The 72,089-nt window shown below is 34.0% G+C and overlaps 3 protein-coding genes and 1 pseudogene across 5 annotated transcripts; all 4 read right to left on the reverse strand.

The window, feature by feature from the left end:
- Window positions 1–1,116: 1,116 nt before the first annotated feature.
- Window positions 1,117–3,506, reverse strand: LOC18601639 (UDP-glycosyltransferase 83A1-like). The gene is made up of 2 exons (XM_007032659.3): window positions 2,936–3,506; window positions 1,117–2,275 (listed from the first exon to the last, which is right to left on the reverse strand). Exons 1-2 carry the CDS (start codon window positions 3,411–3,413, stop codon window positions 1,389–1,391), a joined length of 1,365 nt encoding a protein of 454 aa, XP_007032721.2. The 5' UTR covers window positions 3,414–3,506; the 3' UTR covers window positions 1,117–1,388.
- A 7,787-nt stretch (window positions 3,507–11,293) lies between these two features.
- On the reverse strand, window positions 11,294–19,558 carry LOC18601641 (uncharacterized). Of its 2 annotated transcripts, none has more exons than XM_007032663.3 (10): window positions 19,212–19,558; window positions 18,166–18,503; window positions 16,128–17,960; window positions 15,639–16,048; window positions 15,480–15,565; window positions 13,427–15,244; window positions 13,164–13,212; window positions 12,815–13,062; window positions 12,531–12,638; window positions 11,294–12,044 (listed from the first exon to the last, which is right to left on the reverse strand). In XM_007032663.3, exons 2-10 carry the CDS (start codon window positions 18,356–18,358, stop codon window positions 11,822–11,824), a joined length of 4,968 nt encoding a protein of 1,655 aa, XP_007032725.2. In that variant the 5' UTR covers window positions 18,359–18,503; window positions 19,212–19,558; the 3' UTR covers window positions 11,294–11,821. The 2 variants fall into 2 exon arrangements, with proteins under 2 accessions (XP_007032725.2, XP_007032724.2); XM_007032662.3 differs by having other exon boundaries at window positions 18,160–18,503.
- A 3,370-nt stretch (window positions 19,559–22,928) lies between these two features.
- On the reverse strand, window positions 22,929–33,108 carry LOC18601642 (uncharacterized; annotated as a pseudogene). Its single transcript, XR_016025724.1, has 15 exons — window positions 32,942–33,108; window positions 32,328–32,463; window positions 32,070–32,130; window positions 30,196–31,706; window positions 30,058–30,089; window positions 28,998–29,130; window positions 28,532–28,629; window positions 28,217–28,261; window positions 27,524–27,629; window positions 26,892–27,018; window positions 25,694–25,809; window positions 25,088–25,164; window positions 24,429–24,563; window positions 23,684–23,751; window positions 22,929–23,394 (listed from the first exon to the last, which is right to left on the reverse strand). The product of XR_016025724.1 is annotated as an uncharacterized LOC18601642 (transcript).
- Window positions 33,109–51,067: 17,959 nt separating this feature from the next.
- LOC18601648 (Transducin/WD40 repeat-like superfamily protein) lies at window positions 51,068–55,708 on the reverse strand. Its single transcript, XM_088805184.1, has 14 exons — window positions 55,454–55,708; window positions 54,854–54,954; window positions 54,412–54,518; window positions 54,188–54,223; window positions 53,947–54,032; window positions 53,586–53,644; window positions 53,398–53,508; window positions 53,166–53,291; window positions 52,536–52,679; window positions 51,839–51,947; window positions 51,578–51,714; window positions 51,431–51,466; window positions 51,240–51,333; window positions 51,068–51,104 (listed from the first exon to the last, which is right to left on the reverse strand). Exons 1-13 carry the CDS (start codon window positions 55,617–55,619, stop codon window positions 51,241–51,243), a joined length of 1,311 nt encoding a protein of 436 aa, XP_088661310.1. The 5' UTR covers window positions 55,620–55,708; the 3' UTR covers window positions 51,068–51,104; window position 51,240.
- Window positions 55,709–72,089: the final 16,381 nt, after the last annotated feature.

Here is a 72,089-nt window from a genome sequence, read left to right on the forward strand (position 1 = left end):
ATTGGCATTGAAGACTCTAATTTTGTAGAATTTCAAGCCATTCATCAAGGTATCGTATTCTTCCTTGCCTCCCCATACTGGAAGTTGAGAGTGAGTCCACTAATGTCATTCTTTGGGTAAAGGATCACTCACAAGTCCCATGGAGATTGAAATTTATTTCAAACTTCAAACTCTTACTAAAAGCAACACTAATTTCTCCTTTAACCTCATCAGACCTCAAGCAAATAGTGTGGCTGATGGATTGGCCAAGGCTGGAGTAATAAAGGTCACCAACCATGTTGAAGTATTCAAAATATTTTTAGAGGAAATTGAGCATTAAAGAAGGAGAACAAGTGGAGCAATAAAGCTTTTGTTCTTTAACAATAGAGATCACAATAGTTTTTAACAAGAAAGAGAAATTGATAGGACAAGGAGTAATGGTAGACATGGGCCACGATATCTCCCTTTCAGGACACTAGTAGCAAGCTAGTTACATACATGCGGCCGGGACTTTACAAAATAACTGAAATGGCAAAAAAATATATAAAACCTTAAAAATAAAATAATTGTAAAGACATTTAAAATAGCACATCGGAGTCATGTGCTAGCTGAGCCTTTTGAGTTTTCTACCTCAAAGCAGCATCTAAAATTAGCGCAAACAGTACTTTATCTAAGGTTTCCCTCAAATTCAACACCTCCAAAGAACAGTTCGGAATCATTAAGGCATATTTTATGTGTCTGCTGCCTTACTATCAGTCTTGATATACTTTAATGTTTAGATGAAGTGAAAAGTTGGCACTGCTAGAGCTAGAACAAACTGTGATATGGTCAAAATCAATTTCTCGGAGTTGGTTGGCTCTCTAATTTTGGCAATACTTGAATGAGGACTTGTAAATCTGATTCAAAAATTGTAAGTAAGAGATTGTACTATGGCCATTTAACATGATCAATCAGCCTATCCTCAACAACAACTCACTGGATTTCTTCCCCTCTGCTTTGAACTGGGTTTAAAAGCCTATCTGCAATAAATTTTGTCCATATGAGTTTGGTGGTCATCTGATTTTCTTAGTCCTATCTCAAACTACTGCTACTTACTATCAGCAAATTCTCAAATTAAAACATTATATAGGACTCTAATATTGAAAAATTATAGAAGATTCAAGAATAACTTTTACTTTGGTGTGCTTAAAGTGACGAATGAATGTGCCAGTATCTCCAAAAATGACTTGATTAACTGTGGCACTCACGTCAAGTGGAAAATCATGTTGCTACACCATTGTTTTTTCCCGAGGAAACCTCAACAAGAGTATTGTCTATTGGTGTATTTCCTAATTTTCATAATTCTCTTGGAAAAGGGAAAAAATTTTGCCAAAGCCAAACTATGTATACCATAAATGAAAAGACCTTATCTATGATTTCATCCATTCAGTAAAATTCTTGAATATCCTGTTAGAGCTACCACCTTCATTGACACTTCTCTTAACCGTTTCCTTGAGTGCAAGAGCCCTCCCTTTGGTTTTTTCATCACCAAGCAATTGTTCAACCTTGGTCTTAATCTCTTCTCGTGTGATTATCCCTCGTTCACCTCGTTTAAATCTCAATCCAACCTTCCAAAAATCACAAATGTAGCTCTCATTAAGGAACTGGTCAGCAAAGTAAGGCCAGCACAAGAAAGGGACCCCGTTGCTTGCACCTTCAATAGTAGAATTCCATCCGCAATGGCTTAAGAAGCAAGCAACAGAAGGGTGAGACAAAACCACACGCTGTGGTGCCCAACCAACCATCCGTCCTCGAATGGCTACTCTGTTCCTAAATCCTTCTGGGTAAACATCATGCTTTCCCACAGTAATATCTGGTCTCACAACCCAAAGGAATGGTCTGTTGGAGAGTTCCAGCCCCAGAGCCAATTCTTGGAATTGGATTTGGTCAAAAGTTGTTAGGCTGCCAAATGCAACATATATGACTGAGCCTGGTTGCTGTCGATCAAGCCACTGCAAACAAGTTTCATCCTCTGGCCACAAACTTCCTGCCAAGTCCCCAAGTTGGCTGCTAGCTGAAACTGGGCCTATTGGAAGGATCTCTGGAGCCAAGTTAAAGGCTCCAGACTCCAGGTCATGAGTAGAGTTGCAAATTAGCCAATCTGCTTCTTTGGCAGCTTTGTTGTTTCTCCTCATATAGTCAAAAATAATTTTCTGTGTGAATAAGTCACCAAGGCAGGCCCAAACAAAGTTTGTTGGGTACATGCCAGGCGTGGTTGGTGACAATTGAATCACCTTATCTTTATCAATTGGAGTGCCTGCAAAATCCAATTTCAACAATGAATAAGGCAAATATCTAAGCAAAATCCTTTCTTTTGTCTTCTGCTTATAGTTCAATATTTTACATTAAACAACTCTGTTATTGTTAGAGTTTGACTATGACTCATCCAAATTTGAGGCTTGGAAAATCACCATTATCCATTTGATAACGAAATCTACTAAAGTGGAGTCAACGGTCAAACACCGTATCAAAATAAGGAAAAAGAAATGTGGGAACGTAGCAATGTTTGACTTTCCTGGCATTACTCTCCCACTAGTACTCAATTTTTTGACTTTCCTGACATAGCCCTTTAACTTGACAACTTTATCCTCAAAAGGTATATTATGGGGAAGCAAAAGTCCTTTCTTTTCTTAATCTGTGTCTGTATGTGTATCAAAATTAGACGTAGGAAAGGGGGAGGAAGTTCTTCATATGTATGCACATAAAAGTTCAATTACATAATTCATTTAACACCATATACATAGGAAAGGAATCCAAATTATATAATTTTTGTTTGAAGAATGAGAGTTAAAATATAAGAATGTGATTAAAAAATAAACGTTAAAGATAATTGTTTCGAAAAAAGTAGCTCTGCATTTGTATTTATTTGACTTGTATTTGAACCATGCTGCAATAAGTTAGTGAAGAAAGGCCTCACCGTTTGCATCAATAACTCCATCATCCATCAGCTTCTGGAGGCTGAAAGTCAAGGACAACAAAAGGGCCGATCCAGGCCAGAAGGCAGCTCCATGGATTCCCAGCTCTGCTGCAACTTCCAAGGCCCATCCCATATTCACATCAGCCACAACACAAGTAATCTTATCTTCTAATCTATTAGTCTTCTCTATAAGCTGCTTCAGCTCTTTAGGCATGACTTGACAGATCGATTCAGTTAACTTCCCGAGCTGGTTCCTGCTCTCCCCATCTTCCATCCCATCTGGGATTGAAACTAGTTGAACTAACTCATCCGCATCAACCTTCTTGGCAAATGCATCCATGACTCTCTTGTGATTAAACTCAGTGTTCACGAAGCTGACCTTGAAGCCATGTTTAGCCAGGTTTTGTGAAAGTTCCATAAGAGGGATTACATGGCCTTGTGCTGGATATGGTATAACCAGAATATGTGGGTTGCCCATTTTTCTTTTTGTTTTTCTTTGTTCTCTTTATACCTCGTATGACTCCAGCTTTTTGCTTCGCTTCTTTATATAGAGATGTTACTTATAGCCAGGGAGGCAACCGGCAAGGTCCTTTTGCTATCTTTTGTTGAGATGTACTAATTCGTTTTTCCTAGTTGACCTATCATTATCTTAGTACTTTGATTTTGACCAAATGCAATTATTGGATTCTCTGTCATACTTAGGCTTATTAATTGATTCCTTGAAAGCTTAAACCTATATATTCTGATTTACATAATCATATTTGGTAGATATGTATTAGTGTAATTAATTAATCTTTTAAATATTAGGAATATGCTCACCTCAGTTAGGTTTTATTTCTTTAGAGTTATTCAATTGAAAGTAACTTGTATCGTCCCATCCTACTCTTCCTATAGATCTTAGCATTTCAAATCCAAACCTGTAGCTCTAAGCTGCTTAATCGCCAAAGAATTTCCTTAGGGAAGAGATTGTGGAAAGCTTTTAACAAATAGGAAGTAGGTTATTAAAAGAAATAAATTGAAAATATAGGAAAAATTAAATTTGAAGACATAAGCCAATTTCTTCTCCCTTGGCTGCTGGCTGGCTGTCTGCCTTGGTCAAATCTTATGGGCTGTTGGCCTTAAATCCTTTTATGATAAAATAGATGAAAAGGGTGCTCATCCGAAGCATAACATACATTTTTGTCACCACTTTCGTCTCTTCCTGCTAGAAATTCAACTCCCCTTTTCGCAGCCTTTGTCTGGCAGGAAGACCATGGAAAGGGCAACTTGCATCTTCAGTTCACTTTATTAAATTTTAGATTTTTAATTAATTTATTACTCCTTCAGAAAAATGCTAAAATAAATTACATTAATTATATATTCAAAATTGCACTATGCGTGAGGTGGATGATTTTAAATTAGCGTTAATCATTATTAATTAATCATAGTAATTATATTTTATTAATGAAATGGTAACTCAAAAAGAAAAACAGCTTTTAATAATCTATAATACAAAACGAATTTTTAGGTGTTTATATGTATATCTATAGTTAATCAAGTCGTGTGCTATTAACTTGGTAATTCACTATTAAACTTTCATTCATACAATAAATAATAAAATATTCATCTAAAATATCATGTTATTATTTTTAACAAATTATGAGATTATCCATGGTCCGTGACAATAATAAGCAGGAAATTAAGCTACATCTGTGAATGAAAACAACCCTACACTTTCTATTTTGTGATCTCATTTTGATCATGCATTTCTATTTTTAAATCACGCATTTTTCCAGTCTAGCTGTGATCTCATTTTGTTTGCATTGACCTGCTGAAGCTGACCTCTTGTATTCATTGGTTTTCGCTGCGGCAGCTGACATACTGCAAAGTTGGGACAAATTTTATGCTTGATACTATAAATTATATTGCTATAATATACTAATATTAAAAATTTAAGATAACTTACTATATTAATATAAGTTATATCATATTACTATAGTTTATAATCTATAGAGTATAGACTATATATTGTATATTAATAATATACTTGTTATATTATATATTGACTAATTAGTGTATTAATAAATATACGGTGTATAGTGTACTAATATATTATTATATATAGTTAATATATACATATATAGAATATAAGTATACTAAGAAAGTCATGTAATATATGCACTATATAATAATATATTATTATATATAATAATAAATTGTTATTGACTAATTAGTATATTAATAAGTATACTATATTATATATATAATATAATTAATTATTAATATAAATTATATTACTACAGGATACTAATATTAATATAAGTTAGTTTAGTAATAGAAGTTATACTATAGTAACATTAATATATTAAATTATATAGTATATTAATAAGTTACTATGTTAAATTACTAATATTAGTTATATTACTGCAGTACACTAATATTAATAATTTAATAGAACTTAGTATATTAATATAAGTTATACTATATTAGTATAGTTTTTCAATAATTTATAAAAAAATAAGTTATTATAGTCTATAGTATATATAGTATAGACTATATATTTTATATGAACAAATATACTATATAGTATAATATATTAATAACTTAATATAAAAATAAGTTAATATAATAAGTTATGTTAATAACTTAAGCTTAGGGTATATACTTTTCATTATATTTTGCATTAATTTTTGTATGGTTTTATTTATATAAATATTCAATAATATTAATGTCTAAATAACGTGTATTTTATTTTTTATTTTTTGATGACTAAAATAAGTCATTTGTTCATATAAGAGCATATAAAAAATGTGTGAGTTAATACATGTAAAAATCCCTCTTGATGATTAAATTTAGTCCTTCATTCATATATATATATAGAAAATTAGTGTGAGTGCATACATGTAATAAAAGCCCTTTTAGTATACTTATTTCAAAGTTAATTAATTCAATTAACGGATTTCAAAATTTTTTAATCGAACCGAACTAACAAAACCAATTTAACTAAATTTTTTAATCAATATATTCAAATTAACCTAATTAATTGAAACCGAATTAACTGAAATTATCGATTAATTCAATTAATTCGATTTTGACCGAATTTTCCTCACCCCTATTATTCCCCCATTAGTAATATCCCGTTTCAACTTTTATATTGCAATATTGTCATTTTGCTTTATACTTAAACCACAAAAGGTATAACTTAAATAAAATACCTTACTACCATTTCTTCATGTTACCCCTTATTTAGATTTTATTTAGAATAATAGTTGCAGTACACATATGAAATACTCATTTTACTCTCATTAACATAATAAAAAAATGAAAATACTTCTCGTCACAATACTTTATTCCACTATACATGGTATAAGGTTATCTTTTTTTAAATTAATGAGAAATACTTAGGGTAAATCAATAATAAGTTATTATTATGTCTTCAACCTCTTCGGACTTGTTATGCCTTGGAACTGAGCAGCTAGAGGGCCTGTAAGCCTGTAATACCCAGCCCAAACTTAATCCATCGAATGAAGCACAATTCACTTATGAATCTGAGGCACCTATTGGGCCTATCCATCCACTCTTTGAAGCCCAAAACATAAAGCTTTGTCTTTTAATATCTGGGGATAAATAAGATCAATTTCCATTAAAAATTAAGATAATTTTTAGATTAAAATAAAACTATCTTTATATAATCTCAAACTTTCCAGGAAAAACAATTCTTCGAATACTATCTGAATTTTTCATAATATAATAACAAGAAATAAGTAATAATCTAATATACATACTTAACAAAAATAAAATAATCATGCATAACAAAATATACCTGAATTTAAAAATATGTATAAGAAAATCCAAATTCGAATTTGATTAAATTTAAATTGAATAAAAAATCAAAAACCTAGCCTCAAAAAGATCCGAACCCAAAATAACCTGAACTTGAAAGAACCTAAACCCGAAACAATCCAAATCGAAAGAGACATGGTGTGAACTCGCCCTTTTTCAGCCTCTAATCCTGCTACAAAAAAAGTTGTATGAACAAAATATTCTTACCTACTTAATTAACATATAAATTATAATATTCAAATACATATTGGCCTGATTATTTTTCACTAAGATTGTTAAGAGTCAAACCTCAAAATCTATATCAGCTAATTAGTTTCTCTGATTAGCAGCAAAGACTAATGCTTTGTATTTGGGCTGCATGAAATGCAATTAAATAACACGCGAGAAAATAAAACTAAAGGCTAATTTACAGGGTGATCCATGTTGATCTTGGAAACAAATGGTTACTAGATATGTATGTATAGGGGGAAAAAGTAGGTCTGTCTATTTTTTTTTTTCTCAATCTTTCTACACTTCAATGAAGCCCATTTTATGGGTTATTTTTTGGTGACGGCTCAATAAACTTGAAGGCTCGAAGCTCAATATTCAAATGAGAATTTTATATTAAAATTAAGAAAAAAAATTTATTAAAATTTTATTCTTTTAAGTTTTTTAGATGCAAAATCTTTTAATATTTTTTTTCAATTAATAATATAATCAATCCATTTAATCTTTCTTGAGATATTGTTGATCATTTTATTAATTTTAGTTTTGAAAAAAAATTTTTATTGAAACAATACTTATTGGAATTGTTAACATTATTCTAAAAGCAATGTATGCATTTGAAAAATAATCAAGTCTTTTTATATGATTAAATATATTGATTGGACTGTTATCTTCCATTTGTATAATTTTTTAAAATTTTTAACTTTAAAAATAAAAAAATAATTTATTTTACATATAGGAAAAAAGAGCTCTTAGAAATCATTAAATACATATTATCGTTAGTTAATTAAAATTAGTAGAAATAGATGAGAAAAAAATAACTGCTGAAAATTAAATACATATTACCGTTAGTTAATTAGAAATAAGAGAATAATTGAGAATTAATAACATTGTAGGAATTGAAAAGTGATAAAAAAATTTAAATTTATTAGGCACCTAATTAAAGAAGTGAGAGAATATGTCATTTTGTTAATTTTTTCATTTTTATATTTTTTAATAAGAAATAGATAAATAGTTGATAATGAATAGAGATATGGAAGTGAAAAAAAATAGATATTTATTAAATATTAAATAAATATTTTATTCATTATCATAATTTTTATATTTTTAATATAATTAATTATATTATTATAAAAGTATGTATCTCATCAAATTTAAGGCTTAAACCCTTACTTTGGTGGCTTTACCTACCCGCCGGCATTAGTTATTTCCACCTGAACTTTTTCTTACTGCTCCTCCTTGCAGGGTTGTAACATAAAAGAGAAGCAATCTCAATCAGCAATACTCAATCTCTTGCCCCACAACTTCAAGAGCTGCAAATTTTCTTACATTTTGCTCGACTTCCTCGGCATACCATTGGGGTATTAGCCTTGAAGCATAAGGAGCAAGATCCTTGTACGACTCCTTGATTGCAACCTCAGCAGCAACCGCAATTTCCACCTTTGAAAGAAAGTACAAAATGTAATCAAATCCATTAAATCTTTTATGAAAATAAGTTGGAATTGATACCTTTAACAATTGTGTTAGAACTTGAAACTTGATGTATCATGTAAATAACGGCTGTTTGTAGATTGATTAATACCTATTCTTTAAAAAATTATTTTACAACATAATATTGTAAAAAGAATAATCAAAACGAGTAAAACACTACTTCACGTAAAACAATTAGAACAAGTGAAATGCTACTTCACACAAAACAACTAGAATAAGTGGAGCATTACTCCATATGGAACAACTAATACAAGTAGAACAGTTACTTCACACAAAATAACCACTTCACATCGATGCCAGTGAAAGCAAACTGGAATAAGTGACAGCGTTCATGAGTTACTTTCATATTGAGATGTTCCGAAGAGTTTGATTGGATTGCTTAAATATAAAGGTAGTTAAGAAATCTTCCTATTAACTTTTTTCTTAAAATACAAGTATTTCACCCTCCAACATTGTTCTCGTGTACTTATTCACATATATCTTTTTCTCTTGTACCTATTCATGTACAACTTCTTCTCTTGTAACTGTTCACGTAAAGCTTCTTCTCTTGTATCTTCTCATGTATACCCAAGTCTTATTACACCCGATTACTTCAATGGTTACATAATAGGTTTCTAACCATTAATCGACATTAACTCTCAATAACGACTACTCAACATTAAAGCTCTTCTTAATAAAGTCATTCATTACGTGCATTAAAACTTTTTTTTGTAATCGCTATTTTTTGCACTATATAGATAGCATCACAATTCATTACGGGCTCTTCCTCCAGAGCTAACACATTCTCCTTTACAGTTTCTCTCTCTAATTCTCTTCTACTCTCCTGCCATGATACTTAGTACTTTAAGAATTGTTCTGATCTTCCTCTTTGCTGCCTCCGGTGCGTCTTTTTACTTGTTTGCAACACTTCCTCTCCCTATCACAAGAACCCCCTTTTACATTGCCTAAACCGATTTCAGGTTCCTTCTTAATCCAACACTTCTACTTGCTTAAGAGCTCCTTGAACAGCCTTGATGGCTGGATTGTGCATGCCAAGTTTGGAACAGAAGAGCCTTACAAGTTCGCCAGGGTGCATAGTCCCCCTAGTTGTTCTTTATAACTTAGATTGCCCTATTGATATCTTTCTTTGACGCTCCATCAGCAACAGTCGAAATCTCTTTAAGGAGCCTGGACCAATTTAATCTCATAACAAGCAAGCTTGCGGATAATCATTCAGGTTTTTCTCCTTTCGAGATTTACTATCTTCCACGTTCTTGTACATCTTACGAGCCCTATCTGTGATATTGTTAACAAGGCCTAACCTATCAGCCATAACCCAATGATCCCGAAAACTTTAACCAGGGTCCTGTCTTTGTTTGATTCATTCAATGAAGTAAAGAAACCACCAGGGGAAACCTTAGTCATAGAAATCCAAGTTGTAAGATTTCCATGTTCAAGAAGGGGTTTTATGTTAGAGCCAACACGTTTTGGATCCTTGATCATACACAGAACCAGCAAATTTTCTCCGTCCAGAACTTTCATCAACATAATTGGATTCAAGAACCAAGCCACAATCAGAACAGCTTGTGTCTCCTGCCATACAATCAAGAATTATATCAGTTTTATCTCTTACAGTGAAAACAGAAACTAGTTTCCAGGGTGAAAGGTTTCTGTTTATACAGTGGCCTTGAGTGAGTTCTCTTAAGGTTTATATGCATGTTGATCCATGTATCCAGAAAAAGTTAGTGACATGTATAGTGGGCAAGGGCTTGGCAGAGAAGAAAATAATTTGCTCTCCTAGAAGAATCAGGATTTTTGTGAACACGCGCGTTTGGAAGAAAGGGTCCTGGAACAAAATCCAGGTTACTTATAGGACCACAGCAACGAAGTACAAGCCAATAGAATTATAATAAATAAATATATATAATATATACCAAATCGAAAAAGAATAACGAAATCAAATTCCAACCAGACAGGATCCAAGGCTGCTACTCAATTGAACTGACCAGGGTGATTTTTTGGGGCCCAATTGGTACAAGAAAAAAGGTACAAACCCACGTGGAGATGATGGTGGAATTAATCTGCTATTCTCCCTTTTATTGGATAATTATTTTGTCTATATTGTTGAAGCGTTGGAGTGTTGAAAGCAAAAGACATTCCCCACCAATGTTGTCAGCAGATTGGTTGTCCACCAATGAGAAAACCTGGGATTTGGGAAACCAAACCCCACCAAAGAAATATTTTTAGAAATTGACTGTTTTTGTTTCTAGTTCTTTAATTTTATTCTTGTTGTTCTCACAGAGGATTTTTCAGCTTTTTCCATGATCTCTTTCTCACATCACTTTCCAATCATGAAATGGATCAGACACTGATACTGACAGCGAGGATATAAGCAAGTTATTAGGAGTATCCACCACAACTGACGTGTCAGTGCTGCTTTCAGTCGATTTTAAAAAGAAGAGAACGAAAGACAATCAAGTACTCAGAATCCTTCCAACCTCAGACGCCCAAAAAGAAACAAAACAGCTATACTTTTGATGTCGTAAAAAGTCTTCTCTTGTCTTTTACTCAACCTCTCGTGCAGGCACTGGGAGGGGGGGACAAAGAATCAGAGTCTGAAACCTTGTACTTTTCAAAGAAAACAAATACACTAGTTCATAAAGTTGTCACTGAAAGGTTCTGCAATCCTTTTCAGGTAGATCTTTTGTTTTCCCCCAATAAGATGGCAGTCAAGGTAACCACACACACACGTGACTGAGGAAAGAGATCCTTCATGCAGTGCATAGTCAGAGAAGCATTTAACCAAAGGCCATTTAAGTGGTGCAAATCCTAAGTGGGAAGCCCTGTTCCATACCCTAGAGATTATAAAATTCCAACTTCTTGTACTTGCCATAAATATTTTCATTTGCTGAACAATTGCTGGTCTCCTGTCCTTCCAGCCCGTAACAGAATACAACTGAAAGAGTGAAAAAGAAAAAGAAGACCCAAGAGTACCCAACAAAGGCGAAGATCCAAATATTATCAACGTTCTAGGCAAGCTAAATTCCACTATTTATGTAACAAGTTAAAAGACATTCATACTGATACGATCCTCTTGCTCCTTTCAAAAGATACTTAGAATACTCCTATTCTCCTTGGACTTTCATGCAAATATACAAGAAACAATATTTACTTTCTCAAAAATTACAGTGATGGCCTCAACTCAAAATAACTGAGGGCCTCAGTTACAAGGTTGACCTGTCCAGCATTCCGTCATGCATTCTCGTCTTTCTTGCTTGCCAGCATTAAGGTTAGTGACGAGAGGGATCATGGAGAGATGCGCGTTGATATTGCATGCAGAGAATAGATGAAAACAAGATTCATTTTGAGAGAGGATCAGTTAAATCATGATCACAGTGTAAAACATTGTACCCCCTCAGGTAGATTCCTAGGCATTGGAAGTGCTGTGACATATCTCTGGGGAACTGGTTTGTGCATTGCAGAGGACGATGCAGCACCAGAGGTATCTCCTTGTCCTCGGATATGAAATCTGGCAAATCGGTTGATGACAGAAAAACGTTCCAGCTCCTGACATTCCACTCTGATGTCTAGAACTGACACTGTCTTGTCCAATCTGGAAAAACAAATAGTATTCATGCAACAAACATCATGAAGTTATTGATACAATTGTTCCTCAAATGAATAAAGCTATAAAAGAACTATCCATTGTGCATTGGGGCATTAAATCTGGAAAATAAAAGCAGCAATTCTTATAAAAGGGCACTCCTTTTATTTCAGGAGATGGGCTTATGAAGGCAACATCATTATCTATTTTGGTACATAATTTGATAATATTACCATGCAACAAATGATGGTAAGGAAGCTAGTGAAACCATAGAATAGGTCTCAAGGTTAATTTATCAGCCGCAAGGAACATTCTTCCTGGAGTTTGAATGACAAGGTTTGGTCAATTGAATATTATATGATTGTGATCAAATTCACGGTTCAACATTTGATATAAATGTAGCTATAATTCTGTCTCTGTGTAACTGTGCATTTCTCCATCAGAACAAGAAGAATGGTCACCATATACGCAGAAATTCATTAATGGCACACATACCTTTGGAAGTCGTTTTCTAGTTTCTTAGCTCTATCAGTAAGATCTTCCATGACTTCCAAAATTTTCTGGTCACCAGTTTTCTCGAAAGTTTTCAGCTTTTCAGAGATCCTGAAGATGTTAGCATATAATTCTTAGAAGGCAAGGCCAGAAATTTTATGAAAATACCATCTCAAGTTTAAAATGAATCTGCAGCCGAAGTTGACTTAAAATTATCATTATGTTTTCATGCAAAAAGAATTTGTATTTTAGCCTCATAATTCACACTGTCTAAGACCAATACTCACATGTTACTGTTGTCAGAGGAGAGCTGCATATTATCTCTTACACCACAGCAAAGGCTGCATGTGTCACCTAGGGCTACTCTAGAAATAAAGTATGATACACTATCATAGTTTGAGGTGGCATCTGCTCTGAGAATAGATGCTGGTGCAGGATTAAGCAATAGCTGCATAAGCTGTGTTGTCAAGACAAGCCTCCTCTTTGATCGAAGTATTGGATGCACATCATCAAGTGTTTCAACCTCATCTTCCACCTGCCAAAAGTAATGCAATATTAGAATCAATTTTGGATCCCAAAATATGGACAATATTTGGAGAGAGACTAAATTCCATTATTATCAAACTAAGAACACACCTTCTCACACAACCGATTTGTGGCCTCAGCCCACTCTTGTTCTGAGACACTGGAAACAAATATAACTTAAAATTAAATTCAGTGAACAAGGAAACAATAATTCACACAAGTAGCCAAGAAAAAGAGAGGGAGAGAACAAAAAGACCAAAGGAATACAAATTGAAAATTTGCCCATCTCTGCAGCCAATATAAATGGTGACTATAAACTATCCCTTATCAAGGAAAATAGAATGATTAAAAAAATGGGCAATAATGGTAATAACCTGATATTTTGAAGTTTTTGGGAGCCTTGTGACACTTCTTTGCACCATGGCAGAAGCTCAAATGTCATAGCTTTTCGCTTCTTTGGTCTTGTGGTAACAAAATTTTGATTGTTAATACTTGAAGGCAACACATAAGGAGCTGAAAAGTGTTCATCTGCCACCAAGGGGGTAGCTGAGCTTGGCCTGGCAATAGCAGCTTGACCAGCCTCCACAGCATCTACTTGCCCAACAGAGGCATGAATATGCAGATTCTGAGTTGGCTTCAAGAGGGAGAACTGTCCTGAGACAGATTTTGTAATCCTGGCATCAGACATTGAAAGCATCTGCCCATTTCTGAAGGTCCCATACTGCTTAAACCAAGAGGGTGCAATATGCAGGTTACCCTGGCCATGGTTCATATGATTAGTTACATAAGAGCTGCTAGTAGATTGGCTCTGAGAATTATTTTGACCAAATCTGACCATTTCATGGGAAGGTATATTTTGGAGAGCATTCTGTGACAAAGCTTTCACACTTGGATCTTCTCTTGAACCTGTGAAGAAGGTTAGTGTTTTGTTATCCCCACCTGCTGCTGAATTTGGTCCACTATCCATAGAGTTTCTCAACCTCGAATTCTGTTCATGCAACTGCTGTCCCACCACAGAAACAACCGGCTGAGTGTCATCAGCACTCTTAATTGGATCAGTCTCAGCAGTACTCATTGCTTGTATTTGATGCAACAGAGAGTAATTTTGCTGGAGACTGCTAGATGGTTTCAAAGAATGGGCAGCAGGTGCAAAGTTTCTCTCAGAAGTCATAGAGGCTTGGTTATTATCATGTTTCATCCCAACAAGGACCTCTTGATTAGAATGAGACAACGATGATGAAGAGGGCAGAGCACTTGCATCTAAGCACTGCTTTTGTAAAGGGTCTTCTCCTCTAGAGAAACTAGCTGGCTGCGAAGAATCTGTCATCTCAAAAGACATTTGCTGCAGGGATCTCTCTTTTCCTGCCCGCATTTCCCCATAACCACTTTTAGTGGAGTTAATACTATTATCTGTGGGATCCATGGAGGGAGGCAAGTTGGCAGGATCCTTGAGAGGTTCTAAAATAGAAAGATTCTGCTGAGTTGGCAGAGTTGTCCATGCATTTTGCATTGCTGAAAATTCACCCTGCCTTGACATGCCTGACATGATAGAAGGCTGAGATACTTGTGAAGCCTCCAAAACTGGAAACTGCTCACCAAAATGATTGACAGAAATCTGTCGAGAAGTATCTTGAGAGGTGGCAAGGTTAAAAGGGGGATTCCTAGTAGCACTTGACAGTGTTGCCTGTAATGATTGAGATACTATGGGTGAATTAGGCATGTTTTGCATTTGTATTTGATTTCTCAGCAGTGGGAGACTGGATACAAAGGCTGCAACAGCGCTACCCTTCATGTTTGAGAATGGGGTGACACCTGTTTGTCCAAATGTACTAGATTTAGCATCCAAATGTACTCTCTGAGACAACTCATTTGCTGGAGGCAAAGATTGACCAGAGTATGGGGGAGCTGCCCATGTCTGATTGACCTGCCCTAATTTTAGATAACTTAGAGTCTGTGGTGAACCCTGGGAATTGAGGAAATGGTTTGAATTTGGCAGCCGTTGGGATGGGAGGGCCAACCTTAAACTAAACCCTTGAGAAGCAGAAGATTGGTTGTATAGTTGAGCAACAGACATATGAGCATCTGCATCAGGAACTTTGGCCAATGCATTAGAGTCTGTAGAGCCAGAATGTGCCATGGCACCACCCTCCGTTGAAAGGTTAACCTTGTGAAGTAGCTCAAGCATATTTTGACTGCATAGATTCAGTCAATCATGTTTCAACATTACGATGCAGAAACTTTAAGCACAAAATAAGATAACAAGCTTTAGGCTTACACGAGAACAAAAAAGTCAGTAATAGATTCTGCTGACCAACAGAAGCATAATGAGCACAAACACAAATATCCCTACATTTTTACAGCAACCAATTTGTATGTTATAACAACAAACAAGTAAGCCACTTAGTATCAGCTTACTTAAGTAAATACCTTGTCTGAGTAGTAGTTTTTGATCCATCAGGGCCAACTGATTTGATATCATCCCTCGAAGTTACCTCTTCTAAAGGTGAGCGCACCTGCAAAGGACAAATCATATAAATAATCAACATTAATGAAAAACACCATTGGAATTAAAAACACCATTATTACCTCATTGAAGTTTGCATTGCCACTAGAAACATCACCAAAAAACTTGACCTGGCCATGGTCACGGCCACTCAATCCTTTGGAATTATAGCTTTCATTTGAAGCCTGCCTTTGGTAGCTCTTTTGATGATTTACGTATATTTCACCTTCTCCCTCACAAGAGCTAGCAATACCACGAGGCTCATTGCTTATCTGATGCTGTTTTTGCTCTGTACTCTCACTTTCATTGGTGGCAGAGACATCAGCATGTCTCATGTAATCAGATCTATTATTATCTATGACTTGTTGACCAGTTGACGGGTTATTTATTATCTGTGAATCTTTTCTGTTGAACAGATTATTATCTGTGCCAGATTGTACTTGCTCCACTCCTCCAGTTGATGTCTTCAACAAACAACCATCATTAGCACTACCTGCAACCAACATCACAGTCTCTTGTTATTATGAGAATAAATGCAGCAAGATTTCCTTTAGGTGAAGGGGGGATACTACCTTTAGGTTTAGCATAATGTTGGCCAAAATCTTCATGTGAGGTAGTCCTCCGCTGATGAGCACCACTGTCTGAGTGCTCATACATCTGACCTGCCCAAGTATTATCTAAATGCACATATGACTGAACTTGCTGCCCTCCCTCAAAAGATTGCTTCTGTTGAGCACCACAATCTACCCACTCAGAAGTGACTTTGGGGGACTTCTTTTCAGAAGACCCATGTGATCCATCATGGGGTAGATTCTCTCCCTGTTCAGTTGAAAATTGCGTGCCAGGCTGCTGAAAACCAGGGAAGCTAGAGCTTACACCAGAATCATTGAACATGGGCATAGGTTTTGAACTAAAGGAGGAAGCACTCTGTAGGTTGCTGTCAATCCAACCTGCCTGTTGCTTATCACTGTCGACAAAGTTTGAAAGCTGATTATCAGTTGACTGTTCAGTATTCTGAAATGTCAATCCACTCCACTCCTCCTGCAGCCCAGTATCACTGCTAGAAGCCTCAGCCACAGCAGACTGCATTAGAGCACTCCAGCTCCCACTCTGAATGGATGGAAATGCATTTGAAAAATCTGAGTTCTCCAATGCATTGCTGAAACTTCCAGCACCTAAATCATTGCGCCTGCCAAAGGAGGGATCCCAGAAGTTGTCATCCATATTATATAATAGCTTCTCTTCCATTGGATCCAAAGGAACCAAACCCTGAGAGGGACCAATCTCTGTAGTTTTCTGCTGCATTGCAGGCCAACCAGCTGGCTCTTGCCTCCCATTGTAGTCCTTTGCAAATGTATTGATTTGTGCAGCATTTCCAGCTTGGAAGCTTCCAGACATATTCCCACTATTTATGCTCTGGACCGAAGCTGGTCCAAATATATCTTTCCCGTGAAATCCCGGGTTGGATATTAAAGCACCTTGTGACATGTGGATCTGATCTGGCAAAACAGTGTACTGATCTCTTAAGAATGAGCCTGAGGACTGCATGGTAGGCTTCTGTGCTTGACCACCAGCCTTGGTCAACAAATTAACAGCATCATTAGGGATTCCTTGTTGAGAATATTGATTCATATTACTTCTTGCACTTGCAACAGGAGTACCATATAAAGATGCATCAGGCTGCTGAGAACTTAGACCAATTGAACGGAAAGCCTGACCTTGATCTTGTGGAAAGACAACTCTGTTAGAAGCTCCTGGAGTAGTTGGAGATGTACCTCGCTGTACAATGTTCATAAACATTTGTGATGCCTCATGAACAGGAGTTCCATTAATGAGAGGTGAGAACTGACCAGCGGCAGACTGTTTGGCGATAGCAGAAAGTTGGTTTAAAGTATTCTGCTGCCTCGCATCACCGAACTGTTGAAGTTGCTGTTGTCTCTGAAGATCTTGCAGCTGCTTGATCATTAAATGCTGCTGCAACAAGTGCATGTCACTATAGCCAGACTGCTGCATGGGTAGAGATTGCTGGATACCCAGTTGTGGGGTGTTCAAAAGTTGTTGTTGCCCTTTAAGAAAGTTTAAATCAGTAGAAGCTTCAGTAATTTCCGACCTTTCTGAATTTGTTGTCAGGGTGGGACTCTCACAACACTCATATTCTTGATGTGAATTAAAGATAGAAGAGCCTCTAGAAATCAAATTATGCTGATCATAACCTTTATTTTCACACAAAACCCCTGGTTGATTCTGTTGCATCCCAAAACTCTGGCACCCAAGCAAGAAGCCATTTGTACTCAGTTGGTGGTTTCTGGGAAGAATTTCGGAATATTCAGGTGCAGGAGACAATTGTGTATAGTTTTGGTTGTGCAGCACACTTAAAGCTTCATCACCACATCCTCTTACGGTATCTGTGTATAACATGCAAATATTGTTGGTAGTTTAGTTTGACAAAATGGGTGTTCCAAATAATTATAACTAAGAATTAGTTTTCAATATATTTGTCATTTCAGGTTAGGCACTTCTCTTTACTAAGCAGAACAAACTTTCATCATAGCAAGCAACAAAAAGATAAAGCAGAATAATGTAGAATTAATAGTAAGAACTCACTGATACCTAATTGTTGCAAGCTGTAGTTTTTCAAATTGAAATTCTGGGGTGCCCCAATCTGTCTCAGCTTTCCAACCCACTGATTATAGTTAAGCACAGGCCAATTTCCATCCCCAGCTTGTGGCAGATGCTGGCCCTGGAGAGAGTTGTCTAGCTCAAATAGACTGTGGATCCCGTCTTCAACTTCGTTACCAGGCATTAAAAATCCACCCACCACTATTTTGTAGCTATATGCTTTTGCACACTATAAGTGTATCCATATATAAGATCATCACAGCTCAACCACCTTATTCTACAGAAAAGTCTCACCAAATTCCCACTACTCCGCTCTTCAAGATATCATCCTAGACCATGACATTAGTAGACAAATAAGAATAAGAAACAATCCCAGCTAATAGCCCAAAAAAAGCCACTTATTTAGTTCATTTTCAGCTGCTTTAGCGCCATTTTTTCTTCTATGACATGCATTGTGATTTCAAAAAAAAAAGCATAGTAAAAGTACATAGCATGTAATGCAAAGAATTATGCAAAAATATCATGCAAAAAAACACAAATACACAGAAAAAATCAAATGCCAAATACAAAAACAAGGCTCCAAAAAACTTACAATTTCCACCGACTTTCTTAGCAACCAAACTAAGCAAAATAAATAATAAATAAATTTGTTAACAATTTGTGAATTCTCCACAAATTTAAAACCTTTTCCAAGAAACAAGAAACAAAACCCACAAAAAACCTGAAATGAAAAGTTTATACACACCAAAACTTAAATTCAACCAAAATTTAAACCAATATTACCACATCAACTAAATGCATCCAAAAAATAATCAAATTTAGGGCACAACCCAAATTCCCCATAGTGAACTAAACCCCAAATTTCCACACTAAAAAAACCCTAAAAATTCAAATAAATACAAAAAATACAAACTTTAAGCTGCCTTCAACATAATTAAGAACCAAAACGAAAAGGAAATTATCACTTAAATTAGTGAACTCTAAGCTAAATTAACAACACCACCAAAAAAATGAAGCTGAAAAATAAATAAAATTACCATAAAAAACCAAAAGCTTCAGACAAAAAGGAACTTAAGCTTTTGATCTGAGCCCCAAGCCTAAGAGCCTTTCTTTAGGGTTCTTCAAGAGAAGCTAAAAAACGGCGAGTCGTTTTTTTTTTTTTTATTAAAAAGTTTAACTGTAATTAACGAGGCTAAGCTTGATTAGAGAAAGAAGAAGCAAAGTTCAAAACAACGGGAAAGTTTAACTTAAAACGACGGCGGAAACTCTCTCGCTCTCTCTGAAAATCTTTTCCTTCTTTTTTATTTCTCTCTCAAGAATTGGATTTTCAGACCGGGAAGCGAAGATAAAGGGATCGAACCAGTGTCATAATACAAAATTAAAAAATTAAAATTAATAAAAAAAAAAAAGTAAATTGTTTTTCCTTTTACCTTTTTTTAAAGAAGAAAGGAAAAAAAACTAGGTTCGCCTCCAAAGGAGAGGTTTGGAGTTAGGTTCGGAAGTAAGGGAGTTCTAATGTACTACTCGGCTGGAGATGAAGGGATGTTTGGGAGCGTAGGATGGGAATTGGACAGTGGAGATTAGAGGAGATTGCGTTTAAGAGTAGGAAAAAAAGAGGGTGGGATGAGCGGATTTCACGCGCTTTTGAGCACGCGTGGATTTGGTGTCTCTTGCTGTGTTTTTTTTTTCTGCTTCTTCTTCTTTTGTGTTTTTTGAGTTACTTTTTGGAGGCTTTTGGGGAGTTGGGGTTTTTAACTTAAAAATTTAAAAGAAAAAGGAAAAGAGTTGGAGATTTTTGTCTGTTTTTTATGGTATTTCTGTGTATGAATTTGGGTTTTATTTATTTTCCCGCCGCCAGTTTTAGCAAATCCAGTAAGAGAGAAAGAGAGATCACAAAAAGGGGTGTTTCTTTTTTTTATCTTCTCCCCTCATTGCATGTTGGGAATAAATGAGAATTATTCTTTTTTAGTTTTTTACAAGTTTGAGTCAAATTTTTTTCTTCTCGATCCAAGACATACACAAACACACTCTGGCTTGACCCTCACTAAACACATTCTTAAAACCCCATACACATGAAGTGCCTCACACCCAACCTTAAAAAACATCAAAGACAAAAGCAAGTTCCTTAAATTAAACCGGGTCTTTCAATGTGTTGCAATAATTGAGGATTTGAAGTTGTCAAATGGGAGAATGAAAAGGAATTGTTGTTTTGGTGGTGGCTTCAATTCATGGAAAAGGGCTGCCAGTCGGACGGATTATGCATCCAATGATTGTACTTTTTTCGGACATAAGACATAAAGATGCTACCATTATTGATTTTCCGTATCTGTGTAAGATTGAAACATTTCTTAGATTCATATCTTGGTTAAATGACTTTTGTCTTTAAATTTTGTATATATATATATATCAAATTATAATAATTAGGAATAAAGGTGAAAGTAAAGATTTTAGATTCATATTGTAGGTTTCTTTTTTTTATAAAATTTATTTGGGCATAATGTTTTAAACTTATTTTGTTAATCAACCATTAATAATAAGAACTTATTTGATTCAAAATAAAAATATAAAAATTTAATTAAACATAATAAAAATATAATATTTTAAAACAAATTTTTTTAAATAATTCAAAATTTAGTTGAGATATTATGTTAATTATTTTATCTATATCACTAACCACGAGTTTATTAGATCCCGCTAGAGAGGTAAATTTGCGAAGTATTTATCTTAACGTGCTTTGTTTTATTTTTCAATGAACCCAAGAGTTATAAAAGCCTTGAGGAAAGCTGGAAAAGTAAAAGTTCATAACTTGATATGAATAAGTTATGCGTATGGTTTTCTTATTTAAATTAATACCTGATTAGGTTTTGGGAAGGATTTGAATAAGAGAGCTAAAATATTTGTTATTTAAATTCGATTATATTTTAATAGAATTTTGATGGGTATTCTAACAAAACTCGTTCAAACCTGCTTAATGATTTCTTTTTTGTTTTTGTAGTAATTTCGTTGATGAATTAAAGGACTACTATACTACGTAAGAAACGAATTATTATTAATTGTTATCAATGAGTTCATTTTATAAAATTTAGTAAAATTTTACTATTGTTATTCATTTTTTGTGTAATGTTATAGTTGTTTTCCTTTTCTTAATAATCGAGTTGAATTTGAATTTTTGAATCGGATATTCATAAAAATGATCGGTTCTAATAATTAACGGTTATCAATTAGATTCTAATAAACTTCGGTTGATAGGATTAAAAATTCAAACGGTTTCAATATGGATTTGTACCTTATAAATTTCAATTTCGGATACTCCAAAATAAGTGATGGGAAGAGCTTTCAAACTGGAGTTCTTAATTCTGCCATTCCTATGTCAAAGAGAGAGGAGCAGAGCTATCAAATCTAAGCTCTTGTAATTGGGAAACAGTATTCCATAGACACAATAACAATTGATGTAATTATTTCAAACTTTGAAAATATTTATATTTTGCAATTTATATGTAAGGCATAATTGGAATAAACAAACTAAGACACCCTAGCATTTTCACATAATAAGGTAGCAAAAGCAACGAAGCAGTTAAACCATTAATTTTGTATGCCTATATTCATATAGTTCAAAGTAGTACTATGACAATTTTCCTCACTGCAACATGTTGACAATCTATTGCTTGGTTTAGTAGAATTTATCAAACTCTTATCCAAAATGTGCCAAATAAATTCCCCTATTAAAAATTATTTGATGACAGAAAGGAAAATAAAAAAAAAACCCCCCAAATCTAAACTTTTAGAAGAAAAGTTAATTTTGGAGGTGACATTCTTTCACCCTTTTGTGCATATACCAGAATCTACCTCAAAGGGGATGTAATGGGAATAAATACCATACAAAGATGACATATGCTCCAAATCTCAGAAGCTACTTTTTTATAATATAAATAAATAAATAAGTCATTCTCAAGACTTGCACTGAAAATCAAGTGAGGGAAAGCAGAGAAAAGATGGGGTGAGATGCTTTGGCCTTTGGAGCTCTAAGATTTGACTCCAAGTCATAGTTGAAAGGGACAGAGAGTGGGGAAGAGAGGGCACACGCTTTAAAGGTGATACTGATATATACATTGACCCAAAAAATTAAAAAAAAGAAAGAAAAGAAAGTCCTCCTGATCTCTCCTCCAAGAAAATGTTGAAAGACTTGAGACTTTAATTAAAAGATACAAGACATTGTCACCTCATCTCACCCTCACATCCATTTCCTATACCAAATTTTAGAAATAATTAGACCCTCAAATTGTTTCCTCCAGGAAGGCCATGCATCGTAAAATTATACTCGTATATATCTCATAAGATATACAGCTATCTAAATATTTAATTTAATAATACGTATCTATGAGTTTGAAATTCGAGTATTCAAGACTCATTGTGTTGGGACTTGGAACTTTTTAAGTATGCGAAGCAACCTTCTTACATATCATTTTTCTGATAAAAAAGAATTTTATATTTATCATAAAAATGTAAGATTATGTATGTAATTTTTCCCAAGGACCAAAGGGTACTACTATCTTTTTTATGGTATTGTTTATTAGATAAAATTAAGATCAAATTTTTAAACATTACGAGATAACAACTATTAAGAAGATTAACTTGTTAACAATATTGGCGTGTGTGTGTGAGAAGAAGAATTAATTAGTCTTTGTTCAAACTCATTAATATATTGGTTCAAGGGTGGGTTGACAATAATTATGAATTCAATATAACACATTCTTCCAATAAATATCCTAATATGCCCAATTGCAATATTTTGTTACAAAAAAAAATAGAGAATTCCTTCTCACCTGATTACTTGGGGTCTAACATTAAACTGCCTTGAAAAATATTAATGGATTGGGGATGTACAATTACAGATATTCTTCTATCAATATAACAAGAGATTATTGACTTGGCCCCCGTTTAAATGAATTAATGTCTTAACCAAACTTGATAATCTGATCCTTTATCAATAAACTTTTGCCAGCTCCCACCCAACTGATTTTCCTTCGAAGGGTTCAAATCAAAATGCATTAGTTTCATCACTAAGGTATCACCAACCTGTGCAACATAACCTTCATTATTCGCATGGTATATCTTAACAGAGCTTCGGCAATGGATCCCAGCCCGTCTTCTAGCTTCTACTAATTCAGTTAATACATCACGGATGCCAAATTCATAGAAGTGGTTATAAAATATTACAGGCTGCAATATTACATTCAAAACGAATTCAACCAGTGCATGACAAAAGTAAAGTATGAAATTTTTTATCAGCCATTAATAGACATTCAAAAAATCTAGATAAGGCAAAAAAAAAAAAAATTTGTAAAACCCAATTGAGACTATGATAAATTTGAAGACGAATAATGCATATAATCATCAGGAAATATCTTGGTATCACACCAAAGCAGAGACATTCTTCGGAAATTTCTTTTTCCAGTTGTGTGTGTCTGTGTATAGAATGATTAAGCAACTTCAGTGACAGAGAGCTTACTGTTCCAGGATGGGTCAGGATGTGTGCATATCCCTGTGTAAGCTTACCACGGGGAATGGCCAGTGACCCTAAAATAAAACGTAATGTTAGATATTTATCTCTGTTGATAAGTTAAACATGACCAAGAGAATTGATGGAATTATAATTAGCAAATAGGCAAATCTCATAACTAGATGCATTAAGTGATATAGATTGAGAAGTGATTATGTGCTCTAAGCTTTTTCAATGAATCTAGAACATGATCATATCCTTGTAACAGATCAAAAGTTTATGAACTGAACTGATTGTTAGATGTATAGAGTAAGGCCAATAATCTAGCTTGGCTTGCAGTGGATTGAAGATTGCTGAAATATTCTAATTGAAAGTCACACTTAAAAAATTTCAGAGAGAAGTTAAGATATATAACATCGTAAGCTTCAACATGATCATAAAGCACAAAATTTCATTCACTCTTGCATATGTTCTTTAAAGCTAAATTCCTGTTCTTTTAATAAGTTGACTGTGCTCTATTTTAGTGGACCAGAGTGAAAAGAAAGCTACTTTAACCCTCAAAGTGACAAACGAAAGGTATGCAATCTTACAAGTTACAAGGAAGTTTTAGCTCCAAGATTAAAGAAGTTATGCGACACTCAGGAAACATGGTACTGCTCTGAGTGCTTGTATGTTTGGTTATTTTTCTATATATATGTATGTATGTGTGTATGCACACGCGTGTTAGCATATAAGACAGAGAGGAAGAGAGTACCTGGGTTGATCCTGTATCATGGTTCTCTAAAAATGTAACAGTACGTGAAGGCCAACATCCCATCACTTCTGTTAGTTTCCCTTGAGGATCTATCAATCTCCAGTATTGGTTATGTAAAGCAGAGTGGAGTATCCCCTGCAATGGCAAAATATTTTTGTCTGCAGTTGGAGGAAACATGCAGCTATTTGACAGCAATTTCTCCACATGGCTTATACTGGACATGATATGGCTATCAGAAACATGTGGCAGACTATATTTCAGATAAATGGATCACAATAATCCGGTGGAAATCGTAATGATAATAGAAAGTAACATTTTTCAATATGAAAAAATTGTAATTAAGGAAATGGAACCCTGGCAACACAGATATCTCATTAATGAATCAATCTCCATGTTTTTACTTGCATCTTAGCTTCTATATATCAGATACAAAAAATTCTTCACCCATATATGGTCATGCACATTAACAATTCAAGAAAAATGCACAAGACATGTACAAATGCAGAGGGGACCATACTAGACAGTAGCACGCTTGTGAGAGACAGAGAGTGAATTCCTGCACGATTTCATTGACACTTTATGCATTCTTATTTCCCCAGTCTTGTCTTAAGGATGTGAGATTCCCTAGAAAAAAAATGCTGGCTTATACTCAGAATTACCTTTGTCGTGACATCAAAAGCTGAGGAAGTATCACCAGTGGCATTGATCCAGTTGATTATCCATTGCCGATGAGCATCTAGGCATGTTAACAAAGTTCCAAATATCATGTAGGGTAATTCTACACAATGATAAAAAGAAAAATTGGCATTTCCATGCAGTCACCTGGACCTAGAGACACAAAACATGATTAAGAGAGGCTTTCTGATTTAAAGTGGAATTATATTATGCATCCCAAAAGGCGAGCCAGAAATAAATTATATTATATAACCAGGTTTCAGTTAATTCAAGGGCCAAGTAGACTCAAGCATTCAAAAAATTTCTGTAATAAATATGACCATTATTAACATCATTCAAAGGTCATTTTAATGGTTGACAAGAACTTTTCAAAAACCCCAAAATCAGATTTAGTTCAATAAAAATTTAAAAACTCACTGAAGCCAAACCAATCAAAGAAGTTTTAACTTCGAAAATAGTCACTAACACAAAACGATATACTCTAATGAGTTTTAACTTTAGGAAAACTGGAGTTTGCTATCATCCAAAATCTTCAAACACAAGATCAGTTGACTATTTTTCAAGCATAATGTATAGTATTAAGTGATTACCTTGATTGTAACACAAGTTACCCTGTTCATAAACCAAACTGTCCCAATATTCTCCTATTGCAAATGCAAAATTTGAAGCTTCTATATATTCTTTCACAAATATACCGGAGAAGCCTCTGCAAACAAGAAAAAAGAGTCTTAAATGCTGCTAACATGTGGCATCATCCATAATATACTTCAAATGTTTTGCCTTCTTTTTCTACCTTTCAGAGTCTCATTAACCATCTGTAAAAGTTTATGTTCTTATTATTCTTTTAAGTTGTTGACAATGGACACACTATATTGTGATATTGTCGGTGAAGCAGAGCATAGTTGATTATTTTGGAATGCATTACCACATTGTAGGTTGCTTTCCAGATGTTAGTTTTATGCACAACTTTAGAATTTTTAGAAACCATTCTTACACGGACTTTCAATAAAGTCACTGCAATGATTTGTCAGCCCTTACTTGGTTGATGGCTTCCGAGTCTAATTAAGGCAGCTATCATCCAAATATTCAAACCTAATACATTGCATGTATCAACCTTTTCTCTTTCTGGAATATGTAAATAATCTTACATATATGCGTAATATGCTTGCATGGATAAGAGTACTACAACTTTATCTGAAATCAGGCTATTCAATTTCTTAGATTATTGAGAGTAATGTTACAAGAAATTGTGAGAAGTGATTCATTAATTATTTCTACATTAATCATTAATAAAGATCAATTTAATATGACTACAGCACTGCATTGGTAGAATCACATTTTTGTGTTCATACGTTCCCCAGACCCACGGTTTACCATCACATATAGATATCAAAACATCCATTATTAAAGTAATAGAGAAGTTAATGACTCTTGAACATAGGTTTATATACCCTGAAAGTTTGTGAACCAGAAGCATAGACATTGACCAGCCATCCTCTCCCACATAAATAGCTTGGAAGAAATCCCGACCCAAGAGCAATTTAAATTCTTTTTTCTCTTGGAATATCTACCATTTTTTTTTTTTTTTTGACATCCTCTCCACATCACAAGAGTGCAGGAAATTCCTAGAAAGAAGAAATCTAATTTATTTTTCTCTTGTCATGTCTACCATAGTTTTTGTTTGAATTGTCAAAGTATGTATGCAAGATGAAATAATAGCACTTGCACCCAAAAAAAAAAAAAAGAAAGACATATAGGAAAAAAGGAAGACAATAGAAACACCTTCACCTCACAAAGTTAAGCTGCCACCCGTCAAAACCAATCTCATTACGAAGCCAGTTCAACCATTCCTTTATATCTCCTCGTACAAAGTCCTGGGAATGATCAATGTTTGGTGCCGCGTGGAAGATATCACCTAAACACAAAACTAAATCAGTTAAATTTAAGGGAATTCCTATTTTTCATTTAATATCCAGAAATAACATGCCAACTCATTCAACGGATAATGTCTGATATAGTGAGTCAGCACTTTGTCAAGAGGTCATTGCTCCAGTTAACAAATTTTAGATCAGTTCCCAGTCGCCAGTGAACTTTTGCTAAATGATTGCATAAAGTCTAGTTTGATAATTAATCTCAGTCATCTCTCTCTCTCTCTTTCTCTCTCTAATTTTCTTATCCAGAAAAATGTTCAAAACAAGATTTCAAGGCACCCAGGAAAAGGTTCCCTTCTGGTTCAATTCAAAAACATACTCTTTAACCTTCACAAAAGCCCCAATTCCACATAGCACATAAAGAAGAATAGCCTCAAATTGAGAACTATTTAACCACATTTTCCGGGTTATGATCTACAGCTGATACTCTACATTAATGATTACACGTCTTCTTCAGTACACTAGAAAAAAATTATATCATATGCATACCACTTGAAGGATTTCCATGGCCCTGAAACTTTGGATCATCACAAACAATCGCTTCAGACCCCCATGCAAGCTTGCCACCAAAGATATTCCAGACACCATTTGGGCTCTGAAATGAGCAAAATATCATTTAACTAGACCCCTGCAACTGACTCATTAAGTTCATGCCACAGTTTCAGCCACGGCACAAGATCTGTAAATGTCATAGTAAGAAGTTTATACTTCTTCTGTATTTATGTAATTCAACTGCACAAAGAAAAGGTTTACCAGCCAATATTAATCTCATTCATGGTAGTTAAGATTGCATGGGATGTATGGATTAATAACAACCAAAAATTAAATTGAATTTCCAGTATTTGAGTTTAAAATAATCAAAGAAGCAAAAGGACATATGTAGCAACAAATAATCAGATTTTCTTGAAAAACTAAAGAATCCAAAATAATTCATTTTGGTCTTTTGGTCTTACTTAGTTTGAAATCAAGGGACAGTAAATTAGTTTTAGGAAAAATACACCTATCTGAGATTACTGATCCCAGTTTGCAGCACATGTTGAATACCTCTTTGTTTGAGCCAATTTTATATAGAAAATACAGCCACAAAGAGCATTGTTGAGACTTAAAAAAGCAATTATGAAACTTCTGAAAAGCCCAAAACAGGGGAAAAAGCCACTCGGAGGGGTGCGGGGGGGAGCCAACCTGTTTATGTGCACAACGATGGTTAAGGACAACATCTCCCAATGCCTGCATACATAGGCAACACAATTTAAGGTTCAGTTCACCATAGGCAATAACTAACAAACAGTCTAGAACAAGATGGCATCTGCACTATATGAATATACGATTTGCTCAAATAACACTTGTATCTGTTCGGAATACTTTGTTTTTACCCACATTGATGTGCAATTTCTGAATAATGCACATTACTAGATAGAGAAATTTTATTCCAAGAGTTTGCGGAAAGGAGTCCCAAAAGTTAACCACTAAAGCTTACTATTTGTAAGCTCCACATACCAGATGGTCCTGAGAATGCATTTCCTCGATACAAGATTTCAGTTCTTCCACAGATTTATATGAGGAGTTCCAGTTGTAAAGGTCAGAAGGCATATAACCTGCATGTTATTCCATATAACTTATTGACACTGTGTTAAACAATAAAAAAGGCGTGGACAGAACATCTTTGGATTTTTTTTTTTTAAAGAAGTGTGGAACCATGTCTAACAACCACAAACACATTAATGGGTGTGATATTTGAACTACTGGTCAAATCAAATTAGTAGAAAAACTAAATCCTACTTTGGTTGATTTCGTAGGATCACAATGCATGACACTATCCTCCATGCCAGAACAACCGCATGCACAACAACATGTCATTTAAAATGACAACTTAATCTATAAAAATTAAAAGAATGATATTTCATAAGAACCCTAATTCTTATGCCAAACAAGAAAAAGGTAGATGAAACTATTGGAAATTTACCTTGAGGTGCAACAGATTGTGTTGGTGGTGGGAACCATACTGCAGTCATCCCACATTGAGATAAATCAGCAGCTTTAAGAGCTAGCTCCTGGTACCACTGCCTTCTCCAACTTTCCCCATTGAAACCTTGAAACTTGAAGATCAACAAATAAGACGTATGAATATTAAAAGGTTAAACAATATACTGATATCTGCTTATAACGAATACTTTTATCCGTTTCATTATTGATCAATGATAAACTCACCTAAACCTAAGTCAACAAAGCATGCATAAGTTCATTAAGTAAAATAAATTAAACATATTCCTACAAAGTGTACAATAAAAATCAGACATGAAAATAAGATTAGAGTTATCTTCAACGCCCAGTGAAAATATGATGGGAATAAACAAATGAGGTTATAGGCAAGAACAGATTCCAGGTGAAATGGAAAATTCTCTAGATTCCTTAAAAAAAAAATGAAAATACGTCAAAGAACCAAAATTCGAAAGGGAAAACTTTTTTCCACTATGTATAGTTTAAGGAAAGGAAGAAACAGGATATCATATGGTGTAAGCCTGATTGAGGAGCAATTAATATAAGTTAAATTTAATTTTTATCTTCTGCAGCATTTAAAGGCACAAATCAGTTATTCCATCCGTTAGAAGGGAGTAATTGCAGCGAATGGATCCATACTACCATAACTTAGTATTACAAAAAAGTATAATGCACCCTCTAATAAACAAATTCAAGATCTATGCCATTTTTGTTATAGGAAAGAAGCGAAAGAATTAACTTGCACAAAGCCTAAAAATGGTCCTTTACAGGAGTGGCAAGCAGACTACCATTGACTGCTAAAAATAACCATACAAACAGGTTCAAATCCTATATCAGCCAACTAAAATCATTTCATTTTCCTGGCATGATAGACATTTAACCAGGGTATATATATTTAATAAATATCTATACTTTAAGTTAAAACCATGAAACCTCAGTTAATCAATGCCATTAGGTATCAAATCAATAGCAAGTGAAACGCACCATCAATTTACCAAGCAATGGATGACAATATTTATACTCACCACAATTTCCCTTCCTGTTCCAGTTCCTGGCTCTGCATTGAGTTTCACATGCTACTGCATGTTAGATATGAACCTTCTTCTACAAAGTTATTTTGGGAATAATAATAAAAGACACATATTAGAGAAAAGAAAACTAACCTAATTTTGTTTGTTCTGGAATCCTCTGCCATTTAATTGTCTTTCGCTGAAGTGCCCGTTCCAAAGCCTTCCGTTTCTTCTATAGTACTTCTTTCTCAATTACATGTTCAATAAGCATATCACCTTCTTTTAGCTTTTCTTGAGCAATGGACCAAACTTCATCAGGTTCGCAATTGCAAAGATTTAAAATTTGTATTCAAGGCTTCAGACATATTGGTCTTTCTAGGTGGAAACTTGGGATGGATGCTTCGTATCCTTCTTGCAATCCACTGAGGTATCTCCCTACAAGGACCATCACTCAGAAGTTTTAATTTTTGTGAATCATCATCAGTCAAAAGGTCTATCCTCCCACCATTAACAATATAGATGGCTTCTTCATCCTCTTCATGACTTAGTCTTCCCTTTAACAATAATGACTCTGCCATCTCTGCTCTCTGTCTCCACATCTTTAAAGCACTTTCTGATGTCCTCAGTGATCTCTGTAGGGCTTCACATCTTCTCATGTAGGCATTGTCTCTCAAACGTGTTGTATCTTTGGCAGCATAAATGGCAGCCTTGATGCTTTGCAACTCAGTCTTAAAAGCCTTGGACACAGCCTTCTTTCTTTCTGCTGCTTCTTTCTTTATTTTCTCCAATAAAGACCTAATCTCTTCTCCATGTTCAAGAGCCTTTTTCTTACTCAACTCTTGGAATTCAAGCAATGCCTTCTCAGCATTACTGGCTCGGAGGTCGGCTGCATTTGCTTGTACTTGGGCCTGTTGCAACTCCAATTTCAACCTATCAACCTCACTTCTTGAAAGCAATAATTGATATTCTAAATCACTGACAGCACCTTGTAACTTAACATTCGCAGACTAAACAGAAGCAATAGCATCAATGGGATTTATACCATCAGTGAATGCAGCTACAGCTTTTGTAGCCTGGTCCCCAGCCTTTTCTACCACATCAAGGGCCTTTATTGTAGCATCTTTTGGCTGCTCAACAATTGACAGTATAGTACCTTCGGTTGCATTCCTTATTTGTTCTTGAATTTGATAAGCTGACTCAGTAGCCAAAGTTTCTGCAGCTGAAACCCTCAGCTGGGCATCTTCTAATATGTGAGATGTAGCCTGTTGGAAAGCAATCTCTGCTAACTTTTCAACTTGTACTGCAAGTTCAACAGCATCTTGTTTTGCAAGAGCCAACTTAGATTCCAGGGAAAATTTCTCTTCCAGTGACTCCTTTAGCTTCTGATGGAACAGAGACTTGGCTGACTACAGTTCTGAAATAGCCACTTCCTTGTCGTGCAAAATGGCAGCCACATATTCCTGCTGTTTAGCTTCAGAATGAGAAAACTCTTCAAGCAATTGATCTCTTTCTGTCTCAATGGCTTCTTGTTTGGCTTGAGCCTCAGAAAGAGCCCTTCTGATGTCCATCAACTCATCTTCTCTCGTTTTCAAAATTTCATATCTCCCTGACAAATAATCATCCTCATCATCAGCCACATCTGCAAAAGTGTCACTGGAACCATCCTGTCACATAAATTCCACAGTTATCAACCATTTTACAACTTCTCAGCACAACACTAACTCAAATTTTGCGTTAATTTATTTCTCTAAATGAAAATAAAAGGGAAAGTTACAAACTACAACATCAACAAGAGTCACCTAAGACTACCAACTTAGTAAAATCTTAATTCCACTAGTAATATCAAGGTAAACTTCTAGTAAAAATTCTGGGAATCTTTCATTATTTAAATACATCATCCGTAATCAACCTATCAATTTTTCTGCAAAAGACCTAATTAGACGTGAATTGCTAACATGCATAAAATATGCACTGCTCTAAAACCAAAACTAATGACAATAATACAATATGCACCAGCAAACACTCACTATATTTGAGGCAACAATTATTCTTGGTCTGCACTGCCAATTGCCAGTAAGTAAATGCTTCCTGCAAAAATATCATGATTTGATAAAAATAGGTCATATTTTAAAGTAATAGCCATAACTTGTCAAATATATATATATATATATATATATATAAATAACTTACCAAATATATAAAAATCAAACCATCATATGCGTATCAAAGAAATTAAAAACAATACTTATCCCAAAAAGCTTGGATTTTAGACTCAAATAAAAAACCTTTTCCTGTTAGATGAACCTCCTAAGATTAAATGAAACTGCCCACGTGTTGTGGCTGAAGAAACAAGAGGGAAGCGGGGAAGATGCACCTCAAAGGCTGACTTACTTGGCAATACAAAAACAACCATTTTGCTTCCTGTCAAGAGAAAATAAAAACTTTATGAACTTAACACAACCTAAGATGATTAATTAGCAAACAAGATTCCATCATATAAAGTCATCTAATTGGTTCCAAAAAGTGAGGTCGACTTGATAATTGCCTAAACAACTAATGAGTTCTAGCAGAACAAAAAGTCATAAACACAAAGCGAAAAGCCCATTAAAGTTAGCATTTTGATACATTTACACAAGTCATTGGATCATGTAAAAAGAAGAAACAAGTTTATATCAGAAAAAACCTCCAACTTGGCTATAAAAATAGATAATGCCTTGATTATTGTTTTTGCTCAAAATCAACCTAAAAACTAATGATTCCAGCCGAAAGAAAACTGTTAAAGACAAAATAGAAAACCCATTACATTACAGCGAACATTTTAATGCATTTAAATAATTCACTGAATAATGTAAGAACAAAAAATATGATAACATGTTTAACAAAAAAAAAAGAATGTAACCTGATATTTGTTGAGCTGAAAAGCGTTGTGGAAATTCAGTTCATTGTCTTTGTTGGGTGTTAAGTTTTTGTACAGATGAAAGAGAAAATAACAATGGGATTTTTGGTTGTGTAGTTGGCATGGGGGAAGGAAACAACAGAAGAGACTAGAGTGGGTTCGGTGGTGACTGAGTTTATATGGTAGAGAAGAGTGTTTGTGGCTTTTTGAGATTTGCATTATTTAATTATTATCATGCCGTTTGACTATCAATCTCAATGCCCTCAACCATTTGTGAGTTGATGTCAGGTCAATTCAAAATTTTGACTTTGTGTATTCTTGTTTTTACTCATATCTTTCAGATATTAACTTTTTATATTTATCCTTGTCTACTTTTTCTTTTAACTCTTCAGACAAAATAACAATTAAAATTGTAGTTATTTTTCTTTTTTTAATATATTTTTCATGTTTAATTAATAAAAATATATTCAAAATATCTCTTTCTTTGTCTGTGTGTCTTATGCACTTTGAACTGAGATGTGGACAGAGTAAAGACTAATTTTGTTGTCTTATATTTATTTGTACAAAAATGGCTTTTATAGTAAATCCGATAACTATCATATTCCTCTTAGTTCTATCGAAGTTGTTCCTTGAGACTAATTCTATACTGGCCTTTGTTTTGTTTACAGAGGTTGGCGGTGCAGTCCCTACCAGGCATGCACAGGACATAGCATTTTCAGTTGCAAGATTCATACAGAGTGGTGGTTTATTTGTTAATTATTATATGGTATGTTAAAGTCCGCTGTCTCTCTTGTCCTTGTAAATTGTATTCACCCAATGCAGGATTAAGTGCAGCGAAAGATCACTAGCTTTGCTTGTAACCTTTTCCATTCTTTTTGCTTCAGTACCACAGCTGGTTCTCCCTTATGCTCCAATTGATGAATATGGTATGTACATATTAACACCAGGCTGCACTGAATATATTTACCTGCTTCATCATGAGCATTATTAAAGATTCCAACTAGTTAATTTGATAGCACCATTCTTGTTTGTGTGTGGCAAATGAATACTTGAATACTTGTAAAGGAAAAAGAAAAAGAAAGACAAGAAAATCCAACAGATGCTTCTCACTTCTCAGTATGTCATTACTAGGTAAGATAGCAGCATATCTTTATATTGATCGGCTGAACATTGAATAAAAGCATAACTAAATTATAAGCATGAGGGTTGAAATTTAATGGATGAAAGCATTTCCGCCCTTGAGAGAAACTAGGCTCTCTGCGTACATTACTAGCTGTAAGCTCGACCCTCCAAGGTGGAGGAGTGTCTCTGTCTCTTGGTTACTTGAACGATACCTGACTAAACACTCTCCTCTGGAGGATCTTATTGAAAAGAGAAATCCACCATTGCTATCAACTCCTAGTGGCCAATAGGCATCGGAGATAGATCCAATGGTGAATAATTTTGTCCGAGCGTTCTTTAGACCAAGTTCACCCAACACCCACACATCATAGCATTTATCTGTCACATAATGATCATGACAAAATAGCTCACCAACTGATCCATTGATTTCCATAAAATGGGTAAAGATGTGTGTTGTTTCAAAGTTCTTACCAAAACCGCCATCAGGAAATGGTTTTGTAATGGAAACTTCATCACTCAAGTCAAATCAAAGGAGCAATTCTTCATGATCAACAGCAGCCCAGCAGTGATGACACAACCATTCCCCGTTCTTCTTCAATATTAGACAATTGACTTATTCATTATGTACTTGTACTAAATAAACCAATAGTATGCTATCTTCGTTATTCAAATGTAAAAGAAATAAAAAATTTGACTTCTACGTTAGAATATGTTGTGACATAATTTGTATATATATATATATATTGTGACATTGAGTGCATTGGATATTATGACGGGTACAAGTAATAGCAGAGATCAAAATCAAATTGAAGTTCCTTTCTACAAGGAAATAGGAGATTGAACAGCCATTATTATGAACTCTAAAAACACTTTTGATTACATATGTCCTATAAACTGCTTCAATGCATCAAATGAAACAAAACAGTGTATAGTTGTATATTTAAACAAAGTAATGATAACGGAACAAATAAAACATATTCTTTTAAGTTAACGTTTGAAGGCATATTTTTAAGCCCAAAGTGCTTTACGTATTTTTCAGTTGACATGAAATCCTCTTGCTCCATTCCCAGCATTATGTAAAAAATGGCCAGTATTTATATTTATTTTTTTTCAAACACTTGAATATTTGATTTATATGTTGGTGTATAATTTTTTATTTAAAAAATAAAATTCAAATCTCTTTTTTTTTTAATTAAAAAAAATATTTTTTTAAAAAATTAAAAGTAAAAAGGAAGATGCTCATTGTTGAATCTCCAATTCGACATGCTCTTTTGTTCTTTAGCAAGAGAGGAAGTTGACATCAGCATATTATAATGAATGGAACAAAAGTAACATAACTGAATGTTCATTGATTTAACATAAGCAAGGGCCTTACATATAGAAATGAAATCTTTTCCAGCCACAACCAAGGACTATAAAAATTGGGATTTTAAAATCAGCAAAAATTTTGAGGCATGAATTAATGAATTATAACCCCAGTACCACTCAAAATTGAGCAAATAAAGCCAAATGGCTGTGAATATTTAAAGAAATATGGCTACATTTTACCTCACTAGATAGAGATGTCTGAAGAAATACGGAGGCATGCATTCACCCCACCACTGAACACACTGTCCCCCTTCCACCTGTCAGCACATGATGCCTATAATGCACCCAGGCCACAGCGTTAATGGGAATTTCAAATTTGTCCTTCTCCTTGTGCGTATCCAGGACAGACAGATGGAGAGGCCACTGCCATGCAAAAAGCATTTATCAAAACCAACAATATTATAGTGAAATTGAGAAGCCGCTGGCCTTCCAATTATATATTTTGAAAAGAAAATGGAATTTAAACAACTGTTGTGGCTGATGCTTCAAATTGAAGTTCTTAACAAATGAACAAAGAATACCAATGTAGCAAACCAAAAGATTCATTTAAAACTTTCTGAATTCCTTCATTAAGTGCCTGGATTTTCAGTACCAAAATCATTGTAAATCGTGACCTCAGGCAGGCTAGCCTAACATTCTGTTCATTGATAACCAGTTCATTTCCAACCCTCATTCTACCATTTCAGCTAAAGACGAATTTCCCATATGTTAGGATGATTTCCAAAGTTCATATACTCCAGCCAAGAGCTACAGCAGTAAATAGTGGAAAAGCTCAGATGATTGGACAAGAATTATTTAGCGGCACTCAACTATCGAGTTCTTTGGCATAAATTTTTCTTAGAATTTTAATTTAATGAAACATTTGACGTCCACTAACGCAGTAAGATACAAATATATGATAGTGGACCATGGACAGGCACCTCGACAAGCAGTATGTGATTTTGCGGACGAACATTTATGATATGTCAGCCATGAGAATAAGCTAAATCATAGAGAGACTTAATGTTAGAAATCAATAGCAACAGCCGCACCAAGACTTGGTCCGACTAATACTACTTGCCTTTCGATGTAGGAATTCCAAAGCTAGATTAAATAGAACTCAAATTACTGATCTAAACTCAAGAACTGATCTAAATGATCGCCACTGACCAATGCGAAGTGCACATATACCCAGACCTTCATCCACACATCTCAAGCCAGATGATCTAATGCAAAGAGAGGGGTTTTTCCTAGTTGATTGATCCTACAAAAGTAGAAGTAAATAACAGGTAGATAATTTTGAGAAAAAACTTTCCCCACCCTGCGTTAAATTAAACAGCAAAATGAAAATTGATACAAACCACATTTGCAGCCATTATTTTATTCCAGTACTCAATCAATAAAACAACCTTTATTCTCTCTAGAATTTGGAGAACTACACGAAAATCTAAAGTTTCCCGTTACATCCACTAGTGTCTACCCATTCTCAAAAATGCAAAAAAACTATTGTTGGCCCTCAAGAAATAGAGAAAAAAAGAAGAAGAAGCAAACAAATAGAAAGACTAGACTGTAGGGAAGAAAGAAGAATTAATTTGTACTTTAGCAACCAACAAGATGGGCAAGGTGCGGGAGTTTGGTCAATAAGTTAAAGGAGAGTGACAATGGAAAGTGGAGTTAAGATGGAACCTGTTCGGATAGGAAGTAGAGAAGTGGGATCAATTGATGAGGATCATTAGTGACCATATCCAATGATAGAAGGGTATGAAGACACAGTTGACTGAAAATGGAGCTCCAGTGGAAGGTACTCCATAAGCTCTTTTTGCAGATCAATGATGTCAAGAGACAGGGTCATGGCAAGGAGTTGCTTCTTTGAAAGTTGAAGCTTTTAGTTGACGTATCCTTAAGGGAAGGGTAGCGGTCAAAGCTAAGTTGGTTAAGAGAGGTTTATTAAGGGTCAATTCTATGATTTGTGTCCTATGTAGAGAGGATGAGTGTCACAGCCCAAAACCCGGGCCATGACTGGTGCATGGGCCCAATAGGCATAGCCCACCAGGCCCAAGCAAGCCTCTCTATATAAACCTGTCAATAGTCCATCTATCACTTTTTTTCTTTAGGATCTAAGACTTGTGATTTCTAATAACAATCTTTACAAATTTAAATCGTGAAAATCAAGTACATATAAAGTTTACAACAAATCTCACAATTTACATTAAACCATCACATATAAATATACGACCCACCCTAGATAACCAACAGAGTGACTCTAGGCATGGGTGCTATCATTGAGAGTCGTAGTGAACCTACCGAAAGATGAATAGGAGGGAGCACCTTGACCTAGGATCAAACTACCTTCGATCCTGAAAACTAAAACATGAAGGTGAAAAGAATGAGTATAAACTCAGTGAGTGAACATAGGAAGGGAACAAGCAAACGATATGGAAGAGTTTTTAGAAAACACGATGCACCTGAATCGAAACCTTGCAATTTTTATATCATAAACCAAAACTCGATGCCATGCTGTTTTTCAACTTATTTTGAAAACATTTAAGAATATCAATTTTCAATATACAATTCAATCATATTACATTTTTCAAAAATCTCTACTCTACAGGATAGGTGCACATGCGTGTAAAAATTCACATATACATTATGTACATATAAATATATAGATAATTCAAACATACACCAAGGTCATCCCCATACTGGTCACCACGGCTCCACACATACACCCGCCAACCTCAACTCAGCTCATGTGCACTCCCACACCGCACATAGCTAATATCCTCATGTGCACTCCCACACCGCACATGGCATATATCATCATCATGTGCTCTCCCACACCGCACACTATTGACACCGTTATGTGCACTCCCACACCGCACACGCACAGTTATAATTATCATTCAACATTTCATTTCAATGCGTGGCACACATAACAACATGTAACAGGAATATTTGCATAATAATACATCACATGCCACAAATCAAATGGCAATTCAACATAATATTTCAAATACATAATTCATCACATTATACGTTTAAAAACGTAGAAATATCACTTGTGAAAAGCTTGTTCCCGTGCATAAATTTGAAAAGAGTCAACCAAGGATATTTTAGCATTTCATTCAACACATATGCATTTGTTCAAAACCTTTTAAATACAAGTTCACTCACCTTACGATAGCGGGATACTATATCACTATTAATTCGGAGGCATTTCTAGCTATTTCTACTTACCGGTTGCTCGTTATTTCCTCTGGCACACCACCACAGTACACTATCTTTATTTTTGCACTTCCTAGCAATAATCCAAATTCAATATCTTTAGTATATATCATTTCTACTTCTCTTTTTCATTCAATCATGAATCCTTATTCAACTAACTTATATCTTGACACATTTTTACCAAAGTTGCTTTTATCCTTTGCTTGCGTAATTCTTTAGATTATAAATACCGGTAACCTATTTATGACTCTAGCACATATATTAATATTTTATAAGGATATTTATCAAGTTCATTTCCACACCAATAACCTAGCATATGGCAGCAACTATAAATTTACTTCCATCAATCATTTTCTAAGTCCACATGCACCAAAATTTACTTTTACATGCTGCCACAATCACAAACAATCAATACATATCTCATTTTTCCTTTTTACTTGTGATTTAGAGGTTAGAACGCTTACCCACTACTTAATCTAGCTCAAAATCACCACGTATTCCAAGATTCTTCCACATGCATGCCTCGAGTTCCTTGGATCTTTATTGATCCTTACTATCACAGACAAAACCTCACATCATGATTGGTTCAAACTACATGCTTTCAAACAAAACATCAATTTCTACATTCTTTACCTTGAAATCCACAAGGCAAACCACTGAAATCCTTTCAAACCTCAACAATGGTGTGTGGGTGAGGAGGAAAACCTCTCGATTTTCTCTTTTCTCCTCCAAGGCTAAGCCTCCTCCGAGCTTTTCTCTTCCTTATTCCTTTCTTTCTTTCCGTTTTTCTTTCTTCCTTTCTCTCTCCTAGGGTTTAGTTGGGATGAAAAATGTGCTTAAGAGTTGTGGGTTGGGTGAATAAAGGGGTAGGAGGATGGAGAAGTAAGAAAAGAAGAGAAAGGAGAAGAAAAAACTTGATTTTTATGGTGAAGAAAGAAAGTCACGTTGGGAGGAAGAAGAAGAAGAAGAAGAAAATGCCTTATGGAGAAGATAAGGATCAGCCATGGATAAGGAAGGAAAGAGTTAAAGCTTCCTTTGAAAGCCTTGACCAAGCTCATGATAAAATTACCATTTTGCCATATAAGTTTCTTCTTTTTTTTAATTTAGTCCTCCCAACAATCTTTTAATTTCAATTTCCTTCTATTTTTCTTCCTTTACATGTGTGCAAACAAAATATAAAGTTTGTACTTCAACGCGGTATCACCATAATATTTAAATATATACTTACCCGCGTTACCTTTATTTAATAAAGACACACGGGCCCCACTAATATCGTTTTTCTTCGAAATTTCCTCATTTTTCTTCTCCCCCATTTAGATTGATCATATACTCCTCTTTCATGACTAATTTCGACATCAAATAAAATATTAATATTTTAATATTATTTTATTAATAAAATATTATTTTATTCCAAGAGTTTTCACTTGTCTCCTTAGAACCCAAAATGTCTTATTATGCTATGATTCACTTTCAAATCACTTTTTATCTCACAAATTCATCCTCAATAAAAATATTATTATTTAATTATTATTTTCTCGCGTGCAAAATATTTTACTCTAGAATATTCTTTTCACCCACCACCGCTCTTTGACACTTAAATCCACATTAATTAGCCCTTTGTCTTATCAATACGGTTATGTTGACTACTATACGGGGGTACGGGGTATCATAATGAGGAGACAATTGATCACTTGTTTTTTGGATGCATTGAAAGTTGGAAGGTTTGGTCAAGTTGGACTAATTAGTGGGGGCTTAGATGGGTAGCACAAGTGTAAGTGACTCAATTTTTTTTGGATTGGAATGAACTTGTTTAGGAAGGGGATATAAGATCATGGCGTTGGGCTTTTTTTGCCACTCTGTGGACTAACAGATTAACGAGAAACGAGATTGTATTTCGAGGGAATCAATATCGAGATCTTGTCAGGCTTAAGGTTGCGTGGTGGGTAAAAACCAAATGGTCAATGGATTTTCAACAAATGCAAAGACAATTAGACTCTCAAAAGTTAATAAGATGCCCACTAGGAGTGTGAAAGGTAGACTAACGTTTGAATGGGAACCACTTAGTAGGGGTTTTCTCAAATTTAATGTAGATGGAACTGTTAAAGGTAGTCAAGGTCAAGTTGCTATTGGTGGAGTGTTAAAGGATGAGAAAGGCGTGGTTAAAATGATGTTCTCCATCGCCATAGGGATTTCTGAGGCAAACATTGCTGAAGAAATGACAAATAAAGAGGCTTTCAAATTATTTGAAGCCTCTAAATGGGTGGGAAGCCATCTACTGATAGTGGAGAGTGATTTAAATAATGCAATTAATTAGTTCCGTAATCCAGATAAAGCTTCATGGAGACTTAAGAGAGATATTCTTATTTTGAAAGGAATTTAGACGATGGTAGGGGAATGGTAGTTTAGGAAGATCAATAGGAAGGCAAATGGAGTCGCTAATGAGTTAGTCAAATTGGGGGTGCAAAGAAGGGAAAACCATATTTTAGTTTTCGATTATTTCCCTGTGTTCTCTTTCTTTTTCCTTTTCATATTGCTCTTTTCTTCTAGTTGTCTGATTGATTTTTGAACTAATCTGGTTTTTTTTTTTCCATTTTTAACGGTGCAAGCAGCATGGTTTTCTATTGCTTTGGACTAACTCTCTGTTCTCAGTTTTTGGAATTATGGAATGAGGGATGCTTGCTTATTGAAAGTTCCTTGTGATATTAGAAGGAAAGGAAAACCAAAATGAAAAAAGAGTGGAAAATGAGAAAAAGAGACAAAAATAAATAAAAAATAGGAAATATGAAGACTGAGCAAAAGTGAATTAAGTTATGAATCAATGTTTGGAGATGATTTTGGATCAATGTTTGGAGATGATTTTGGATCTTTCTTCTGAAAGAGGCCTTTTTTGTATGCTCTCCCCAAAGGGCGGTTTTGTCTATTGAGGAGGGAATTAGTTTTCGATTTTGGTTACCTTTTGGTGGAAGGTTGGGTGATTGTCTTGGATTTCATGGGTTCAGTTTTTTTTTTTTTGTATGGGTATCAAGGGGATTGTTCTTGGGTCCTAGCATGCCTTGCAAGGGTTCTGTTATAGTAAAGGAAAGGGTTCCTCTACTGGTGGTTAAGGGTTGGTAGAGTCTTTTTTTCAGCTCAAAGGCAAAAAATTTTTTTCTATAAAAAAAAGAAAAAAAGAGGAAAAAGATAATAATAATAATAATAATAATAATAATAATAATAATAATAATAATAATAATAATAATGATGATGATGATGAAAGGATCTATTTCTTTAATTAACATGTTTTGATTTGCTTTATGAATCACTTATGCTGTGGCCATTTTTCTTTTGCCACCTTTTCCATGTGAGTTGTAGGTTTATTTATGTTTGTAGCTCTTTCTTGGTGGTAGATTGTTTTAGTTTATGGCTTTTTTGTTGTTTTGATCATTTGGCTGTGATGATTTTTGGATCGCAAGCTCGAGCTCCTTTATATTTGACGAAAGGCTGGTGAGGACTGGTGGTTCTTGGGCTCGAAAGAGGTTGCCTTTTGTGACAAGGGGGATGTGTTGAAGTGGTAGGGGGTTGGGGTGGGTTTTTCATTGAAGGTCAAAGGTAGTGGTAGTGGACTTTAGGTCTAAAATCATTTTATCTTCATTCTTTTTTTCCCATGAAAGGAATGGAAGATGAGATTTTGGAATAATTGAACCTTCTTGTCTAAGTTAAGGTCGGTCACAGGGATACTGTAGTTGCTATTTGAAAGGTGGTAATGGAGATTGGAGTTTGATCTGTTTGGGTTAATCGATGCTGTCTTGGTGATAAGGGTCATTGGTGGAGGACGATGCTTTGTGGGTGTTGTTATTTGATGGCTGGTGAAGTGGTTTTCTCATTTCCTCTGTGATTTGAAGGTTTGAAGTGCTGTTGGCTTCCACAGGTTAATTCTATTCCAAGATGCAGCCTTGATGTTTCCTGGTTTTCCCTAAACGAGTAAATATCTTAAAGCTTAAGCTGTTAACTTGTGCATCTTTATGATTTTTTTTCTTTTTTTCTGATTTCTCATGTTTTAAGGTTGAGTCCTTGGTGCTCTTGATTGTTTTACTTGTGGTAGAGTTTTTCAATTAGGTTACTAGGTTTTTTTTTTTTTGGTTCTTGAGCATCTAGTTCCTGTTGGTTTGGAAAAGCTATTTAGGATTTGTCACGAGATGCTTTTGTCTCTTGTTGAGTTGCTTGTTCTTTTTTGGAAATTGTACAGGCATTTTATCACCCTCACCAATCCTTTATGTCATGAGATGAGAGTCCATTGCAAAGTAAGTGTGAGATTTAAAATGGCATATTGTTGATAAGGTTAATAAAAAATACCTTTCAAAAAAAATTGTATTGGGAGCCTTTTTATCCTTTAGCCAAATTTCTAGCAAAAAGGTCTTTAATTCTCTTAACCTCATTAGGAAAAAAAAAGAGGAACCTATTACCACTAAAGCCACCATCACCAATCACTCTAACTCCACCACTTAATCTCTCACATTTCTTTGTTACTGTAACTCTTCCCAGATGGAAGTGACCCAAACTTAACAATATCAATCATCATACTTTTTCCTTTTCCAAAACCAAAAATATCAGTACCCTTAATGTAATTTTATAACAAAACAAACGATAATCAAAGCTTAAAAACAAAAACAAATCAAAACAGAATAGAATAGAAAGCCAAAAACAAAAGCTTTTAGACAAGGTACTTTATAAAGTACTATTGTTGAGGTAAGTGAAAGTGATTAGTTAATATATGGTTGACAAAAACTTCATTTGAGTGATGGGACTTTTTTGTTATACTTTGACTAATTTATTAACAAAGAAACTTGACTTAGACAAATGGAGAGAGAGAGAGAGAGAGAGAGAGAGAGAGAGAGAGAAAGAGAGAGAGAGAAAGAGAGAGACGTTCTATATCAAACAAATGATGTTCAAAATTCACATTATCATAGTACTATAAATACATAAAAAGAAAAAGGTATAAAGAATGACTGAGACCACGTCTCTAGATGTGTTTGCCCCAACACTATGTACTGATGAATTATGCCTACACAAGATCTTGAACAAATATGGAGCTAACTAATTTTTATTGGGATTAAAGATGAAGAAAAATAAAGGGTAAAAATTTTTAATGTTAATACGATGTATTTAAACAACAATTAAAAGATTCATAATAAATAATAATTTTATATAACATGTAAATAAAAAAAATTAGAAAAAAAACTTATAAAAAAATTATACTCGACAATGTTTTCTAGATTCATAAAAAAATAATTCTTAAAATATAAATAATTAAATATGATAGACAGAATTTCATACAATGATTAAATATATAAATAGAAAGAAGAAAATAATAAAAAAAAAGCTTTGTCTCTTCTTAATTTCACATAATAGTGGTGAGTGATTCTCGTTCAAGTTAATAAACTCACAAATCTCTTTTGAAAAATGAAGTGTATTTTAGTGATTAGTTATATAGGAGAGAGTCAAGTAAAAACAAACAATAAAAGATAAAAGAGAGAGAGAGAGAGAGAGAGAGAGAGAGAGAGAGAGAGAGAGAGAGAGAGAGAGAGAGAGAAAGAGGTGTGAATAAACTTAAAAATTAGGGTAGAGTTGATTAGGACTTGTGAGGTCATTTTATTTTATTTTTTTATACTGAAAGTTCCCACAGGGCCAAGCTACCTTGTTAAAGTTTTATTAATAATAAGAATAAACGTACATAACGAAGGGGGGCATAGAACCGTACCTCCTTAGTTACAAGAATTATAGATATTTTAATACTTATTAATGGTTTCACTTTATGTGCATATTGTCCTAAATGCAACAATAAAGAGAAGTACTCGTTTTTGCATGATACTAAGAAGCAATAAAAATAAATTAGGAGTATTACTCGCTTACATTTATTTAAACCGGACATAAGGTAAATTCAATTTATCTAGTTTCAACAATACCTGAAGATTCTTATGTTGATGACCCTGATTCGACAAGAAGTCTGTAGCTTGCTTACTTTCCCTGTAAATATGTGAAATTCTATAGGAGATATTTTGTAAACATTTCCTTATAGATTCAATATCGAATTTCGTAGAATCCTTGTTTATCCTCCTAAAGTATGTTAATGACTACTAAAGCATCCATTTCTATCCAAACTCTAGAAATATTGTTAGCTTGGTATAAAAGTAAACCTCTATGCAATGCCAGTAATTCCATCTTAAGAGAATGAGTGGGACCAAGATTTTCAGAAAAACAAAAAATGAGCATATCTATGTGATCTCGAATAACTCCCCCACACACTGTATTTTGAAAATAGTTCTTAGAACTACCATCAAATAATAGCATGAGTAGATTACTTGCATAATCTTCAAAGGATTAATAATAGAGATTTGAAAGAATTTTGAAAAATAATTTCAGACCTGTTTGGCCACTAGGTTATCCCAAACCACATGTAACAATGATTCCTATGAATTACAGCAAAGGCATTTAGAGGCTAACTGAATGCCTTTAGATTTCATCTGAAGCTTTACTGGTATCTATTTTTTTTTTCATTCTCCATAAAAAAAAGATATTGACAGCGGTATGCTTTTGTGCCAAATAAGCGCTCCCAAGCAAGTGGTAGGTTGTCGATGTCGGATTAGTTCCCATGCACTTCTAGTAGTAAATTCACCATTAGATGTAAGGACCTAGTAAGCTGTATCATCCCTAGATCTATCAAAAGGAACCTTCACAATTTCATCAGCAATAACATCTGAAACTACCATTCTCAATTTCTCTATATCCTATTCATTTCCATTATAAAAGGAATTAACTTTAGACAGTGAATGAAAAAATGAAGGGAATAGATTAACGAAAGGCTAATCTCCCATCCAACAATCATGCCAAAAAAACAACTCCCCCTTACCTATCCGCCATCTGATATTTGGTTCAGTAAAGGTTCTGCCATCAACCATTCTTTTCCAGACTTGGAAATCATGCAACTTACTAGGTATAGATAAAGAATTCGGCCCATACAATATTTTGCTAGTAGGTATTGTGTCCAAATATTGTTACATGTTTGGAACCGCTGCCATAGTTTTGCTGAAAAGGCCCCAAAGACATCCTTCAAGTTTCTGATATCTAGCCCACCTTCCGAGCATAGAAAAGTAATTTTTTGCCAGCTAGCCCAATGAATTTGTTTACACTCTGTAGAGCCTCCCCATAGAAAACTATTGAAAAGTCTCTTTATTTTTTCAGTTACACTCACTAGAGGCGTAAGAACTTGGTGGAGGTAGATCGGTAATGAAAAAAGAACGCTTCGAAGTAAAGTAATTCGACCACCAAAGGAAAGGATCTTGTTTTCCCATCCTAAAATACAATCACATATTTTATAAGTATGTGAGTCAAATAAGAGTACCTTCTTTGCACCTTTGTATAGTGGATTGCCCAAATAAGTAACAGGCAATGTTTTGTGCATAAATCCAATAGTTTGTGAAATAATCTGTTTCCTCGAAGCTGCAAGATTATTAGTTATGATAAAACAACTCTTTTGATGGTTCACTTGTTGTCCTGAAATCTGTTCATATTCTTATAAAAAATCAAGAATCCTTTGCAAAGCTGAACGGCTCCCATTAGTAAAAATCATCACATCATCGGTAAAAGTAAGGTGACTAATAATCATACTACAGCCAAATTGATAATGAAGCAATTTATATTGAGCAAAGAGATGGTAAAGACCTCGTGATAAATATTCCACAACTAATATAAATAAGAGTGGCGAGATAGAATCACCTTGTCATAACCCCCTTTCTGATGTGAAGTAGCCAACAGACTGCCCATTAATTAGTAAAGAGAACCAACAGTTAGAAATACACCTTCTAATCATATCAATCCAATGACCATTAAGACCAAATTTATCCATCACCAAGTATAAAAAATCCCAATGCAACCTATCATAAGCTTTCATCATATCTAACTTTAGAACAGCATTACCTCCTCTTGTTTTGTAGTCCAGTTTGCCTATTAACTCTTGGGCCAATAATATTTGTCACTAATAATCCTACCATTAATAAATCCACTCTGGTTTTCAGAAATAATGCAAGAAGAATTTTAGATAACCTGTTAGCCAACAGTTTAGTGATTATCTTATTTAAAACAGTACACAAACTAATTGGTCTAAAATCAAACCATTGCTTGGCATCTTTTTTTTTTTGGCATAAGAATGAAGTTGTGGAGGTAATTCCTTGTGGAAGAGAGGCCCCATCGAATAAATCTTGTGCTACTTCAAGAAAATTTGCTGCTATAATCTCCCAACCGTGTTGATATAATAGAGATGAAAAACCATCAGGTCCTGCTACACTGTTTTTATCAAAGTTAAACACGGCTTCCTTTACTTCCTGTAGTGTGGGGACTGAACAAAGAAATATGTTATCAGTAATAGAAATAAGTTGTGGAATTAGGTAACAGTTGAACCTGGAAAAATCACATTGGTCAGCCTTTAAAAGATTCTGGAAGAATTCAATAGTTGAAGTTTGGATAAAAAGTGGGTCATTTTATTATTTATTATTTATATTAATTATTAAATATAAAATTATTTTGAAAAGTATTAGAAAATATATATAATAAATAAAATATTTCAAATTTTTGGAGAGCCACAACTTTCATAAATATACTACTTTCCAAAGCTATTAAAAAGATATATATAATAACTAAAAAATTTCAAAAATTCTGGGGACCCTCCACTCTTGAATGCTCTAAACCATGCAGTTGCAAGGATAGTTCTCTGCATAAAACATTTACAGGAAAGAGATTCATCAGTCAGGGAATTAAATTTCCATTTTGAAATGAATTCATTTTCCCAATTACCTTGCAAAGCCTCAGAGTTCGATCTTTTTAAGCCGCGGCTACTATAGGCAACAGACCTTACTAATGAATACACTACTAATCATGAAGATAAATATAAAATAGCCTAGAGATATATCTAATGGCACTAAGCAGGATTTGCCATAAAACAAACAAAACCTGTAATAGTGTTTCGCATCACCAAAATAGAAAGGACGATACATACAGCAGGCTCGGAGTTGTTGAATGATATCAAGAAAGCAATAACCATTGAAATTTACTGAAATAAAATTCAAATGACACAGTCATATAGTAGAATAAAATGCTTGGACATCAACCACAGTCAAGTCACTACTCTCCACACTTTATTCATACTATGGAAGATAGATTTTAGGGTAAGGATCATGATATATGCTGCACATATATATATATATATATATATATATATATATATATATATATTCTATATGGAGGAAATGCCAGTCTAGCGGTATTGCGTAATGCGACCGGTGCATCCATGCCTGCGGCACAATAAGTGAAGTTGATTCCTTAGTCATCCATCGACAGTGCAACTTCACGCAATTGATTGGATCCTTGCTTGTCCCGATTGCATCGTAGCTCTACTTACTCATGTGTATAATTCTTTATAGCATTCTAGAGTTGTGAGGGAGTGTACGTTTTAGTTGACTTGGAACAACTCCCATTCTTTTTAGAACAAGTCTCGTGTTTGTCTTGTGCTTCCAAAAAACTTCATTTGGGGTTGTAAGACTTGCCAACTAACCTCATCCGAGGTTTCGATATGGTGATCTGTCAAAAAAATAAAATAAAATCAATTTTATTTTTTGAATAGGGAGGATTTTAAAACTAACTGAGTAGCACGGATTCAGCTTACTGAGTTGCTAACATATGGGGTGTTACTACAATAACTGAGATATGGCCTTTATTTTTTTTGTAATTTATGCTTACATTCCATGAATTGTGAAATAGGAAACAAGAGGGAAATAGGAACACTTTGTTGGTCATTGCAAGTTGAACGGGCCATTGCACAACGAGCTTAAAATATTCGAAGTTTGCCACGGACCTCTGCGCACAGAGAAACACTAGGAAATGAAAAAAGGATTAAATACATGGTTGCCACGTGGAAAATGCTGCGATAGAGTCAAGCACTCTAAACACTCAAACTCTAAACTCAAAGCTGCTCAACGTTCAATTTATGGTCTAGTCAACAATAATTGATCTCTTTCTTTCTCAATAGCTTCTTGTTTGGCTTCAGCCTCATAAAGAGCTCTTCCTTCCTATCACAGTCATCAACCATTCCACAACAGTACCCTAGATTTTGCCTTCATTTATTTCTTTAATTGAATATACAGACCCCCACACCAAGGGGAGTCACCTAATTTTCCCAACAGTGCAAAGCTTGATTCAGCTTTAACTTTCATATTAAGACAAACTTTTTTAGTAAAAATTTTCGGAATCTTTCATTATTTAAATATATCATCACATAATCAACTTATCAATCATTCTCGAAAGACCTAGTTAAATGAAAATAGCTAAGAAGCATAATATATGCAGTCCTCTAGAGCCAAAACTATGACAATAATACAATATTCACCAGCAAACACTCAAGACAACAATAATTCTTGGTCTGTACTACGAGTTGCCAGTAAATAAATGCTTTCTGCAATAATATCATCTTCATCCATTATTTGATAAAAACAACTCATATTTCAATTGACAGTCATAACTTACCCCATATATATATATATATATTAAAAAAAAAATCAACTTTGAAATAACATATCCAAAAAAGCTTGATGTTTGGACTTTCTTTAATAAAGAACCTTTCTTAACCTTAAATGAAACAGTCCACCCAATTTGGTTCAGAAAACAATAAAGAAGATAGCATGTGAGTAATCAAGGCACTCATTGTCACAATTTAAATCTTAATTTCTTTTACATGTGAGTAATGAAGATAGCATTATGTTACAATCATTTGCCAAATCATAAAGAATGACATATTCAAGATTAGATGATAAGCATCTTCCTTTTTGGGATGAAGATGGCATGTGAGTAAACAATGCACTCAGTATCACAATTTATTCTAATACAAATTAAATCTTTAATTTCTTTTACATTTGAGTAATGAAGATAGCATTATGTTACAATTATTTGTCAAAGGATGAAAAACTCAAAACTAGATAATAAGCATCTTCCTTTTTTGGATGAAGATAGCATGTGACTAACTAATACACTCATTGTTACAATTTATATATTCTAATACAACTTAAATCTTTAATTTCTTTCACATGCGAGTAATGAAGATAGAATTATTTTAGAATCATTTGTCAAAGGATGACAAAACTAGATAATAAGCATGCATATTCCTTCTTTGGATGAAGATGGCATGTGAGTAACCAATGCACTCATTGTCACAATGCAATTGAATGAATATGGTTGCATGCTTGTCCCGATCATTGCATCGTATTTCTGTTTCCATATGTATTTCATTCTTTATAGCTTTTGGAGGTCTAAGGGAAGATAGTTTCTAGCTTGAATTGGACTGATTTCGACATTGCTTAAAACTTTGAAAATATCCACATGATCCTTGCTATCCAATGCCAATTTGAAGTTGGCAAACTACTTAAACTAAAAAAATAATTTATTTTTTTTTCAAAACGTCCAAAAATATTCATTTGGTATTGGAAGAGTTGGCCAACTAACGCTCATATGAGGTTTTAATATTGTGATCTGTCAAGAAAGAAAACAAAATCATTTTTGATGATAGCGAAGATCATTTCATTCATGAAACAGAGAGTGTGTTGCTTGTACGAATTGCATTATAGCTCTACTTCCATTTGTATATGGTTTTAGTTTGGCCTGGAACGACTCCACCATCACTTAAAGCTCTAAAGATATTCACACGATCCTTGCTACCCAATGCCAATTTAAAGTAGACGAATTGATTAAAATTCTTTTCAAAACACGTCCCGTGTTTCTCCCATTCGTGCTTCCAATAGAAGACTTTTCCAACTAATCCTTATCCGAGGTTTCAATATGGTAATCTGTCAAAAGAAGGAAAATAAAATCACTTTTTTTTTTTTTTGAATAGCAAAGATTTCAAAACTTACTGAATTGCACGGATTAAATTTACTGAGTTGTTATCATATGAGGTGTTACTACAATAACTAGGATATGGCTTTGTTTTGTTTGTGCCCCTCATTCCATTAATTGTGAAAATAATCAACTTATCAATTTTTCCCAAAAGAGCCTAGTTAAACGAAAATAACTAAAAGGCATAATTTATGCACTATGTTAGAGCCAAAACTAATGACAATAACACAATATTCCCTAGCAAACACTCAAGGCAACAATAATTCTTGGTCTGTACTGCAAGTTGCCAGTGAGCGAATGTTTTCTACAGTTTCAACAAAAAAGTAAATGCTTTCTGCATTAGTATCATCTTCGTCCATGATTGGATAAAAAAAAATGGAAGATGCTCATCGTGTGGTCTCGAGTTTGTCATGCTCTTTGTTCTGTAGCAGAAAGGCAAGTTAACATCAGCATAATATAATGAATAGAACAAAAGTAAACATAACTGAATGTTCATTGATTTCACACAGGCAAAGGCCTTACATATAGCAATGAAATCATTTCCAGCTACAACCAAGGACTGTAAAAATAGGGATATTCAATAAGTAGAAATTTTAACACATGAATTAATGAATTATAGCCCAAGTACCACTCAAATTTGAGCAAACAAAGCCAAATGGCTGTGACTATTTAAAGAAATATAGCTAAATTTTACCTCATGGAATAGAGATGTCTGAACAAATACGGAGCTGTGCATCCACCCCACCACTGACCACACTGTCACCCTTCCACCAGTCAGCACACAACACCTAAAATGCAGCCAGGGCACAACATTAATGGGGATTTCAATATGTTTGACTCAAAACTACATCAAAAGAATATAAATAACAAAGAATAACATCATACCTTGTCCTTGTGAGTATCCAAGACAGACAGAGGCCACTGCCATGCAAAAGGCATTTGTCAAAACAGTATCCAAAGAAACAAAAGGTTGCCTTGGGCTTGGCACATAATATATAGCTAAATAGTGAAAGAAAACAGAGAATATGATACCGCTGTTCTTAGATCCCACAACATTACTTTCCCATCATAGGATGAAGAAAGTAAATGAAAAGAAGACCTATCGTGCCACTTGCAAGCCGAAATCCAAGAACTATGCGAAGAGAACTGAAAAACAGGTGCAGATGTTCCTTGAAAAGTAAAAGTTTTCATGTGAGATGGAAATCTCGGTGGTTTTATGTGTCCGCACATCCACTGAGTGGGTGAGAAAAAGAGGAAAAAAAAATAAAATACATGAAATTATGAACAACAGACCTGGCTTGCGAGGATCCCATATTCTAAGAATTGGGTCAGAACCACCGGCAGCTATGAGAGCTGATCCTTCACCTCCTACGTCAATGCAGTTAAGGACTTTGCCACAGAACTGGGCATAAAAGAAGGATGGTTTCATTCAAACTTTGGGGGAAAAAGGTTTTTCAATCTTATCTTTCCAATAGAAGACAAAATCAGGAAACAAATGAATCAACATAATTGCATCTAGATGTATCTGATGCTGTATTTGAACTTTTGAAATCAAGCCAAATGCTAAAAGCAACAACTGCCCAAATTCCAAATCATAAGTCAAAATAAGTTACAGTTTGCGATTTTTCAAGAAAAAATTAGATTAGCATTATGTAATGATGTACAGTGAAGCCAGCCTCGAGGAAGAGGTGGGCAGGACAGGAGGAAAGACATGAAAAAACATTTAAACAGGTCAAAGGGATGCAAAGAGGACCACAGAAAGTGGAAAGCAAAACAGGAACCAGGTTGGGGAAGTGAGAAATGAAAAACAATTTAAGATATAATATTTCCTTTTTGCCCTTTTTTTTCTCGGATGAAAAAAACTAGCAAATTCAAACAAAAGAAAAAGTGCCAAGACATGAGTCAAGAAGCATAAAATGTACTTCCCATCATATAACTAGAATGCAACTGTATGCAGACACAACAAATGCAAAGAGAGAGAGACACGTACTATATTAGATAAATCTTTGCCTGTTTCAACATCCCATTGTCTAACAGAATGATCCCATGATGCAGAATAAATAGTCTCATGTTGAGGCCAAACCACAGACGACACGCACTGTGTATGGCCTACAAGCATAGAAACAGCCTCTCCCTACACAAAACATGATATTGTAGTAAATTATACAAATAACTTGCTGCGGAAAATAAACTAAGCAATAACAAAAGGATGCGTATATGAGAAACATCAAAAAGAAAAAAAGGAGGAAATTTTGAAATTTATACTAAAAAGCTAACGTATATGAACAAATAAGTAGCATTCCTCATAATGACATTGTTATTTTATAACTATTTGGGGAGAAACATTAAATTAATGATAATGGTTAAAAGGTATTCATGTTCTACTTAACATTTTAAGAGTAAGCAAGGATATAAGACCCTCCCCTTCAATAAACAATAAGGTGTTATACTTATCATCGTCGCCGGCAGAAAAAGTCCATGTTCTGCTTGTTCTACTTTCAAAGAGCCTTGACGAAGCAAGGACATTCTCCAAGGAAGCTTTTATGTACGACGGTAATTGGTAAACAATTTCAGCTACATGAAAATTGAAATGCAGGGCAAAGAAGCAAGGATGCAATACCTCTGATTGAGATTGCTCAGCTTTACTATTCACCTTTCTTTTCTTGATTGACACCACATCCCCATCTGTATCAGAGTCATTTGTCCGCCATAAATTGATTGTACAATCCCAAGAACCTGAGCAAACCTATATCAAGTAAAGAGACAGAGGCAATGACCCTGATGTTCAAAATCCACATTATCACAATATGATAAATACAAAAAAAGGAAAAGGTTTAAAGAACGGCAGAGACCATGTCTCCAGATGTCTTTGCTGCAACACTGTGTACAGATGCATTATGCCCACGCAAGATCTTGAATGCTCTTATCATTGCTGGATGATCATTGGAGTCCTCTGCATCAAACTTTTACAGGAAAGAGATGTATCAGATAGTCAGGGAATTAAGTTTCCATAACGAAATGCATTCATTTTCCCAGTTACCTTCCAAAGCCTCAGAGTTCGATCTTTTGAAGCAGTGGCTACTGTAACACTTCCCAGCGCTGCATGCGCAACAGACCCCACTCATGAATACAGAAATAATCATGAAGATAAATATGAAATAGCCTAGAGATATATTTAATGGCACTAAGCAGGATATACAACACCTGTAACAGTGTTTCATTTCACCAAAATAGAAAGGATGATACATACAGCAGCTTGGAGTTGTTCAATAATATCAGAAGAAAGCAATAACCATTGAAATTTATTGAAAATAAAATTCAAATGACATAGTCATATACTACAATAAAACGCTTCATTAAAAAGGACTAAAATATTAAAGATGACTACTACTATCCCAAACCTTCTGAGTTGATGATACTAACAGAAGAAATTGCATCACTGTGCCCTTCTAGAATATGCGTACACAGTCCAGCTTCTTTCCATACTCTAAAGGAAATTATATAAAAATGAAAAAGTTTAGAAATAAAGGAGTATTTCTGTTAACCAAGTTCCTCAGAATGAAAAGTCCAATAAAACAACGAAAAGAAAACAGCAACAACATTTAAAGTTAAAAAAATCAGACAAGACTAAGTAATATTTACCTTCCCAAACCATCACAGCAACCAGTCAAAATGAACCTGCAAAACAATGTCAATTAAGCAGTGTTATGAGATAAATGTAATGCCAATGAACTGAAAGTCATCTAATCTTGCTTAATAAATAAGATAATACTAGCACCAACAGTAATGCTACAGTAAAAAGTAAAGCCCTGAGCTACAGATTAAAATGATGTGCCCATGGTATGGTTACATATTGAAACGCTTACCTAGGACTAGAACCATCGACTGCACTGACCCAATCATCATGTGGAGAAGGCTCTTCCTCTTTTCGAGGAGCAACAGCTCTTATGTACTCAATTTCCAAAATTTTCTCCTGCAATTGTTCATGCATTACAGCCAGGAATTAAGGATTGAAAAGTTATCCTAATTCTTCTCAAATTTCATATATCTGCAATTTAGCATGAATGCCATCCTGAGAAGCACTTAATAAGAAAGATGGCAATGCACATTCAATTGTATCACCAATTATAAGCCTGACCAAAAAATCAATAACATAAATTTGTGATGGTCTCTGAAACCGTCAGAAGAGATAACTAAACAAGTTTAAAAATGACTAATAGCAAATGAATTGCATCTTTCTCATTAGTTTTTCTTTCACAAAATTTTTCTAGCAAATTTCAGCAAGGCAAATTCAAACTGAAAAAGTACCGCGGAAATGCCCTTGGCAAGAAGAAACTGCTCGAGGGACATCCGAACCAGCTCTCCATTGATCAGGAAATCAAAGGGCTCAGTTTTCCACTCAGAAACCACTGCTCATAGAGACACAATTTCCAACTTTTAGAAACAGCAAAAGATAATAATTACCCAGAAGAAAAACTAATTACACCAACAGCTCTAAAGCCCATTGACTTGGACACCCACAATTCTAAAAGAAACCAGAACACCTTCAAACACAAACCTATCCACCCTCCAAAGCACGATGAAAACCGATAACCAATCCATTCTTAAGCGTCTACATACGTATACCGGCTTGGAGAGATTATTAGCAACAAATTACAAATTACCGGAAAGAAACCAGGAAACAGCCAATTACCCAGAAAAATCTACATACACTTATTTGCTTGGATGGGGCCATTGGCAACAAATTACAGTTACCCATAAAAAATCCAAACCAAGTTATAACAGAAAATATTAACTAGAATCCAAAAACACCCCCACAATTTCTTAAGAAACTAAAAAGTAAGACTTCCAAATGAAAAGAAAAGAAAAACCCAGTTGGGAATTCTGTGGATATAAAAAAGTTTTTACCAGCTTGAAGAAGCTTGTTAACAATGGAGGACAGGCCTAAACGAGAGAGGTCAGAAGGGATGGCAATGGCTGTTGTGGGAACTTTATACGGAGCTTTTAGCTTTGTTACAAATCTCACTTGAATCCTCCTTGAGTTGTCTTCATTGGTGTCCCCGTCAATTTCCATCTTTCTTTAAAACTTTTCTTCCTTCTAGGTTTGTTAAAGTAAGAGAAAGAAGAAGAAGAAGAAGAAAATAAGGCAGGGGTTTTAGGAAAAGGAAATGAAGATGTGAGGGCTAGGGTTTTAGTTATGGTTAAAACTTCAAATCAGCCACTCTAGTTTTTTAGATTTTCTAATTTAGCCCTTAATGATTTTTTTTTTAATAAAGTTTTCAACAAAGACGGTGATGACTTTACAAGTGTAAAGTTAATTAGCTATAATAAAAGACATTAGAATTGAAATATAATTATACATTAAAAGGTACTTAATATTTCAATTATGTATAATTTGAAATTATGTAATATTAATTTATAGATTATTTAATACTAATAAAATTAAAAAAAATAATTTTTTGATGAAAATTATTCAATACAGTTAGAATTTTAATTTACAGATAGGATGAATTTTATTAATATTTATAATGAAAAATATTTTTAATGAAAGTCATTGGATGCAATTAAATTTTTTATATATTTAAAAATTAGATAAATTTATCTTTAAAAAAAAATTAGATAAATTTTATTACTAAATGTTCCAATTATATATAATTGAAATTTTATAATATTATTCAATATTGTTAGACTTAAGAAAAACTTTTTAATGAAAGCTTGTTGAATGTAATTAGGACTCTTATTCATAAATAGATGAAATATTATTTTTTTGAAAGAAAGGAGAATATTTTCTTAATCATCAAAAGCAATTACATTGTGAGGATGATACATAAAACATATGGATCTTGTCAATGCACCTAATGGATGGAAAGTGAGCCCCGTTAAAAACCTTGTCATGGAAAATCCTAATGGGATAAAAATCCATGGCCAAAAGAAAAAAGAGTACCCAACTTTACATGTTTTATCTCTAGATTAACCCAATAAAACTTCTTTACTCACTCCAATTAATTCAGCTGATAAACATCCTTAAGCACCGCATCTTTGAGAGCTTATGACAATAAAGAAGATCCTCTCCTCTTTTGCATGTTTAGCAATCTCATGTGCCGCCATGTTAGTCTCTCTTGGAGCAAAACTAACTGACTGGATCTGCAAAGTTCTAATCAGTTCAATACAATCTTCCACTAAAATGTAAGATGCGCCCATATAGTTTTTATAGTCAACCACCCCACGACCACCTTCTTGTCAATCTCAATTTCAGTTGTAGCAGTATTATGCTCTAAACAAACCAATAAGGCCTATAACAGTGCTCTCAACTCTGCATCTGGAATAGTCGTGGAGTGTAAAACACATTTGGCTCCCGCAAGCACCATAGCTCTATCACTATTTCTAGCAATAAAACGCGTAACCATTTGTGCACCGTTGCTGCAATCAAACAAAGAAGCATCAGAATTCAGTCTTAAACCAGTCTGTCTACTCCACGTTGATTTTACCACCTAACACTGCTGGGTCGTAAGTCGACTAGAGCAATTAGCATCCCTATGTTGTCTGCTCATGTTGTACCCCAAATTTACTGCTTGCATTGGATCCATCTTCTGATTTTTGAACATCAGTGAGTTTCGGGCTTTCCATATTGCCCATAAAACACAAAAAATGTCCCCAAGATCTTCCTTTATCACTTGAGCACTCAAACAGCATATTCATTAGAACAAAGATTGACAGTGAGTACAAATATCACCAAACCCCCATCTTGTTGCCATCCATACCGCTCCTGCAAACTGGCAACAACACAAAGAATGAAAATCGGTCTCCGAATTAATACCAAAAAAAAATACATATCTCCTCAACATTAATTTGCCGTCTGATTAAAGCTGTACGAGTTGGAAGAATTCCTCTTAGAGCTCTCCAAGCGAGTAGAATAATTTTCCTCGATATATCCAAGTGCAACAATTTTTTCCACACCGCAGAAAAATTAAATGAAGAATTTCCTCCAACCACGCTGCTTGTTGAGGAACATAGGAGTCTATAGCCTGACTTCACTGAATAATATCCATTTCTATTCCCAGACCAGATTTGACGATCCTTTGGAAATCTTCTGCTAATCGGAATTGACATAATTAGGTTACATTCGAAAGGTGGAAATAATCTTTTGATTTTGTCTTCATCCCATAAGCCCGTAACCCTGTCAAACAGTTCACATACCCTCATTACTTCTGTTATGAAATTGTCACATGCCAAGACCGATCTAGGTGTCTCATATGGTACCCAATAATCATTCCTCACAAAAATTTCAATTGCATCACCCACTTGCCAAATTAACCCTTTCTTGATTACCATCTAGCTGAATTGCTTTGAGACTACGCCACATGTAGCTTGGGTTTGACCCAATCTTGACGTTCACAAACTCACCTCTGGGGAAGTGTCTCACCTTCAAAACCTTATAAGCAAGGGTAAGTTCCTTAAGCTGAAGTCTCCATCCATGTTTCGCAAGCATCGCAAGCTTAAAATTACGTGTGTCCCTGAAGCCCATTCTACCAAAAAACTTTGATGTGCACATTGTTCCCAAATTTTTCCAGTGCATTTTTCAGTCTTTTTCCTTACTACCCCACCAAAAGCGAGCTATAATAGAATCGATCTCTCTACACAAAGAATCCGAGAGCTTGTAACAGCTCATTACGTAGGTTGGAATGGCCTGAGCAACAGCTTTAACAATTTATTCTTCCAATTTGCCAACCGCTTCAACACTCTCTTTGACAAAAGCAAAGAGTTGTTTCTTTGAGCCCCCACCTATCAATGGCATGCCCAAAGTTTGCCTTCCCACTGTCTTTGATTAATTCCCAAAATTCTACACACCTCTGTCGCACCTTCTTCTTTGGTATTATGACTAAACATCAATGCCGATTTATCAAAATTTATTTTTTGACCTGATGCTTGCTCGTATGTGGCAAGGATCTACTTTAAACTTGTAACTTCCTGTCTCCTTGCCTTGCCAAAGATCATAGTATCGTCCGTGAAGACTAGCAGCGTGATAGTCGGGCCCCCTCTTCCAACCTTCATGCCAAATATGCTATTATTTTCTGCAGCAACATTCAACAACCTAGACAGAGCTTCCGATGCAATCACAAATAAAAACGGGGAAAGAGGATCACCTTGTCACAGCCCTCTGGATGGTGCAAAGGACTCCCCTGGGGAACCATTGACAAGAACAAAGTAAGTGACGGACGTAATACAAATCCACAAATCTACCTCCGAAGCGTAGTTTCAACAGAATCCTTCGAACAAAATTCCACCCAACTCTATCATAAGCTTTACTCATGTCGAGTTTCATTGCAAAGTTCCCTGTTTGGCCTTGTCTCTTAGTATGCAGATAGTAGATGAACTCATAAGCGACAATTATATCAATGTGAATATTTTCAAGAAAGGGTGAAATGGAATATTTTGAAATTTCCTTTCAAATTTAAGAAAAATAAAAATTTCTTAAACCAAGTCCCTTTTTAAAATTGAGCAAATCAATAAATTTTTTGTGGAGAGAGAGAAATTAAGAACACAAATGAATTTGTGCAGAATAAAAGAGAAAACAACACAAGAGCTTTTATAGATTCACTAAGAAATTTAAAATCCACTATTGAAATGAAAAATAATACATTGCCTTTTTTGGATCATGTACAACCTTACACTGTAATGCCTTTTATGGATTAAGTACAACCATTTTACCTTTACTTTGGTTAAGGTATAATCACTCAAACACTACTTTTACAATTGGTTAAGGTATAGCCACTCACAAGTATACAATAAATGAGATGGATGCAACTAGAATGCCCCTTAAAGGTTGAGTAACAAATTAAGTACAATTTTTTGTGAGAAAGAAAAATAAGAATTGAATACTCAATAAATGATACAATAAAAGACTTAAATGCTTAAAGAGGAGAACAAAGAATATTGAATGATCGTAGCTGAATTCTTCTCTCAGAATTGTGTTTTAAAGTCTTCCAACCTTCACAAATATGGTGCGAGCTTGTATTTATAGTTGCTGAAGCTTCTTGAGGTGGTTGGAGGTGCATTTAAAGTAAAAATAATTGTTTTTCTCTTCATTCTAGGCTCCAATAGTCACCATCCATCGATATATATAGAGATCTATGGATAGATTGCCTTCCTTAATCTAAAATTCATGCTTATCTATCGATAAATGGAAGCATCTATCGATGGATAAAAGTCAAGGGCCTTTTGGAGTGTTTTTGGCTAGTTATCTATCAATAGATGGCATGCATCTATCTATAGATGTTCATAGTCTTTAAAATACAATTGCCAGCGAAAGCAACTCCCACTAAATGTTCTTCATCTCTATCAATAGATGAAGAACATCTATCAATTGATTGAAGATAGAATCCTTAGTTAAAGAGCCTATTTGCTTGTTTTCAATGTAAAACACTTAACTCTTTCATTTAAACCATTTCAAAAACCTTTAAGACTTGTTTGAGCATCTAAAAAGAATTTTGTTCACTTGTTTGTCATTTCAAAACTTAGAATCAAATTGAGGTAATAAATCTAACAATCTCTCCTTTTTTGATATAACAAAACCATGAGCAATATTTGTTTTTGTTTCATTCAAATCCTCCCCTTAATTTTAAGTGCTAACTGTTAAGAAGCATTAAGTGTTGAGAAGGGATATATGTCGAAAATGAAATATAAGTACTCCCCTCCAATCTTTGCATTTAAAGTTTAAAATTTCACTTTGAAAATTGCAGTTCTTGTTAAATAAATCTTTGCATTAAAAAACTTGTTCAGTGACAAAGTTTGACTCCTCTATTCTCCCTTTTTTTGTTATATCAAAAAAATTGTGAGCAGTGAAAGTTGAATCAATTGAAGCATCTTTGTCAAGTTTATTAAAATGGTAATGGAGCTATGAAAGATACACAATGTGATGAGTAAGATTGAAAAACAATAATTATATCAATGAGAAAAGTAAACAAAACAATCAACATGAAATTCAACCATAAAAACCAAGTAAGCTTATGACAACCAAGTATAAACCAAATGTCCAAAACATGACAATAAACAGTTAAATACAACCGAAAACAACTAGATACAATCAAAACGCCTAAAGATTACAACCAAAATTACATGATGCATGATGAAGAAATGCTCATGTAGCCATCCAACCAAGGCATCCAAAAATTGACGTGAAGAGAAGTCTCTCATGAAAAGTCAAGACAGTGGTGGAAATGTAGAGTGGAACTCATCCTTCAAGTCTTGTTGGGGCTGCAAGATCTCACAATTTTATGCCTTTAAGATGTCCATACAAATGATCAACCTAGAGTCCACAGTTTCCATATATGAGAGAATTTTAGTGAAGGCTTGCTCAACATCGAATGTGGTGGACATAGGATAACTAGGATCGAGTGCACTAGGCTGAACACTAATGAACCACTGGGATATGCACTCAACTCACCCTCATTTCCTTCATCACCCTTATCATCTAAAACTGGATGATCGATTGACCCTTTCCTCACCCAGGTGTCATTTTTGAACTCAAAACCTAATTTATTAACAATATGCCCATTGATAGGATTAAACAAGGTATGGTTTTTGGGTGGATCATAATGGGTGTCAACATGAAAGTAGACAAGGATCTCGTTGATCAACATGTCGTAAAGAAGGTTTTTTATGCCCCCTTGGATAGTGTAAAGCATGTCATCTATAATGAATTTGGCAAGGTCAATACGGCGGTTGTTTTTTATGTGAACAATAAACCAAATATCTTCATTAGTGATAATGGAATAGTTTGAGCCATGAGAGCAGATGGCGTTAGTGATAATGAGATGCAAGACTCAATAAAAAAAATAACCTTTTACAACTAAAACTGTCTTTGTCATTTGGTGAAGGATAGATAAATGCGGAATAGAAGGTACCATGATAAAAAATATATCACATATCATTTTGTTGAGAATTAAATTAAAGAACTCGATCTAGGATAGCAAGAGTGAGAATAATGCATTTTCCCATTATGTGAGTGGCAAACCTATCTTTATGGTTCACTAGTTCACCATTTTCAAAGCCAACGAATTTTTGGGTGGCATTGAAGTAAAAGACTCAAACTAAATTTTCATAGAATTTCCAATTCAACTTTAAATAATGTGTCCATCCTAAATACTCAAAATTGGCAAGATATGATAAATCAATGGATTTTAGGTAATCAAATCAATAATGCACTCGAGTATTACCTTGCGTTTGGCAAAATTATTGTTGAATTTTTGAACATGGGATGGATTAGTGAAATTAAGCTGAAAGGACGTCCCTTCTGATGTTAAGGATGTCCTAGCACCAACAGAACTGCTTGAACCCTTGTGAGCAGTCACTTTTGTGCATTTTGTTCTAAAGACTCATTTTGAGAATTTGTGAAATTTGGAGGATTTAGGTGTTTTGGTGAGAAATGGTTCGATAGAAATGTCTAGGTGGATGAGGGAAATGTTTTAATTGAAACAATTTCTCTTAAAATGCAAGGGAATCCAAGAATTATAAAGATTGGGAGCCTAGGGTTTTATGAAATCTTAACTCATATATTCGAGAAATTTAGGATTATTTTGAGAAATATTTGTGTTTTTTATGCTGAAAATTGAGAGAGAAACACTTTAAACAGTTTAGAATTAAGAAAATTCACAAAAAGGTTGGGAGGATATGAGAGAAAAAGGTGTTTAGGTGTTATGGTTATAAGAGAGAGGAAGCGTCAGATACACTTAAAATTATACATCCATCGATAGACGGGAACATCAATCGATAGATGACGTTTGGCTGTGAGTATGTACCTATAGATAGATTATGTGATCTATTAGTAGATTTTTTGTACAAGTTTATTTTTTGGTCCCGAGTCTTTATCTATCGATAGATGGTGTGCAAAAATTTTATTTTTGGCCTCGGCCTGCTATCTATCGATAAATATTGACTATCATTTGATAGATGGTGCACGGGATTGTTAGTTTGGACCTCTGGAAGCTATTAATCGATAGTTATGGATAAACTATCGATATATGTTCTTAAATGGTCATTAAAACGTGGTTTTTGAGTGCAAAAAACATGTGGAAGGGTCCATGAATGAAGTTTGATAGAAATATGGACTCATATCTTATGCAAGTGCATTTCAAACATCATTTTGGACTAGTGCAAATGTAATTTTGGAATCAAAAAATGTTTGAATTAAAGAAAATAAACTCTCTTTTTCGCATTATTTGAGATATTCCCTGAATTGGATGGTCATGCTTATTTATATATAGGTAAATGATGAATGCATGAACATACTATACATCAATTTTGCATAAATACACAATTCATACATGCTAAGAGAAAATCAGTCATTTAGCACACTCATCATTCACATTATTACTAAGTTAAAAATGTTCAAGATAAACAAGTAATATATGTACTCCATAGATTCAAGTTGCTTACATTGAAATTAATCAAGAGCATCCAATTTCATCATTTATTTCACCTAAGGTGGACTTATGAGACCCAATTCACTTTTTATTTTGCAAAATTGTTCTATATTAAGTGACTTAGTGAAAATGTCACCTAGTTAGTTTTTTATACCTTCATATTCAAGAACAATGTCCTCTTTTTGAATGTCACCTAGTTAGTCTTTAATACATACATATTCGAGAACAATGTCCTCTTTTTGAGCATTGTTTCTAATGAAATGGTGTTTTATCTCTATGTGCTTGGTTCTAGAATGATGGATGAGATTCTTTGTGAAATTTATTGCACTAGTGTTATCACATTTAATGTGAATTCTTTTCATACCTAGTCCATAATCTTTTAGTTGTTGCTTCATCCATAGCACTTGGGCATAATAACTTTTAGCGACGACATACTCAATTTCGATAGTGGATTGAGCAACACTATTTTGTTTCTTTAAGAACCATGAGATCAACATATTACTTAAAAATTGACACATTACAACATTTTAGACTTTTGACTACATAATTTTAATTGCATTTGTTATAATGTAACAAAATTTATTATATAACACTAAATATATTTCCATTCAGATGCAAAATTCAAAGGGTAATAACATAAAACAAATTAAAATAAATTACAAAGAGACAAACCCACAAAATAAAGGAAAATTAAAAAAAAAAGCCCCCCAAAATAGAGGAAGTCATGGCCATGAAACGACTTTAAACAAAGCTCCTTACCTTTTAGTTTTTCTTGAAAAATCACTCTCATTTTATACTATCTATCTCTCATAAGCTCAGATGATATATCTTCTCCGTTTCTCACCAAAATTTTTCAGATTTTTTTACTCTTAAAGTTGTCCTAAGACAGTTAAATTTTCTTTTTCTCGATTCATCAATTCTCTTTTTCTCTCTTTATTCATTTTTCTCGTTTGGCTACTAAGAAAATTTTCAATTGGCATGGATTTGAAGAAAGTTTAAAACATTTTCTCAACCCTTTTGATTTTATGTTATTTTTTCCAAGCATGGACAAGTTTAGCCTCAAGCGCTTGCCTTCAGCACCATCTATTGCAACGACCGCAACACCAATTATGCCCATGATACAAGATATTTTATATATTTGTTTTAATTTTTTTGATGTTATTTTAGATTTACCATGTGCATTTTATTTTTTGGAGTTTCGATTTCCAGGAGAATAGGAAATGTAGTGAACTTAGTCTAGTGCAAAATTCTTTTAAATGCCCACGAAACTAATGCTATCATCAGGAGACTCATGATATAGGTTTCTAACTTTTTTTTTGAAAAAAAATTCTTTACTTTTTTTTTTGGCTTTATTATCAAGAATGGAAGTTGTTGGGTGGTTTGGTAGCTAATTTTCTATAAAATTTTAATTTGGTTGGATTCTACTGTTTCAGAGATGTTATTGTTGTTTATATTATAGCATAATCTGGTGAAATTTGAACTTTTTTGGGTGATGTTAAAGTGAAACAAATTTAAAAAGCATGAGAAGAGTAATTTTAATAAGCAAAGATATATCTAGGAGCTAGCCCTTTTCTCAAGTTTGGGGCTCGACTTTAAACAACAATTATTTAATGTGATATGTAACAAATATTAATTAATTATAAGTGAAGAGAATGAGATTCAAACTTTAGCTATACCAAAAGAGTTAATGAGCATTACCTAAATAATTTAATTATATTGATGTGATATTTTGGTTAACCTTGAATGCCTGATTTGGAGCCCACGATATCTTATTTTGTTCTTAAATTATAGTAAGTCCTAATCTTGTATAAATCTTAAAGAGAGGACATTGTTGGCATTAACTATAAGTTACGAGATTTTTTTGGAAGTGCTAATAAAGTAGTTGGAAATAGCATGTTCAAAAAACTTTAAACTAAAATTCTTCAATTATGGTTAAAAATATCAACATAATTGCATCTTGCTTAACCTTGTCTATTTAGATTAGGAAATTTAATCTAAGCTTTATTGAGGAGTCACCAATTGAATTTGTAAAGAATGTTACTAAGTTGCAGTTAGTTACTGAGGGTACCAATCATCTATTAGCCTTTATAGACACTAAGTCTTATCTTTGTATTGTCGTTAAGAAAGCAATAGCGTTGATTTATTTGGTATGCTTTGTGCAAAGTCAAACACATAATACTTGTTCGAGTCAAAACATATTTGAAGTTCTCTCACTCTTGCCCTAAGCATGGAGAGTGAAAGTAAGACAAACTTCTCAAATTCCCTCCCCCCTCTTCGTAGTTATGATAAAGTCTTATATCCTTTTAACTTTATTTATTTATTTATTTAGCATACTTCATACATGACTAGCTTTGGGTTTTGGATTTTCTCCTTTTACTTACTAGTTTATTGTTATCTGAATCTTTTTATTCCTTTATTGTATTTCTCTACTTATATTAACTTCAAGCAATGCTTTAGCCCCTTTCTGTAGTATGGGATAGTTGCAATGATGCGATATGGATGCTTGTTTGTTTTGGAAGTAATGTTAATTAGTTATGCTACCACTTCTATGTTAGGTAACCTATGGTTGTAATCTTTTGTGCTAACTCTAAAGATCAAATCCTATCAATACTTCAGGAAAGGCTCTTGGTAATTATTACATTTCACTTTTTGATTGTGGACTTACTTCTAATTTCTTTTGTGTGGTAACTTCATCTTATTGAGTTTTAATGACTTTGCTCTCTAAAAGATGCTTCTATATATTGTCTTTTAATAGCAAGCATTACAACTTTGTGCTAAAGTGAGTTATGTGATATGACCTCTTCTGTTGAAAGCCTTTTCCCATCTTTAATTGATCTACTATCAATAGATATTGACAACTTAAAATTAACAGAAAGTTGCAGTTGCATTTCGAGATATGCAGAAGGCTCTTTGGTTTGTAGGTTAGTTTTTCATCATTGTTGCTGCAAACTTAACTATGGGCTCATGTATTCAATTGTTCAATTTTTGACAAATTAGGCATTAGAAGTGACATTTTAACTGTTATTAGTTAAAATTGATAATAGATGCAGCAATTAATTTTGTCTCAAAAAGGATTGTTATGCATGTTTGATTGTAATAAATCAACATTGTAGATAGTTTGTTTCTTAATGAATAAGATCTCCTTGCTTTGACAAGAGTAGTCACTTTAAATTATTGGCTAACATTCTTCAATTTGTTCCAAAAGTTCGATAGAAATTCTAGAAGCAGAATTAAGAGAATGTGCAAGCAACCTGAGTTCTCCATTAATGGAGGGGGAGTTCATTAGTTAATAAATAGCTCTAGCTCTTGAAATCTTCCAATCACAAGAAAATAATATTGTAAGTGGCCATTAATGGGTTCATGTTAACCTCGTCCAACCTTGAGCTTGTTATGTTAGTTTTACACATCTTGCTTACGTATTACAGCCTCTATAGTTGCTTGCACATTATTTTAATGATATATTTCAAGTCAGGATTGATCATATGACCCTTGCATTGTCAAAGACATTCAGATCATCTATAGTTGACACTATACAGTTTCTTCCTCAGTATTAACAAGTTTGATTATTAATATTAATTTCACTGCTATAGTAATAACCTATTAATAATAAAACAAACCAATAATTAATGTCAAAGCCAAGTCTCTGCTTCTTTATCTTCTCCCATGCTATTATGTTTGATTGCAGATTATACTTTGCTCTACAGTGCAGTTTTTTGTGGTGGAAAGAAGGATACAACTGTTGAGGAGGTGTGTTTTTCCTTAATGCTTGACATTAATTGAAATGTTTGACTTAATTATCAATTGCATAAATTGATATACAAAGGTGTTACATTGGTGCAGCTAAATAAATCTTATATGGACATCTGCAAATCAACATTGGTACCACTAGTTGGAATTTTGGAATTCTCAAGCATGTGAAAAGTGCTAACTGACCAAGTAAGTAGGGTATACCTATTCTTAAGTTTGAGTTCAGTTTTCATACCCTAGCTTTAAGTTAAAATCTATACTCAAAATATCTAATTGCTTTAAATTTGAACTTACAGCCTTATCTCATGAGAACAAAGTTTTTTGACCTGAAGGATGATGACCTTGATTCCATGTTCATAAAGAGAAGGATTTTATCTATGTTTCATTGAGTTGATTCTTTAGCTTTATCAGTGTCTTTAGATTATTTTATATTATATTTTATAATTTAATGTTCTTTTACTTTTCTTATTTTAGGATTAGCAAACTCGTTAGAGCATCATTTTTGCTAGAGCAACAAATTTGGATAAAGGAGCATTCTTTATGTAAAATTTGAGATTGAATGCTGTAAACTTTGTTGCTATATACTTTTGTAAAATTTGTTATAACATCAAAGTTTGATGATCAATATATATTGAAGTTTGCTGTAAAATTTACATGGTTTGTACTTTATAGGTTACTATTGTTGCATATTATAATGTTGTATGTATTGTTATGTACACCTTTTAGCAGCATATTTTAAATGATGTCATAGGTTTTAGGATTGCAACCATATGCTAAATGGTTGCATATTAGTTCTGCTGTAAAATCACATAAAGCAGTGCAGCTAAATTTTTTCATACATTGGCTAAGGTTACACTTTTTTTAAGTGTAGCCTTAACCTAAGGCAGCAGATTTTTCACCTATGGCTACAATTCTTTTTGCAACCATAGATAAAAAATGTTGCAGTGACATATACCGAATGTGCTCTTTTTATCTATTTTGCATACACCAAATTTAACATCCAAATATGAGTGGAGATCAAAGGTAAAACTCCTTAGCTACCATATTCCTAAATTAGATGTGTCTTTCAAATAACTAAAAATTTTTCCAACAACACTTAAGTGTGGCTTTGTAAGAGATGATTGAAACCTAGCACACAATCCTTCACTAAAGCTTATGTCTTATCTACTAGCTGTAAGTTAAAGCCAAGAGCCAATCATGGATCTATGGAGCTTTTGATTAACGAATATACCTTTTTCATTTTTGTCAAGCATTGTTGAGAAACTCATTAGAGTGTGCTATGTTCTTGTGCTTTCCATGCCAAACTTCTTGAGCATGTCATTGGTGTACTTGGCTTGACTTATAAATGTTATATTTCTCTCTTATTTTATTTAAAGTCCAAGAAAGTAATTGAGTTCACCCATTATGCACATCTCAAATTCTCCTTACATAGTTTTAGCAAACTCTTAACAAAGAAGTTCATTAGTAACACCAAAAATAATATCATCAACATAAACTTGTACAATTAAAATGTCTTTACCTTTGTTTTTTATGAAAAGAGTTTTATCAACTTTCCCTCTATTGAAATAATTTTTGATTAAGAATTTTAATAAATTCTCATACCAAGCTTTGGGAGTTTGTTTTAAACCATACAAAGCTTTTCCTAATCTAAAAACATGATTTGGAAAAGTAAGACTCTCAAAATCGGGAGGTTGTTCAACATATACTTCTTCATTTATAAGTCTATTTAGAAAAACACTCTTAACATCCATTTGATATAACTTAAAGATCATGTAGCATGCAAAAGCTAAAGCATTCTAATGGCCTCTAGTCTAACTACCAAAGCATAAGTTTCATCATAACCTATTCCTTCCTCTTGAATATATCTGTTGGCAACTAACTTAGCTTTGTTTCTAGTTATGGCTCCATTTTCATCCATTTTGTTCCTAAAGCCAATTTAGTATTTACAATTGGATAAACATTTAGCCTAGAAACTAACTCTCACACTTGACACCTTTTAAACTGAATTAATTCTTCTTGCATAGCTAGTACCCAATAGTCATCATCTAAGGCTTCATCAATATTTTTAGGTTTAATTTGAGAAATAAAGGCAACATACTCACAAACGTTTTGAACTTTAGCTCTCGTTCTTACCCCTTGATTAGGATTACCAATGATTTTACTTCCATCAACCTCTTTTCTTACCATTGGATAACTAAGCTCACCTTCTTCAATAAGTTGTTCAATTTGTTGCTCTTCTTTTTGTGGTGCTTCTTCATTTACTTTAGATTCTTAAATATTGAAATCAAGCTCTTCAATTTGTCCTTGAAATATACCTACATCATCATCATAATTTTCTTTTCTTCAATGTGACCGTTTGAGTTGTCACCAAAGGTTACATTTCCTCTTTTCTTTAGTCTTAATTCCTTGAAAGACTCCTTGGTCCTTGTCATGTATCTAGAGCATCCACTATCAAAGTACCATTTTCCCTTTTCTTGTACTCTTGACTTTAAACAAGTGAGCTCATTCTACAAAGACAAAATTCAACATTTTGACTTTAGTATCCAAATTTTCTTGAATCCATATGAGTTAGTGCCTTTGGTTCCTTTTGGAACCCAGTCCAATCTTACCACCTTACTATGTGGAGGTTTTGTTCCTTTTGAAACTCATACATTTTTTATTTTCTTACCTTTATAAATGGTAGTTCTTAAAGGACAAGAATAAGTAGAATGTCCTACTTTATGACAATAAATGCATTCAGTGAATAAGTCATGTTTTCCATTTTCTTTAACAAAGAAATTTTTAAAATAAGTTTTCTTTTAAATACCATCATAGCCTATTCTTTTGTCAAAGAATACTTTTTGTGTTTTTAGTATCTCATTTAATTTTTGTTAACTCATGTTAAAATTTGAAAATGTGATATGTAAATTCTCATTTTTCTTTTTCAACTCATTTCTCTCAATTTTCAAGTCCTCGATTATGCTTTCTAGTTCAATCTTTATCTTAACTAAGAATTTATTTTTTAGCTTAAGCTTGGATATGATGTTCTTGTATTTCAATGTATTTTCTTCAAATTCAAATACTAATTCATCATATGCGTTTTGTAGTTCATCAAATGAATATGAGTCTTGTTCGAAAGTACATGAACTAGAATTATAGGAGGTAGAGCATACCTTGGTGTCTTCAACTGCCACGAAGCAAAGGTTGGCAACTTCATTTTCTTCATTTTGAGAGTCATCACTATTACTCCAAGTGGCAACCATAGCTTTCTTCTTGAAGTTATTTGTTATCCTTCTCACTCTCATCTCGTATGTTCTTCTCATCTTCTTCAGTTATGGATTTTAAAGCTATCCCTTTCTTCTTATTGTCCTCTTTCTTTTCTTCTTAAGTTTCTTATTTCCTCTATGGTTGTCACTTTTGGTCTTCATGATATGGGAAGACTATAGAGTATCTTCTTAACTAATTGGGCATTTGAGAAGTCTTTTTCTAAGGACTTAGTCTCACATTCTTTTATCCTAAATAGCTCATAATCACATGTGAAAAGTCTTATTTTGGATTCCTTAACTTGGTTTGTTTCCTCGTGGGTTGTTTCTAAGGTATCCTAAATTTTTTTAACTGTTTCACACATGGATACTCTATTGAACTCACTAGCACTAAGAGAACAAAAAAGAGTGTTGAAGGCTTTGCAATTTGTTTATATCAACTTCTTTTCTTTGTCATCCCACTCTTTCCTAGGTTTAACAATTGTTTGTCCATTTACTTCTTTAATGGGGATATAGAGACCATATAAAATAACATTCCAAACCTTAAGATCTACTGATTTGAATGAACATTTCCATTTTTTTCTTTCAATAAAGGTAATTCGTACCTAAGAAGAATGAAGGTCTTTAAGTTAAATGCCCCTCACCAAAAACAGTTAAGGTGGATTCCATCTTGATGTGTTGAGCTTTGCTTATCCATCACTCAAGGTTGTTAAACCTACAAGATTAAGCCCTAACTCTGATATCAATTGTTAATGCAATAAGCTTAATGTGAATATTTTTAAAAGGGGGAGAATTGGAATATTTTTTAAATTTCTTTTCAAATTTAAGAAAAATAAAAATTTCTTAAACCAAGACCTTTTTTAGAATTGAGCAAATCAATAAAATTTTTGTGGAGGAAAGAAGTTAAAACATAAATGAATTTATGAAGAATAGAATAGAAAACAACATAAGAGTTTTTATAAATGTTCGGCCTCCTTACCTACGTCCTCTCCCTTAAAATCACTAAGGAATTTAAAATCCACTATTAAAATGAAAAGCAATACACTGTCTTTTATGGATTAGGCACAACTTTACAATGCAATGCATTCAATGGATTAAGCACAACCACTCTATCTTTTACTTTAGTTAAGACATAACCACTCAAAAACTACCTTTTCAATTGGTTAAGGTATAACCACTCACAAGTATACAATAAATGAGATGGGTGCAGCTAGAACGCCTCTTAAAGGTTGAATAGCAAATTAAGTACAATGTTTGATGAGGAAGAAAAGTAAGAATTGAACGCTCAATAAATGATACAATAGAGGACTTAAATGCTTGAAGAAGAGAACAAAGAGTATTGAATGATTGTAGTTGAATTCTTCTCTTAGAATTGAGTTTCAAAGTCTTCCAACCTTCACAAATATGGTGAAAGCTTGTATTGATAGTTACTGAAGCTTCTTTAGGTAGTTAAAGGTACATTTAAAGTAAAAATAATTGTTTTTCTCTTCATTCTAGGCTCTAACAATCATCATTTATCAATAGATATGAAGATCTATCGATAGATTGCCTTCCTTAATTTCAAATTCATACTTATCTGTCGATAGATGGAAGCATTTATCAATCGATACCAATTAAGGGCCTTTTGGAGTGCTTTTGGCTAGCTATCTATCGATAGATGCTGTGTATCTATTAACAGATGTTCATAGTCTTTAAAATCCAATCACCAACACAAACAATTATTGATAAATGTTCTTCATCTATCAATAAATGAACTTATCTATCTGTTGATAGATGGAAAACATATATCAATAGATTAAAGGCAAAATCCTTAGTTAAAAAGCGTTTTTGCTTGTTTTCAATTTAAAACACATAGCTTTTTCATTTAAACCATTTCAAAGACCTTTTATATTTGTTTGAACATCTAAAAAACAATTTTGTTCACTTGTTTGTCATTTCAAAATTTAGAATCAAATTAAAGCAATAAATCTAACAAACTATATTATTTGAAGTAAGTATGCCTGAAACAAAGGCACTTTGGTTCATAAATATAATATGGGGCAAAACCACTTTCAATTTGTTTATTAGTACCTTGAAAGCAATTTTATAACAGATATTACAAAGACTAATAGGGTGAAAACGGCATACTTTTTA

The sequence above is a fragment of the Theobroma cacao genome, chromosome 4, assembly GCF_053813885.1.
Source record: "Theobroma cacao isolate CCN51 chromosome 4, ASM5381388v1, whole genome shotgun sequence".
NCBI classification, from domain to species: Eukaryota; Viridiplantae; Streptophyta; class Magnoliopsida; order Malvales; family Malvaceae; genus Theobroma; species Theobroma cacao.

Excerpts from the sequence above, each read along its gene's own strand:
- LOC18601639 (XM_007032659.3), bottom strand. The coding sequence starts at position 3,413 with ATGGGCAACCCACATATTCTGGTTATACCATATCCAGCACAAGGCCAT. Across the intron at positions 2,276-2,935 it reads TGGAGTTATTGATGCAAACG|GCACTCCAATTGATAAAGAT; the intron begins GTGAGGCCTTTC and ends TGGATTTTGCAG.
- LOC18601641 (XM_007032662.3), bottom strand. The coding sequence starts at position 18,358 with ATGCCTGGTAACGAAGTTGAAGACGGGATCCACAGTCTATTTGAGCTA. Across the intron at positions 17,961-18,159 it reads CTTGCAACAATTAGGTATCA|ATACCGTAAGAGGATGTGGT; the intron begins GTGAGTTCTTAC and ends TGTTATACACAG. Across the intron at positions 16,049-16,127 it reads ACATTATGCTAAACCTAAAG|GTAGTGCTAATGATGGTTGT; the intron begins GTAGTATCCCCC and ends TGTTGGTTGCAG.
- LOC18601648 (XM_088805184.1), bottom strand. The coding sequence starts at position 55,619 with ATGGAAATTGACGGGGACACCAATGAAGACAACTCAAGGAGGATTCAA. Across the intron at positions 54,033-54,187 it reads TGCTGTGATGGTTTGGGAAG|AGTATGGAAAGAAGCTGGAC; the intron begins GTAAATATTACT and ends AATTTCCTTTAG. Across the intron at positions 51,334-51,430 it reads TGGATACTCACAAGGACAAG|GTGTTGTGTGCTGACTGGTG; the intron begins GTATGATGTTAT and ends GCTGCATTTTAG.